The 72,089-nt window shown below is 45.6% G+C and overlaps 1 protein-coding gene across 1 annotated transcript; it reads right to left on the bottom strand.

The window, feature by feature from the left end:
• Window positions 1-28,629: 28,629 nt before the first annotated feature.
• Window positions 28,630-67,541, bottom strand: LOC139228752 (calreticulin-like). The gene is made up of 9 exons (XM_070860071.1): window positions 67,302-67,541; window positions 53,707-53,808; window positions 47,051-47,254; window positions 45,739-45,833; window positions 43,998-44,207; window positions 42,838-42,951; window positions 40,904-41,047; window positions 38,093-38,185; window positions 28,630-30,118 (listed from the first exon to the last, which is right to left on the bottom strand). Exons 1-9 carry the CDS (start codon window positions 67,384-67,386, stop codon window positions 29,915-29,917), a joined length of 1,251 nt encoding a protein of 416 aa, XP_070716172.1. The 5' UTR covers window positions 67,387-67,541; the 3' UTR covers window positions 28,630-29,914.
• Window positions 67,542-72,089: the final 4,548 nt, after the last annotated feature.

Here is a 72,089-nt window from a genome sequence, read left to right as displayed (position 1 = left end):
TGAAGAAAGAACAAAGGGGACGGTCTGTGATAGGGTGGAAGGCAGGAGAGATTAGAGAGACAAAAGGGATGATGGGCCAAATTGAAATGGTAATGACAGAAGTTAGAAAAAGGTTAATCTGGATGGGGTGTGAATGGCGGAGTAATGACCAGCTGCCATTAGAGACAAAGAGAAAAAAAAGAGGAGAAAAAAACATGAGATGATTGGGGGGGGGGGGGGGGGGGAAGGAGCCAAAGATGGCCAGAGGTTATGCTCTGAAATCGTTGAACTCGATGTTGAATCCAGAAGGTTGTAAAGTGCCAAAACAAAAGATGAGGTGATGTTCCTCGAGCTTGTGTTGAGCTTCATTGGAACAGTGGAGGAGTCCGAGGACAGAGATATCAGAGTGGGAGTGGAGTGAGAATTGAAGTGACAGGCGACCGGAAGCTCAGGGTCACACTTACGGAGGTGTTCAGCAAAGCGGTCACCCAATCTACGCTTGGTCTCCCCAATGTAGAAGGCCTCCCCACTGGAATCGTAGGCGCCTCCGGGACCACCAGGTAAATTCATTAAAAAATTCTCGGGTCGGAGGCCTTCGTCCAAAATAAGCCTCCGAGCAGAATTTCAGGCCCAATATCTTTAAATTTCATTCAGTAATACAAAAGTTGTTGCTTGGTGAATTTTTAAAAAGCATGTCAGCAGAAAGGGTGAACTCTTGCAGGTTTATAAGAAGGCAGAGCGAAACATTGCCAGAGGCACGCAATTGTGTTACTTCGTAAATTTAAAAAAGCGTTCCTGACCAAAAAAACAGTAAATTGGTTGGCGCTTGGTTCTTTTTTGACGTCTTTGTACCTTCAAAACTTCCTTAAGAATTACAGCAGAAATCATTAGTAAAGCTGTCATTATTAACTTTAAATAATACATTCTCATCAAGGAAGGCAGCATTTTAGATTAAACTTAATTGTTTCTGAACTTTTTTGCACTTTTTTCAAAAGGTTTCCAACCCCAAGATTTTACAGTACAACAAGTAGAATCACCTCAAATGTCCCAAAATTCCAATTCAAATCATGAAACATTAAAGAAATTCAAAATTGTCAATGTGAAAGTCTCACATCCAGAACTCAAAAAATATAACCAGAATTTCACAATGGCTACAATGTTAATTGGATTTTCACAATTTAATAGGTTAGTTAACTTCAATAATTCCAGTTTAATCTGGACCAATATTTTATTAACTAAACACAATACAGAACAGATAAAAAAACAAAATAGCATATGTTTACAGAAAACAGTAAATTATGACATTGTTACCTTCAGGCGCTTTTCCAAATATCTAAAAGTACAAAATATAATTGGATTTTCACATTTAAACAAATCAAAGTGCTTTGGAAATTTCAAATGAAGTATCAAGCTCCATGGCAACCGTAACTTCAAGGCTGAAGCTTATCTTTTGTAAAATAAACTCTTGCCTAGCTTTCAGAGTTGCACAAGCTGCCTCAGTCAAAACAAATCCATACCAGTGACTTTAGCTTAAAATGTAAATCACAAAGCTTTCCACACTTCTAGGTGCACAATCTTAAATTGAAATGAACATACTCATTCTTTTCACACTTTCTTAAAACTCCCAACATCCAAGACAAGACTACAAAGGATTAAACAGCTTTTAGCTTTGTACACAAAAGTGGGTGGAGCTAAAAAAACATAACAGACACTTAAAAAAAAGACAGACTTTCAGACAAAAATGCTGTAACTTTTTAAACATTCATAATCAGGAAAACTTCCACACTTTTTGATACGTCCTTACTACACAGTATAAATGCACACGAGGCCCATGCTTGAGAGAAGGTCAGTCTGTGACCTGTCCTTTATTCCTTAGCACTCAAGTGATGAAGGTGGGTGGAGCTTTCCCTTTTATACCTGAAGGTCCAGGTTAGGAGTGTCTCCCACCTAGTGGTCAGTGTTCTCACGGTGTACAACTTAGGTCAGTTTATACATGCGTTACAATGCTGGTTGAATACATGACATCACCTCCCCCCCCCAAAGTCTTATTGGGATCACAGGTTGAGTCTCTCTGGTGGTTTACGCTCCCTTGTAGAGCGCCTGAGTTGGGGCTCCGGTTGTTGGGCGCTGGCCTGAGTGTCTGCTGTTTGCAGTGCCTCAGGCCTGTCCGGACTGCCCACAGTGACTGGGCTCTCCTCCCTTTGGTTCCGGTGTTCGGTCACCTGTGGTGGAGTGAACTCTATATCGTGTTCTTCCTCTGCTTCTTCTATGGGGTTGCTGAACCTCCTTTTTGTTTGATCCACATGTTTGCGGCAGATTTGTCCATTGGTAAGTTTAACGACCAGAATCCTATTTCCCTCTTTGGCAACCACAGTGCCTGTGAGCCATTTGGGCCCTGCAGCGTAGTTGAGGACAAAAACAGGGTCATTTACATCAATACATCACGCCCTCGCATTCCTGTCATGGTAGTGATATTGTGACTGGCGCCTGCTCTCGACAATTTCTTTCATGGTGGGGTGTATAAAGGATAATCGGGTTTTGAGCGTCCTTTTCATTAGTAGCTCTGCGGGTGGAGCCCCTGTGAGCGAGTGTGGTCGGGATCTATAGGCCAACAGGAGGCGTGATAAGCGGGTTTGTAGGGAACCCCCTTGGAATCTGAGCATCCCCTGTTTGATTATCTGCACTGCTCGTTCTGCCTGGCCGTTTGAGGCCGGCTTGAACGGTGCCGTTCTAACATGGTTAATTCCATTGCCTGCCATGAAGTCCTGGAATTCAGTGCTTGTGAAGCATGGCCGATTGTCGCTGACCAAGATGTCCGGTAGACCGTGGGCGGCGAACATTGCCCGTAGACTTTCTACCGTGGCAGAGGATGTGCTTGGATTTAAAATGTCACACTCGATCCATTTGGAGTAGGCGTCTACTACAACCAAAAATATTTTCTCCATTAAAGGACCTGCGTAGTCCACATGGATGCGTGACCAAGGCTTGGCGGGCCAGGGGCTTAGTGGGGCTTCCCTGGGCGCATGGCCCAGCTGGGCACACATGTTGCACCTGCGAACACAAAGTTCCAGATCTGCGTCTATCCCTGGCCACCAAACGTGTGACCTGGCAATTGCCTTCATCGTGACAATGCCCGGGTGCCCATTGTGGAGTTCACTGATGAACACCTCTCTGCCCATCTGGGGCATGACTACACGGTTTCCCCACAGTAGGCAATCGGCCTGAATCGAGAGTTCATCCTTCCGCCTGTGAAATGGTTTAAATTTCTCAGGGCATGCCCTGTACGTGGCTGCCCAGTCCCCATTCAGGACACATTTCTTGACTAGAGACAATAGCGGGTCTCTATTTGTCCAGACTTTAATCTGACGGGCTGTTACGGGTAAGCCTTCGCTTCCGAAAGCTTCAACAGCCATGACCATCTCAGCACCATGCTCGGTAGCCCCTTCAGTGGTGGCTAGTGGGAGCCTGCTGAGTGCATCAGCGCAGCTTTCGGTGCCCGGTCTGCCGAATTGTGTAGTCATAGGCAGCTAACGTAAGTGCTCACCTCTGTATGCGGGCCGATGCGTTTGCATTTATGGCCTTGTTGTCGGCCAAAAGGGACGTTAGGGGTTTGTGATCTGTCTCCAGCTCAAATTTCCTGCCAAACAGGTACTGGTGCATTTTCTTTACCGCATATACATATGCGAGCGCCTCCTTTTCTACATCCCGTAGCCCCTTTCTGCCTGGGACAGACTCCTGGAGGCATAAGCTACCGGCTGTAACTGACCCTTGGCATTGACATGCTGCAACACACACCCGACACCATAGGACGACGCATCGCACGTTAACACAAGTTTCTTACATGGGTCATATAGCGTTAACAGATTGTTGGAACATAACAAATTGAGTGCTCTATTAAAAGCCCTTTCCTGGCTGTCCTCCCATACCCGTTCACGACCTTTGCGTAGTAGCACGTGTAGCGGCTCAAGCAGCGTGCTCAATTTGGGAAGAAAGTTACCAAAATAGTTCAGGAGCCCCAGGAACGAACGCAGCTCCGTCGTGTTACGGGGTCTGGGTGCTCTCTGGATCGCTTCCGTCTTGGATGCAGTAGGGCTGATCCCGTCTGCTGCTACCCTCATCCCCAGGAATTCTACCTCTGGAGCTAGGAAGACACACTTCGCCTTTTTCAATCGCAGACCTACCCGGTCCAGTCTGCGTAGCACCTCCTCCAGGTTGTGGAGGTGTTCTTCAGTATCGTAACCCGTAATGATTATGTCGTCCTGAAAAACCACCGTCCCTGGAATCGACTTGGAGGCTTTCCATATTTCGTTGGAAGATCGCGGCGGCCGAGCGAATCCCGAACGGACATCTGTTGTACTCAAACAACCCCTTGTGTGTCGTGATGATGGTCAGCTTCTTCGACTCACTCGCCAGCTTCTGGGTCATGTAAGCTGAGGTCAGGTCCAATTTTGAAAAAAGTTTGCCACCTGATAGCGTCGCAAAGAGGTCCTCCGCTCTCGGTAGCGGGTACTGGTCTTGGAGTGACACCTGATTGATGGTGGCCTTGTAATCGCCACATATCCTGACCGACCCATCCGCCTTGAGCACCGGCACAATCGGGCTCGCCCAGTCACTGAATTCGACTGGCGAGATGATGCCTTCCCTCAACAGGCAGTCCAATTCGCCTTCTATCTTTTCCCGCATCACATACGGCACCGCTCTGGCCTTGTGGTGTACTGGTCTGGCATTCGGGTTTAAGTGAATCACTACCTTGGCCCCCATGAAAGTGCCAATGCCGGGTTGAAATAATGAGTCAAATTTGTCCAGGACCTGTGAGCATGATACTCGCTCCACAGAGGAAATTGCATTGACATCGCCCCATTTCCAGTTCATGACAGCAAGTCAACTCCTCCCCAGTAGTGCGGGACTGTCCCCTGGGACAATCCAGAGTGGCAACCTGTTCTCCGAATCTTTGTGGGTCACTGCCTAGCACCGGAATGATCTGCTTTGTGTAAGTCCGTAGCTGTGCGTCAATCGGCGATAATTTTGGCCTCCTGGCCTTGGATGCCCACAACTTTTCGAACTGTTTGATACCCATCAGGGACTGGCTGGCACCCATGTCTAACTCCATTGATACTGGGATGCCATTGAGGAGCACTTTCATCATTATCGGTGGCGTCCTGGTGTATGAACTGTATACGTGCTCCACGTGAACTCGCTGAACTTCCGCTTCCAGCGATTTCCCCCAGTGTCCATTTCTGCTATTTCTGCAGGTATTTTGCTCATCTCTGCAAACTCCGGCTGAATGTATGCCTCCACGCCTCCAGCATGAGTTGCGGTTTGAAACAAAAGGTCCCTTGCCAGTCGATCGTCCCTGACTGCCCCTGTTATTGTCCTTGAGTGCACCATTAACAGGTGTTGATGGCCCCATTACTGGCCGCATTGTCCCTTGCAATGGCGTGAATCGCTGTTCAGCTTGCCATTGTCTCTGTCGAACTCCCCCTCTGGGTTCGACTACATGTTGGGGCATGCCTGACTGCCCTTGTCTGCCTGGAGAACTGTGTGCTGCTTTAACAATGTTGAATCTCTGTCCCAACCATTCCTTAATACAGTACCTCTCGTCTGTTCTGCTAGTGGCCATGCTCGCGTGGTTTAAATCCCAGTTTCTTGTCGCCATTGATACGTCCTTACTACACAGTATAAATGCACACGAGGCCCATGCTTGAGAGAAGGTCAGTCTGTGACCTGTCCTTTATTCCTTAGCACTCAAGTGATGAAGGTGGGTGGAGCTTCCCCTTTTAAACCTGAAGGTCCAGGTTAGGAGTGTCTCCCACCTAGTGGTCAGTGTTCTCACGGTGTACAACTTAGGTCAGTTTATACATAGGTTAAAATGCTGGTTGAATACATGACACTTTTAACACACACTTTCACACAAACTGAAACTCCAGCATTCTTTAAGGTTCCTATCACTCAGCAAATCTTCTGTTTTATTTTTCTCAGCACAGATGCTGGCAGCTTCCGTGTCGGTTTCAACTTTGTTTCTTTTTTTTTGCTTTTTAAACTTGTCTCAGCAACTTATTCCTTAATTTCCTGCTTTTCCCTTTGCTGAGTTCTCAGATAGATTAGCATGCAGCTTAGATCTTTTCCCCTCTCCAGCTCCCACTGTCTCTCATGCTCTTTATACTTCTCCTCTCTCACCTTATCGTCTCTTTTGTCTCCGCGTTGTATGCAGAGATGGGTTGCATAAGCCTTTATATGCTTTTATACCCTTCCCTTTATCCAATTTGAACTTGCCTTCGTCAATTTGACTCTCAGCCCAATCAACCGCTTTTCGGTATGAGCCACTTTCTCTACCCGCAAGGAATGATACCAAGTCAGTGGTAGGGAGCAGCTTCCCATGTTCCTTGTCCCTGGCACGCTCTGTCAGGTTAGCCATGCTCAGGAAATCGATCACTCAACTACCGGTAGGGGATTAGTCCTACACCCTCTAAGGTTTTGCTTCTGGATTGCTAGGTTGGCTGAACCACAGATCCTCGGACCCCAGTTCCACTGAATAAAATACTTTTTAATAGGTTGCCAATTTGTAGAATTTCTGGGTCTTTGCCAATGAACCCTTTCACTACTAAGTTCCAAAATATTCAACTTGACTCATATTGGTGATAGTAATTATATTTTATTCAGTGAAAGTGAGACTTGATACATTACAGCATCTGAGCTACACAAAGTGCAATCAAGGTTTATATTACCGGTTAGGCCCTGGGTAGAAGACATGATCTCCACAGGTCAGCCCCTGTCAGACCTGGCCTCTAGGCTTGCTCCTCCACCTGGTGTGACACATGTGGGTCCTCCGCCAATCCAAAACCCTCCTCGGTTCGTCTGGTGGATGTTCCCAAGCTTCTTGCCCAATGCCTCTACAACCTAAATGTCTGAGAGACCCCTTCTTATGCTTTTTCCCAGCAAAGCCTATGGGGACCAGTTAACCCAATCATTGACTCACACCTGAAACCTCCCATCCAATTACAGGAATGCCATGTACATAATGATCCCACCTGCCCCGGTCAAATCCTCATCTCATGACACATCTGTTTTTGACCATCAAGACTCATATCTGGGATAGTTATGACAATACAAAAGCAACATGTCTCCATTGTGGAGATATGAAACCTTGCTTTTTGCTGCAAAAGACCTATGTTTTTAATGCCGGCAGATATAATATTCCATCACAATGGTAGCCATACATGACCTTTCTTCCCAGGCTCGCTGTGTGCCAGGAAGGTTGCTGATTGTATCTTTAATTTGGCCAAGCAAGGCTCAGCGCTTTGGTTTCTCCCATTTTAAATCTAATCAGGTCTACCCAGGGCATACTACAATAGAATTTACAAGTATGATTATAAGTGCATAAATAACATAATGAAATCGTTAAACTACAATTAATAATAGAATTATTTGATTTATTTCAGGTTACTTAGTAAGAGAATATAAAGATAGAGACTTCTCAGATGAAAGGGTGTAATCATGCTTCATGGAGGATCTGCCTCCATCATTCTGCATCATCTATGTTCCAGAGGAGCATGACAAAATAGGAGAATTTAGGAGGGGGAGGGTCTGCATAGGAGCCATAACTCCAGATGCCAGGATAAATCTCAACTCATGGCGTTAATGTTTAGTAAGTATATAATAATTGATCTGTGTGGCAGCCTTGTATATGCTATCAATTAGTACCTGACTGAGAGATGCTGTGACAGAAATTAAGCATTTATGTCTGTGATGCATCATTTATTAGATTCTTTGTTGCTATTCATGATACGCAAACAGGGTTAGAACCCATTTTCACCTACAGACCAGGCCAGTCTGGCCAATATATGCATCTCTACAAGACAGGCAATGGATAGTCCAGGAAGGCCTTGATATGTGTGGGTTAAATGCTGCCATTACCCTTTGATGGTGACCCGTCTAAAATTCAATTCAAAGTGTTTAACAGGCCAACGAGTTTCCCAGGGAGGAGCCAAGCCATTGCATTTAATTACAAGCATTTTGTGGAACTCTTCATCGTGCAGGAAGCTGTATCTATGTAAGCAGGCACTGTTTTGAATCCGATAAACATCCAACCAGCTAAATATGTTGTATATGTAAGCACTCTAATAATGACTCCACGAGGTAAGGGTATAGTACTTGAACTGTAGTGACCTTAGTCCTTTATTGCAGCTCCTAGAGTGAGGACACCAAGAGGTGAGCTCTCTTTTATACTTGGTTACCTGCAGTGTACAGGTGTCCCTTAGGTCTCCAGCAGCAGCACCCTTTGGTGGTACAGGTATGGTATATACAGGGTGAAGGTATATTCAGTGGTCTAATGTTACAGTACATACATTAACATGCATACATGACAACACCCACCCCCGCCCCCAAGTCCTTCCCAAGTCTTTATTGCCATGACATGGGGAGGTGATGTGTGGTGGACATGGGTGTTTCCCATGGGGGGGGGTTACCTTTGGAAAATACATGTAGAACCCGATATAATTTCTCATTCTATCATTAGCATACATGATACATTGGCTCCGACCGCAACTAACCGACTCGACATTGTTATACCTCTTGACACTTTCGCATTTGTCACTTTACAATGCTTTCTTGTGTGCTATCAGTATCTCTGTACAAGGTTATATTTGGATACCTGCCTTTGTTAGTTACATTTGTCACGTTAGCATTACTGGCATCACTGTTCAACAGTACAAACTTGTCACTTACATGACTTTTTGAAGCATTCGTTACATTTCTCCCATTAGCATTGCCGGCATCGCCATTCAACAGTACATTTATATACCTGCATTCATTAATTACACTTTTAGCCTTAATATCACCGGCATCGCTGTGCCAAGAGTGGAACTGTCCCTTTAATTGTTTTGGGTTGCCGGTCTCCTTTAAAAGGGCCTTGCAATCTTTACCCCAATCCGGTTCGCCGCTCAGCAACACGTGTTGCTCCCTCAACGCTGCCCCTCATGGTCTGGTCACGGCCATCTTGATTCCAGGTGCTTCGCCTCGTTGTGTGGGCACCATCTTCTTTCTCTCCACTAGGTAGGCTGCGGTGATCCTTTTCTCCCCAGGTTCTGTCACGGACGCCGGGAATCTACCTTCTGCGCCAATCTTCTTCCCTCGGGAGTCCTGCCATTGGAGCCTGGAAGATGAGGTCTGGTCCTTCAGGATGGATCATCTCGCTGTTGAGTTGTGCAGTCTGTGTCATCACCACGCAGTCAAGGTGGACGATAGGATTTTCAGGTGCTGCGATGGATCCAAGTTTGGTACCGCGTAAGATGTCGATTGCCGGGGTCTGGAGACCTTCGTCGCTCCAACAGATTTGGATTTGCTTCATCCATCATTTTCCCAGCAGCGTTGGACCATCACCGGCAACGATCCACAAAGGAAGCTTGTGCATCGCGCCGCCATGGAACACCTGGACATCCACGCTGCCAACGACTGGGATGGTGTCTTTTGTGTAAGTGAGCAGCTTCGCCTGGATTGGGGACATTTTGGGTCGTTCGGTGGGATTGTCCCAGAGTTTCTCAAAGGCCATCTGATTCATCAACGATTGGCTCGCCCCTGTGTCGATCTCCATCGAGACTGGAACAACGTTGATTTCTACTTCCATTTTCCACGGGGAACTCTTGGTGGAGCAGGTATACACTCCGTAAAACTCTTCCAGGGGCTGAGCTGCTTCGTCTTCATCAGCGCTGGAGCCTGGGTGATCGGCTAACCCTTCAGCGACTCAGTGAGTGAAACTTCTTCTACACATTCGCTGAAGGTGACCTTTAGTGTTGCAGCCTTTGCAGGTATAGTCTTTGTATCGGCACTGGTGGGCCCTATGGTTTCCTCCATAGCGCCAGCACAGGGCTAGCTGGTTGGCCCCATTTGGTGGACTCAAGGTTGCGGGACTCGGGGTAGCAGTCTTGCCTCTACAAGTCACCATTCGGTTCACTGTACTTATCGGGTTAGAGTCCTGGGTGTGAGTCATCATCCATTTGGAGTCGCAGACTGAAATCATGAATGCCTGGCTCACTTTGATTGCCTTCTGCAGGGTGACAGTAGTGTTCGCAGAGAGCAGCTTGTGGAGGATTCCCTCGTGGCCGATTCCAATAACGAAGATGTCCCTTAGTGCTTCGGTGAGGTGGTCGCCAAAATCACACGGTGCAGCCAATCTTCTTAGATCTGCAGCATATTTTGCAATTTCTTGGCCTTTGGGCCACCGGTGGGTGTAGAACCGGTGCCTGGCTGTGAGAATGCACTTTTTAGGTTTGAGTTGTTCTTGTATTAAAGTTACGAGCTCCGCATAGGTCTTGGTTGTCATCTTCACTGGGGCTAGCAGGTCCCTGACGAGGCCGTGGACATTGGGCCCACAACTGCTGAGCAGGATGGCTCTGCGCTTGTCCGCCAGCGAGGTTGGTGAGTCCCCAGCCAGGACGTTCACGATGAAAAAGTGTTCTAGCCTTTCCACAAAGGCATCCCAATCTTCCCCATCAGCAAATTGTTGTAAGTTGCTTAGGTTAGACATATTGTGCGTGGAAATTCGTAACCTCCTCGCCAGTTATTGTGTATGCAAGCACTCTAATAACGACTCCACGAGGTAAGGGTATAGTACTTGAACTGTAGTGACCTTAGTCCTTTATTGCAGCTCCTAGAGTGAGGACACCAAGAGCTTTTTTTTCAGCAGTCGCACCCTCTGGTGGTACAGGTATGGTGTATATAGGGTGAAGGTACATTCAGTGGTCTAGTGTTACAGTACATATATTAACATGCATACATGACAAAATATAGTTGAGAGTAGTACAGTTTTTAATTTCATCTGGGATATGTTCAATGGAATTTAGTCATTAAATCTTGCAACCAGGCAGCAGCCAGTCTAAAGTGAATAATGATAGAGATAATCAGAGAATGCTGTGGTAGCAGATCAGCACACAAGGAAGCAGCAATGTTTCAAAGGTTACTTTTGTGTTGACAGTCGGGGAGGGGAAGCACCTTTGTTCTCATTCTGACTAGTCTGTGCTTACTGTAAATGCACTGTCTATTCAATACTGTCCATTTACCTGTTTTATGGTATGCACACCACAATATCAAAAGGGGTTAGTGAGGGAATAGCAGAGGAACTGATTGTTCAAAATTCATTAGAGCCGGGAGTTGTGCCAAAACACTGGCAAATTTGACACATCTGTTCAAAAAAGGGAAAAGCAACTATTGAGTGTTTAGTTTTATATCAGCGGTGAGAAAATTACCAGGGACCAATATTAATGAATATTTAGAAGGGCATGGACTGATCAGAGTTAAGCAACATGGATTTGTAATGGGTGGGTGGGTATTTGAATAACATGATAGCATTTTGGAGCGAAGAACTGAAAGTATAAATGGGTAATGTGGTGGATGTAGTTTATGTGAACTCGTAGAAAGCATTTGATAAAGTGCTGCATAAGTGTTGCATATGCAATAACTCAATAGGCTTAGTACCGTGAACTTAATCAGGTGCAACCTGACTACTTTATTAGCTCTCAAAGTGAAGATTAAACATGGAGGCTTTTTTTTTATATACATGGGCTGCATGTGTGTGTCTGTGGCCCAATGACCTCCGACGGTTGCTCCCCCTGGTGGCAGGTAAACCCAGGCATACATACATTACATCATTCCCCCCCCCCCAAGATCTTAGTATCAGTCCTATTTACAAATGGAGACGGTCTCGGGCTTTCCGCTCCCTAGTTAATCGTCTCAGTTCAATTCCAGATCTGGGTGAGCTGTCCGAGTCATTCGTGACTTGAAGCTGGGTAGCGGATCTAATGGGAATGGCAGTGTCCATGTCGGGGATTGAAGGTCCAGATTCATTGACAACAGCAGGGTTTTCTGATGGCTGAATATGAATCGGTTGGTCATTGATGGTGTCTTCTTCAAGCTGTTCCGGTTCGTCTGTGTGCCGCAATTTCATCTGATCAATGTGCCTCATTGTTCGCCCATTAGTGAGCCTGACAATAAGCACCCTCCTTACCCTCCTTGGCCGTAACAGTGCCAGTGACCCACTTGGGGCCTTGACCATAATTTAGCACATACACAGTGTTAAGTCCTGACTCTAATGTACTGACTTACACGAGACACATGCTGAAGTCAAGGTCACACAGGACCTGCACCTTTAATTCCAGCTCTCCAGTGCTGCATGTGCCTGAGACCTCCCTTTATATACCACAGTAGGACAAGTATGGAGTGTCTCCTGCAAGTGCACCCCTGGTGGTAAGGTATGCTTATTGTTACAGGTCATATCCAGTTACAGTCATGTATAGCATGGTAAGATACAGTTATATACAGTAATGTGAGATACATGACATCACCCTCCCCCAAGGTTTTATTGCCTTTATAGATTCAGTCTCTCAGGTGGTCTGCGCTCTCGCGTGGAGCATCTTAGTTGTAGTTCAGTTGTTTGCCTTGGTGCCTGTTTTTCGTTTGGTGTGATTGCTGGTATCTCGCCTGGGCTGTCTGTTTCGTTCGGTGTGATTGCTGGTATCTCGCCTGGGCTGTCTGTTGAGACTGCCCTTTCCTCAGGTTGTTCCACCTGTCTGTCCACCAGGTGTGGTGTGAGTTCCACATTGTAGTGTGCCTCTGGTTTGTCAGTGTTATCAGTGAATCTACTTCTTACTTGGTCTACATGCCTCCGGCAGGTTTGGCCATTGTCCATTTGTACAACCAGTAGCCTGTTTCCCTCTTTGTCTGTTACTGTCCCTGCAAGCCATTTGGGACCCCGGCCATAGTTTAGCACAAACACTTTGTCCCCTATCTCATTCCACCTCCCCCTCGAATTTCGGTCATGGTACTCAGTTCGCTTTTGACGCTTAGCCTCAACAATTTCATGCATTTCTGGGAGGATTAACGAGAGCCTGGTCTTTAAGGTTCGTTTCATCAATAGTTGCACGGGGGGATCCCCAGTCAACGAATGTGGACGAGATCTGTATGCCAGCAGCAGTCACGACAGGCGGCTCTGCAGCATGGGACCTTGGATTCTGAGCATGTCTTGTTTAATGATCTGCACTGCTCGCTCCACCTGGCCATTGGAGACTGGCTTGAAAGGTGCTGTATTAATGTGATTTATACCGTGGTCAACAATAAAATTGTGAAATTCTGCGCTGGTGAAACACGGACCATTATCACTGACCAATATGTCAGGAATGCCGTGCGTTGCAAACATGGTTCTAAGGCTCTTCACAGTGGTGGAGGTGATGCTCTGGTTTAAAATGGTGCACTCGATCCATTTTGAAAATGCATCAACGACTACGAGGAACATTTTGCCCATGATTGGGCCCGCATAGTCTACATGCACCCGCGACCACGGATTGGTGGGCCAGGGGCTTAGGGGGGCCTCCCTGCAGGCATTACTGAGTTGGGCACAAATGGTGCACCGACGGACGCAGAGCTCCAAGTCCGCGTCAATGCCAGGCCACCAGACATGAGATTTGGCTATGGCCTTCATAAGGACGATCCCCGGGTGCTCGTGATGGAGCTCCCGGACAAACGCCTCCCTGCCTCGTAAGGGCATAACTACTCGGCTGCCCCACATCAGGCAGTCTGCCTGTAGTGAGAGTTCATGCATGCGCCTATGGAAGGCATCGCGAGCCTCTACCCAGTCACTGGTTAAAACGCATCTTTTAACTAGAGATAACGTGGGGTCGCTGGTCGTCCAGGTTCTGATTTGGCGAGCTGTCATGGGCGAACCTGTGGATTCAAAGGCATTGATTGCCATGACCATCTCATAGTCCTGTTCGTCGGACCCTTCTGTGGTCGCCAGGGGTAGCCTGCTAAGCGCGTCGGCACAGTTGCCTGTGCCTTATCGTGTAGTCGTAAGCCGCCAGCATGAGTGGCCACCGCTGAATGCGCACCGAGACGTTGCCGTTGATTGCCTTGCACTTGGATAGTAGGGACGTGAGGGGTTTGTGGTCGGTTTCTAATGCAAACTTGGCCCCGAAAAGATATTGGTGCATCTTTTTGACACCGTACATGCATGCGAGCGCCTCCTTCTCAACCATACCGTACCCGCGCTCCGCCCGCAAAAGTGACCTGGAGGCATAAGCAACGGGCTGCAATTTACCTGCATCATTGACATGCTGTAAAACGCACCCGACCCCGTACGCTGATGCATCACACGTAAGGACTAACTTTTTACCTGGGTCAAAAAAGGCTAAAACACTCTTGGAACATAGAAGGTTGTGTGCCTTATTGAAGGCGCGTTCTTGGGCTTCCCCCCAAAACCAATCGCACCCCTTTCTGAGTAGCACATGGAGAGGCTCCAGCAGCGTGCTCAAGTTCTGCATAAAGTTCCCAAAGTAATTGAGTAGCCCGAGAAAGGCGCGCAGTTCCGAGACATTCCGGGGCCTGGGTGCCAGGCGAATCGCTTCGGTTTAGGATTTGGTTGGGCAGATTCCATCAGCGGCAATCCTTCTGCCCAAAAATTCAACCTCAGGTGTGAGAAACAGACACTTGGATTTCTTAACCCTTAGGCCTACCCGATCCAATCGACTTAGTACTTCCTCAAGATTGCGGAGATGAGAGTCGGTGTCCCTGCCCGTGATGAGTATGTCATCTTGAAACACAACCATCCCCGGGATGGATTTGAGCAGACTTTCCATGTTGCGCTGGAATATAGCAGTTGCCGACCTGATGCTGAATGGGCATCGATCGTACACAAAAAAGCCTCGATGTGTGTTGATGGTGGTGAGTAGCTTAGACTCTTCGGTCAGTTTTTGCATCATATACGCAGATGTGAGGTCAAGTTTCGAGAAAAATTTTCCTCCAGCTAACGTGGCAAATAGGTCCTCCGCTCTGGGCAGCGGGTATTGGTCCTGTAGGGAGACTCTGTTTATGGTAGACTTGTAATCCCCACAGATTCGCACGGATCCATCAGGCTTCATGACGGGGATGATGGAGCTTGCCCAGTCGCTGAATTCCACGGGAGAAATTATGCCTTCCCGCAGAAGCCGGTCCAGTTCGTTTTCAATCTTTTCCCTCATCACAAAAGGCACAGCTCTAGCCTTGTGATGGACCGGTCTGGCATTCTGTGATGTAGATTCTAACTTTAGCCCCTTTGAAGGTGCCCACACCTGGCTGAAAGAGATGTTCAAAACGGCTTAGAACTGTTGAGCAGGAGGTCTGTTCCTCTGACGACATGGCGTGAACATCATCCCATTTCCAATTAAGTTCTGCTAGCCAGCTTCTCCCCAACAGGGCTGGGAGATCCCCAGGGACAATCCACAGGGAAAGTCGGTGCACCATCCCTTGTGTCTGACTGAGAGCATGGCGCTGCCAAGGACTGGAATGATTTCTTTAGTATAGGTCCTTAGTTTGGTGTCGATCTTTGTGAGTTTTGGTCTGTTGCTTTTGTGTGGCCACAGCTGCTCAAATTGTTGAACGCTCACGAGGGATTGACTGGCCCCCGTGTCCAGTTCCATGTTGACGGGTATCCCGTTGAGTAGAACTCTCATCATAATTGGAGGCGTCTTGGTGTAAGAACAGTGGACATTGATCATGTTAACCCACTGTACCTCAGCGTCCCGAGCACTGTTCCAACCGTCTTCTGGTCTGCTTTCCGACCCTTCCGATTCGTATACCAGCCAAGCTGCTGTTTTTCTGCACATGCGAGCCAGGTGCCCTGTGTAGTTGCAGTTTCTGCAAATGACATGCTGAAATCGACACACCATGGTTGAGTGCCTTCCTCCACATCTCCAACACAGACCATTTCCGAAGGATGAGCTGCGTCTGGCTGATCTCCCTTGAGCTTCTCTGAATCTGTTGTTGATTGCTCACATTGTGGGTTGATGAGGTGTGATCTCATGTTCATGTGGCCTTAAATTTTGATGGCTTCTGGCGCCACTGCTGTTGAAGGCCTGCTCTCCTGCCTTTGTCTTTGTGTGGGGGTAGCGGTTTGTTTCACAATGTGAACCCCTTGTTCCGATGCCTCATTGGTTGTCGTACCTGAAGTATAAATCAGCTACGTTTCTTCTTCGCCTGCCAAGAACGTCTGTGCGACCAGTGCTGCTGCCTCTAGGGTCAAGTTCTTAGTCTCTATAAGCTTTCGGCATATGCCTGCATATTCACATGAACTAGCCAACCTACGAAGTTCCGCCACGAAGTTGGGTATGCTTTGGCCCACACAACGTCTGTAGTTGTAGAACCTGTGTCTGGCCATGTGTAGACTGCTCGCTGGCTTCAGGTGGTCTCTCACCAGTGTGCTCAACTCCTCAAACGACTTGCTTGCTGGTTTCTCGGGTGCTAGCAGGTCTTTCATTAAAGCGTATGTTTTCGAGCCACAGCTGGTCAAGAGATGGGCTCTTTTCTTGTCTGCCTTATCTTCGCCCAGCCAGTCTTTGGTCACAAAGCTTTGCTGGAGTCTTTCTATAAAGTCATCCCAATTGTCTCCAGCATTGTATTTCTCATCTGAGCTGTTGGTAGCCATTCTGTGGGTTCTGTGATCCCGTAACTCGTCGCCACTGTTAAGTGCTGACTCTAATGTACTGACTTACACGAGACACATGCTGGAGTCAAGGTCACTCAGGACCTGCACCTTTAATTACAGCTTTCCAGTGCTGCACTTGCCTGAGACCTCCCTTTATATACCACAGTGGGACAGGTATGGAGTGTCTCCTGCAAGTGCACCCCTGGTGGTAAGGTATGCTTATTGTTACAGGTCATATCCAGTTACAGTCATGTATAGCATGATAAGATACAGTTATATACAGTAATGTGAGATACATGACACACAGGATAGAGATGTCGCATGACACGGCCTTGCGATCATGATACCACTGCTGATGTTGACGTCTGTTTTCGATGTGATCGTTAAGATCAGGGTGGATAAGCGAGAGCCTGGTCTTGAGACCTCTCTTCTTCAACAGGGGAGACCCCGGTAAGCGTGTGGGGTCTTATCCTGTAACTAAGCAGTATGCATGACAAGCAAGTCTGCAAAGAACCGTGAGTTACGTGTTTCAGGCTCTGCTTGATGGTTTGGACGGCCCGCTCCGCTTGATCATTGGACGCGGGTTTGAATGGTGCTGACCTTACGTGCTTGATACCATTGAGTCTCAAACTCTTGAAACTCCAAACTCGTGAAGCCTGATCTGTTGTCACTCACAAAGATGTCAGGCAGACCATGAGTGACAAATATGGCACGAAGACTCTCAATGATGGCTGTGGATGTGCTGGATGACATGATTACACATTCTATCCATTTGGAATACGCATCCACCACCACCAAAAACATTTTGCCCAGGAAAGGACCCGCATAGTCGATGTGGATCCTCGACCATGGTTTGGATGGCCACGACCACAGACTTAGCGGAGATTCCACTGGTGCATTGCTTAACTGCATGCAAGTATTGCACTAGTGCACACATGACTCCAAATCAGAGTCAATGGCCTTCATTATCACAATACCGGGATGGGTACTGTGTAAATCTCGTACAAATCTCTCCCTGACTTTCTTGGGCATAACAACACAATTACCCTATAGCAAACAATCAGATTGAATGGATAGTTTGTCTTTGCGATAGTTGTAAGGTATGGTCTCATCACACACTTCCCTGGGAATGGCCGACCAATCACCAGTAAGGACACAACGTTTTACAACCGGTAAGATCAGATCCTGGCTGGTCCAGGTCCTAACTTGTAGAGCAGTGACAGGCGACCCTTCACTCTCAAAAGGCATCCATGACCAACAGTGGGTCTGCGGACTGTAGCGTTTCCACCTCCGGCGTGGGCAACGGTAAACGGCTCAATGTATTGGCACAATTCTCGGTGCCAGGTCTATGGCAAATGACAATCATAGGCAGATAATATCAGCGCACACCTCTGGATGTGGGACAACGCGTTGGTATTGATACCTCTATGCTCTGAAAACAAAGATATGAGCAGCACGTGTTATGCTCCTCCTGCACTATGTGGGAAATCAGGGATGCCTCCGGAGTCCCTGATGACTACGTGTGCGGGAAGTGTATCCGCCTGCAGCTCCTGACGGACCGCATTGCAGCACTGGAGCTGAGGGTGGATTCACTCTGGAGCATCCATGATGCTGAGAATGACGTGAATAGCACGTTTAGTGAGTTGGTCTTACCGCAGGTAAAGGGTACACAGCCAGATAGGGAATGGAAGACCAACAGGAAGAGTAGTGCAGGAGACCCCTGCAGTCATCCCCCTGCAAAACAGATACACCGCTTTGGGTACTGTTGAGGGGGATGACTCATCAGGGTAGAGCAGCAGCAGCCAGGTTCATGACATCGTGATGGGCTTTGCTGCACAGGAGGGCAGGAAAAAGAGTGGGAGAGCAATAGTGATAGGGGATTCGATTGTAAGGGGAATAGATAGGCGCTTCTGTGGCCGCAACCGAGACTCCAGGATTGTATGTTGCCTCCCTGGTGCAAGGGTCAAGGATGTCTCGGAGCGGGTGCAGGACATTCTGAAAAGGGAGGGTGAACAGCCAGTTGTCGTGGTGCATATAGGTACCAACGATATAGGTAAAAAACAGGATGAGGTCCTACGAGACGAATTTAAGGAACTAGGAGCTAAATTAAAAAGTAGGACCTCAAAAGTAGTAATCTCGGGATTGTTACCAGTGCCACGTGCTAGTCAGAGTAGGAATCGCAGGATAGCTCAGATGAATACGTGGCTTGACCAGTGGTGCAGCAGGGAGGGATTCAAATTCCTGGGGCATTGGAACCGGTTCTGGGGGAGGTGGGACCAGTACAAACCGGACGGTCTGCACCTAGGCAGGACCGGAACCAAACTCCTAGTTGGAGTGTTTGCTAGTGCTGTTGGGGAGGAGTTAAACTAATATGGCAGGGGGATGGGAACCAATGCAGGGAGACAGAGGGAAACAAAATGGAGACAAACAAAAGACAGAAAGGAGATGAGTAAAAGTGGAGGGCAGAGAAACCCAAGGCAAAAAACAAAAAGGGCCACTGTACAGCAAAATTCTAAAGGGTCAAAGTGTAATAAAAAGGCAAACCTGAAAGCTCGGTGCCTCAATGCGGGGAGTATTCGGAACCCAGGAGAGGGCTCTGAGCTGGTTAGAGTGGGTGAGAGCTCAGAGGAACAGGACCCCAAGAAAGAATGCAAAAGGCAGGAGGCAACAGAGCAGAGTAGCACTGGGGTAAGTGTAAACCACAAGGTGATAGGAAGGGACAATATGTATGAATATAAAAGGACTGCAGGAGGGGTCAAAACTAAAGATCATGGTTTAAAAACTAGTATTAAAACACTCTACCTAAACGCACGCAGCATTCGAAATAAAGTAAATGAATTGACGGCACAAATTATTACAATGGGTATGATTTGGTGGCCATTACAGAAACGTGGTTGCAGGGTGGCCAAGACTGGGAATTAAATATACAGGGGTATCTGACAATTCGGAAGGATAGACAAGAAGGAAAAGGAGGTGGGGTAGCTCTGTTAATAAAGGATGATATTAGGGCAGTTGTGAGAGATAATATTGGCTCTAATGATCAAAATGTTGAATCATTGTGGGTGGAGATTAGAGATAGTAAGTGGAAAATGTCACTGGTGGGCGTAGTTTATAGGCCCCCAAATAATAACTTCACGGTGGGGCGGACAATAATCAAGGGAATAATGGAGGCATGTGAAAAAGGAACGGCAGTAATCATGGGGGATTTTAACCTAAATATAGATTGGTCAAATCAAATCACACGGGGTAGCCTTGAGGAGGAATTCATAGAATGCATACGGGATTGTTTCTTAGAACAGTATGTTACAGAACCTACAAGGGAGCAAGCTATCTTAGATCTGGTCCTGTGTAATGAGACAGGAATAATAAACGATCTCCTTGTAAAAGATCCTCTCGGAATGAGTGATCACAGTATGGTTGAATTTGTAATACAGATTGAGAGTGAGGAAGTAGTGTCTCAAACGAGCGTACTATGCTTAAACAAAGGGGACTACAGTGGGATGAGGGCAGAGTTGGCTAAAGTAGACTGGGAACACAGACTAAACGGTGGCACAATTGAGGAACAGTGGAGGACTTTTAAGGAGCTCTTTCATAGTGCGCAACAAAAATATATTCCAGTGAAAAAGAAGGGCGGTAAGAGAAGGGATAACCAGCTGTGGATAACCAAGGAAATAAAGGAGAGTATCAAACCAATGCGTATAAGGTGGCCAAGGTTAGTGGGAAACTAGAAGATTGGGAAAATTTTAAACGACAGCAAAGAATGACTAAGAAAGCAATAAAGAAAGGAAAGATAGATTATGAAAGTAAACTTGCGCAAAACATAAAAACAGATAGTAAAAGCTTTTACCGATATATAAAATGGAAGAGAGTGACTAAAGTAAATATTGGACCCTTAGACGAAGAGAAGGGGGATTTAATAATGGGAAATGTGGAAATGGCTGAGACCTTAAACAATTATTTTGCTTCGGTCTTCACAGTGGAAGACACAAAAACCATGCCAAAAATTGCTGGTCACGGGAATGTGGGAAGGGAGGACCTTGAGACAATCACTATCACAAGAGGGGTAGTGCTGGACAGGTTAATGGGACTCAAGATAGACAAGTCCCCTGATCCTGATGAAATGCATCCCAGGGTATTAAAAGAGATGGCGGAAGTTATAGCAGATGCATTCGTTATAATCTAACAAAATTCTCTGGACTCTGGGGAGGTACCAGCGGATTGGAAAACAGCTAATGTAATGCGTCTGTTTAAAAAAGGGGGCAGACAAAAGGCAGGTAATTATAGGCCGGTTAGTTTAACATCTGTAGTGGGGAAAAGCTTGGACATCTAGATAGGAATAGTGCAATCAAGCAGACGCAACATGGATTCATGAAGGGGAAATCATGCTTCATTAATTTACTGGAATTCTTTGAGGATATAAACGAGCATGGTGGATAGAGGTGTACCGATGGATGTGGTGTATTTAGATTTCCAGAAGGCATTCGATAAGGTGCCACACAAAAGGTTACTGCAGAAGATAAAGGTACGCGGAGTCAGAGGAAATGTATTAGCATGGATCGAGAATTGGCTTGCTAACAGAAAGCAGAGAGTCGGGATAAATGGGTCCTTTTCTGGTTGGAAATCGGTGGTTAGTGGTGTGCCACAGGGATCGGTGCTGGGACCACAACTGTTTACAATATACATAGATGACCTGGAAGAGGGGACAGAGTGTAGTGTAACAAAATTTGCAGATGACACGAAGTATAGTGGGAAAGCGGGTTGTGTAGAGGTCACAGAGAGGCTGCAAAGAGATTTAGATAGGTTAAGCGAATGGGCTAAGGTTTGGCAGATGGAATACAATGTCGGAAAATGTGAGGTCATTCACCTGGGAAAAAAAAAACAGTAAAAGGGAATATTATTTGAATGGGGAGAAATTACAACATGCTGCGGTGCAGAGGGACCTGGGGGTCCTTGTGCATGAATCCCAAAAAGTTAGTTTGCAGGTGCAGCAGGTAATTAGGAAGGCGAATGGAATGTTGGCCTTCATTGCGAGAGGGATGGAGTATAAAAGCAGGGAGGTCCTGCTGCAACTGTACAGGGTATTGGTGAGGCCGCACCTGGAGTATTGCGTGCAGCTTTGGTCACCTTACTTAAGGAAGGATATACTAGCCTTGGAGGGGGTACAGAGACGATTCACTAGGCTGATTCCGGAGATGAGGGGGTTACCTTATGATGATAGATTGAGTAGACTGGGTCTTTACTCGTTGGAGATCAGAAGGATGAGGGGTGATCTTATAGAAACATTTAAAATAATGAAAGGGATAGACAAGATAGAGGCAGAGAGGTTGTTTCCACTGGTCGGGGAGACTAGAACTAGGGGGCACGGCCTTAAAATACGGAGGAGCCAATTTAAAACCGAGTTGAGAAGGAATTTCTTCTCCCAGAGGGAGAATTCTGTGGAATTCTCTGCCCAAGGAAGCAGTTGAGGCTAGCTCATTGAATGTATTCAAATCACAGATAGATTTTTAACTAATAAGGGAATTAAGGGTTACGGGGAGCAGGCGGGTAAGTGGAGCTGAGTCCACGGCCAGATCAGCCATGATCTTGTTGAATGGCGGAGCAGGCTCGAGGGGCTAGATGGCCTACTCCTGTTCCTAATTCTTATGTTCTTATGTTCTAGATAGATTTTTAACCAATAAGGGAATTAAGGGTTATGGGGAGCGGGCGAGTAAGTGGAGCTGAGTCCACGGCCAGATCAGCCATGATCTTTTTGAATGGCGGAGCAGGCTCGAGGGGCTAGATGGCCTACTCCTGTTCCTAATTCTTATGTTCTTATGTTGTGATCGATTTCAAGCTCGAAACAAAGCCCAAATACTGGTGCATCTTTTTAACCCCATATACGCAGGCTAAAGCTTCTTTGTCTACTATGCTGTAGGCTCTTTCCGCTTTAGACATGCATCTCGATGCGTACGCAACGGGTTGTAGTTTGCCTGACTCATTGGATTGTTGGAGCTCGCAACCAACCCCACATGATGAAGCGTCACAGGCCAATACTAAATGCTTGCACGGGTCATAATGTACCAGCAATTTGTTGGAACAAAGCAGATTTCTTGCCTTCTCGAAGGCTGTCTTGAGATACACCCCAAACCCAGTTGTCGCCTTTTCTAAGCAGCATGTGCAGCGGCTCTAATAATGTGCTCAATTTTAGGTAAGAAATTACCGAAGTAGCTGAGAAGACCAAGGAACGAACGCAGCTCCGTCACAAACTGGGGTCTGGGTGCATTTTTGATGGCCTCTGTTTTCGAGTCCGTAGGCCTGATGCCGTCTGCAGCAATCTTCTTTCCCAGGAATTCGACTTCCAGTGCCATAAAGACGCACTTTGAACGTTTCAGCCTGAGCTCCACTTTGTCCAGACGTAGAACCTCTTTCCAGGTTGTGCAGGTGTTCGGCAGTGTCAAGACCTGTGACTAGAATGTCGTCTTGGATCACCACAATTCTAAGGACGGACTTCAGTAAACTCTCCATGTTTCTCTGAAATATGGCTGCAGCCGAACAAATTTCAAAAGGACACCTGTTGTTAATGATCAGCCCTTAATGCATATTGATGCAAGTAAGTTTCTTCAACAAGCTCCTGTGTCATATAGACCTACATCAGATCCACTTTGGTGAACGATTTTCCCCCGGCTAGCGTTGCAAACAGATCATCAGCTTTTGGTAATGGGTACTGATCCTGTTTTGAAACTCAGTTAATCATAACCTTGTAGTCTCCACAAATCCTGACAGTGCCATCACTCTTTAGCACAGGGACAATGGGACTAGCCCATTCGTAAAATTCGACCAGTGAAATGACCCCTTCACATTGGAGTCATTCCAGTTCGATTTCTACCTTCTCATCATGTACAGGACTGCCCGGCCTTTGTGATGGACGGGTCTTGCATCCGAGTCCAGGTGGATCTGCACCTTGGCTCCCGTGAAGTTGCCGACGCCCGGTTCAATCAGTGAGGGAAATTTGATCAGCACTTGAGCACATGAAGCATCATCCATCGATGACAAAGCTTTAATATCGTTCCAGTTCCACTTTATTTTTTCGAGGTAACTCCTGCTGAAAAGCGTTGGAGCATTGCCTGGAACGATCCACAGCAATAGATCATGAACTGCTCCATCGTACGACACCTTGACTGCTGCACTGCCAATCACTGGTATGAGCCTTTTAGTGTAGGTACACAATTTTGCATTTACTGGACTCGGCTTGTGTTTCACGGCCTTGGCGTCTCACAGCTTTTCAAAAATCCTCTGGCTCATTTAACTGACTCGCACCCGTGTCTAATTCCATAGATACTGGCATGCCGTTCAGTTTTACTTCAATCATTATCGGTTGGCTCTTTGTCAGGAATGAATGTACACTATATACTTCCTCCTCGGGTTGCATTGCCGGATCCGCTCCAGATCGGTCATCATCCACATGGTGTGTCGCAGAACGCTTGCTGAGCTGCGGACACATCCGCTGAAGGCGCCCCATTTTCGCACAGCCTCTACAAATATACGGTCTGAAATGGCACTGATGAGGCCGATGATTGCCCCCACAATGCCAACGGGGAAATCGGATTCATGCCCAATGGCGGACTTCGAGCAGCTACAAATTTCGCAAACACAGTCGGGTAGGACCTGCCAGATGCAGCTCTGCCAACCGACGGCACAATCTGGTGCACAGTACTTGCTGTGGAGTTCTGACTCTGCGAGGATATCTGCTTTGTACTATCGACCGTGGTCAGGCAAGCCTGGGCGATCGTGAAGGCCTTGCACAGATCCAATGTCTCCGCAGCCAGAAGCTTCCGCAGGATCACCTCGTGGCTTATGCCTATTACAAAGACGTCGCGTAGCATGTCTTCCAACGCGGTTCCAAACTTACATGGCCCAGCCAGAAGTCTCAGGCAACAAATTCCACCACATCCTGGCCCTCAGAACGAACATGCTTGTAAAAGTGCTATCTCGAGGTAATGATGCCTACTTTAGGTTTGAGATGGTCCCGAATCAGAGCACACAATTCCTCATAGGTCTTTTCCGTTGGCCGTGCAGGTGAAAGCAGATTCTTTGAAGCCACAGATTTTTGGACCAGTGAGGAAAACCGTCCTGCGCCTAACTGCGTCAGCATCTTCATCTATCTTGTTGGCCACAAAGTACTGGTCGAGGCGATCTGTAAAATCCTCCCAGTCTTCTCCCGCCACGAATCACTCCAGGATTCCAACGGTGCTCATTTTTTTGGTGTACGTGAAAGTTCGTATTGTGCCTCGTTGTCAAATGTTGCGTATGCAATAACTTAATAGGCTTAGTACTATGAACTCAATCAGGTGCGACCTGACTACTTTATTAGCTCTCAATGTGAGGATTAAACATGGAGGCTTTCTTTATATACAAGGACTGCACGTTTGTGTCTGTGGCCCAATGATCTCCGACGGTCACTCCCTTGGTGGCAGGTAAACCCAGGCATATGTGCATTACAATAAGAAATTAGTTAAGAAAATTAAGGCCCCTGGTATAAAAATTAAAATGGAAGTATGGATTGAGAGTGGCTGAAAGACCGACAGTATTGTAGTAAATGAATGTTAGGAAGGCAGGTGGTGTCTAGTGGAGTGGCCCAGAGATTTGTGTTGGCACCACTTTTGGTCTCCATATATAAATAATCTGCATTTAGACATGAAGGGCTGGATATCAAAGTTTGCTGAAGATACCAAACTTGGAGGAGTAGCAAACTGCCAGGAAGAATGCAGAAGACTACGGGAGGACATAAACAAGCTATGGAGTGGGCACATGAGTGGCAGTTACAGTTTAGTACAAAAACATAAAACATAGAAAATAGGTGCAGGAGTAGGCCATTCGGCCCTTCGAGCCTGCACCGCCATTCAATGAGTTCATGGCTGAACATGCAACTTCAGTACCCCATTCCTGCTTTCTCGCCATACCCCTTGATTCCCCCTAGTAAGGACTACATCTAACTCCTTTTTGAATATATTTCGTGAATTGGCCTCAACAACTTTCTGTGGTAGAGAATTCCACAGGTTTACCACTCTCTGGGTGAAGAAGTTTCTCCTCATCTCGGTCCTAAATGGCTTACCCCTTATCCTCAGACTGTGACCCCTGGTTCTGGACTTCCCCAACATTGGGAACATTCTTCCTGCATCTAACCTGTCTAAACCCGTCAGAATTTTAAACGTTTCTATGAGATACCCTCTCATTCTTCTGAACTCCAGTGAATACAAGCCCAGTTGATCCAGTCTTTGATATGTCAGTCCCGCCATCCCGGGAATCAGTCTGGTGAACCTTCGCTGCACTCCCTCAATAGCAAGAATGTCCTTCAAGTTAGGAGACCAAAACTGTACACAATACTCCAGGTGTGGCCTCACCAAGGCCCTGTACAACTGTAGTAACACCTCCCTGCCCCTGTACTCAAATCCCCTCGCTATGAAGGCCAACATGCCATTTGCTTTCTTAACCGCTAGCTGTACCTGCATGCCAACCTTCAATAACTGATGAACCATGATACCCAGGTCTCGTTGCATCTCCCCTTTTCCTAATCTGTCACCATTCAGATAATAGTCTGTCTCTGTTTTTACCACCAAAGTGGATAACCTCTCATTTATCCACATTATACTTCATCTGCCATGCATTTGCTCACTCACCTAACCAATCCAAGTCACTCTGCAGCCTCATAGCATCCTCCTCGCAGCTCACACTGCCACCCAACTTAGTGTCATCCGCAAATTTGGAGATACTACATTTAATCCCCTCGTCTAAATCATTAATGTACAATGTAAACAGCTGGGGCCCCAGCACAGAACCTTGCGGTACCCCACTAGTCACTGCCTGCCATTCTGAAAAGTACCCGTTTACTCCTACTCTTTGCTTCCTGTCTGCCAACCAGTTCTCAATCCACATCAGCACACTACCCCCAATCCCATGTGCTTTAACTTTGCACATTAATCTCTTGTGTGGGACCTTGTCGAAAGCCTTCTGAAAGTTCAAATACACCACATCAACTGGTTCTCCCTTGTCCACTCTACTGGAAACATCCTCAAAAAATTCCAGAAGATTTGTCAAGCATGATTTCCCTTTCACAAATCCATGCTGACTTGGACCTATCATGTCACCTCTTTCCAAATGCGCTGCTATGACATCCTTAATAATTGATTCCATCATTTTACCCACTACCGATGTCAGGCTGACCGGTCTATAATTCCCTGTTTTCTCTCTTCCTCCTTTTTTAAAAAGTGGGGTTACATTGGCTACCCTCCACTCGATAGGAACTGATCCAGAAAATGACTGTCAATGCATCCGCTATTTCCAAGGCCACCTCCTTAAGTTCTCAGGGATACAGACCATTAGGCCCTGGGGATTTATCGGCCTTCAATCCCATCAATTTCCCTAACACAATTTCCCGCCTAATAAGGATTTCCCTCAGTTCCTCCTTCTTACTGGACCCTCTGACCCCTTTTATATCCGGACGGTTGTTTGTATCCTCCTTAGTGAATACCGAACCAAAGTACTTGTTCAATTGGTCTGCCATTTCTTTGTTCCCCGTTATGATTTCCCCTGATTCTGACTGCAGGGGACATTTTAGGAAGAATAATAAAAGCAAAGACCTTAAATGGTAAATTCCTGCATTCAATTGAGGAACAAAGGTACCTAGATGTGCAGATATGTAAATCCTTAAGAGTGGACAGTTTTTTTTTTAAACAAAGAAGCTATTAAGGCAAATGGGATTTTTGGCTTAGATAGGAATTGAATACAAAGGCAGAGGTCACAATAACCCTGTATTGGATATTAAATATAAAAGGGTAAGGAAAGCAGGAAAATTGGATGGTATAAAATGAGCCTTGAGTGGAGATTAAATCAGCAGTCACGAAGTGCTACGTATTTCTGTTCGACACCCAGCTCTGTCCATCTCCTCCATTGCTCCAAAAGTTGTTACTCCATTTTGTAATTGCCTGTCTGACATCAAGATCTGGTTTAGCCAAAATTCTCTTGAACACAATCCATCTCTTCTTGGCTACTACCAGCACGCCTTTTGCAACAACTCCATCAAGCTTCATGGCTGCCACGTCCCATTGAGTCGGGAGGTACTGAACCGTGACATACTGCTCAGCTTGGACTTCAGCTTCCTCCTCCACATCTGTTACCAGGTTGGCTTTCTTCCATCTCTCCAACATTGCTCACTTCCACCCAGCCTCTCCTCCTCCAGTTCTCCATCACCTCGAGGCTCTGCCAATCTCCCATCTACCTTTCCTCAATGCTCATCCAAAATGCTCGCGTTTCCATCCCCACAAATCGCAGTACAAAGATCACTGCGGCTCTTCTCTTCTGCAACATCTTCATGTGTACACAACACTTTTCCCCCAGAACCTATCGAAGTGGCAGCTATGGCTCAGTGGGTAGCTCACTTGCCTCTGGCAGAAGGTTATGGGTTCAAGTCCCACTAGACACTTGATCACAAACTCTCAGTTGAATCCAGTACAATACCGAGGGAGTGCTGCACTGTCAGAGGTGCTATTTTTCAGATCAAATTTAAACTGAGAACCAATCTGCCCTCTTGGATATAAAAAGATCCCATGGCATTATTTCGAAGAGCAGCAGAATTCTCCTGGTGTCCTGGCCAATATTTATCCCTCAACAAACAACAGATAATCTGGTCATTTATTTCATTGTCTGTGAGACATTGCTGTGACTACACATTGGCTGTAAAATGCTTTAGGACATCCCGAGGTCGTGAAAAGCACTATATTAATGCAAGTCCTTTAACTCCTAGTGTGGGGAAGATGCAGAATTGAACAATAATGACAATACATCACAGCAGTTCCATTAGTGAGTATGAGAAACATAGGCTCCATCACACTGCACTCCACCACCTCCATGAGCCAGGATTTTTTATGTGATGTCGCAGACTCCTTCCCTAACTATCACTGTTCTCAGTGGCCCACATCAAAAGAGCAAATAGTGGTTACTGCTTTGATTTGTCCTTCACTGCAACACACTACTGAGTGCCTGTGCTACATTACAGTTTGGTTATTGGTGGAGGAACATTTCTATTGTATCAAACAGCAGTACCTGCTGGTTAAACAGTGAACAGCCGTTATTAATAATCTGGCACGGAAGATTAGTCTATGAAAGGATTTTCAGTCGTGTGAGTCCCCACACTCCACTGTGATAGAGAACACAAAATTCACAATAATCCCTTTGACAATTTTTATAGTTTATTTAAAACAAACTTTGTCTCTGGAAATACATTCAAATCCTACAAAATCATTTAAAGACGTACTTCATTTTGTTTTTTTTTTTTAAAAAGGTACCAAAAATAATTAAAGCCTCAGCTGAATAAAGTGGGGCGTTACCGCAGATTGCAATTATTTACACCAAGTCCCGCCAATGGTTTGAGATGGAATGTTCCATCAGGTACTGATGTGCACACATTTCCAATGCGATGGTTAATCTATTCACCAGCTCCTCATCTATTTAAAGGCAAGCTCTTAATGCAGAGCTGCAAAGCCATGCTATAATTTTGATAATTACCGAGACAGGGTTTTTAAGATGGTTTCATTGCTCCCTATTGGTTCCTGCATCTCATTCATGCAATGAGGCTGTAGCATTTTTATTAACGATGCCAATTACATACATTGCAACCTCATTGTGACAAACTAATATTGTCAGTCTTCTGTAAAAATGTGCAGTCACTGTTTCATCCTCAATCTCCGTTAAATTTAGGAAGTATTACACCCTATGCATTAATGTTCCACTATACTGGGTCAAGCATGGGATCCACACCCAGTTCAGTTCATGCAGGTACATTCACCATGTCTGGCAGAGACACGCAACACCACCAGGGGAACTAAAATAAAGTGAAAAATGTTTCAGGAGTTTCCCCCAGGAACAAATCTGAATCTCTCGGCCCTCAGGAGGAAAGAAAATCATCTGCCGTTCTTTTCATCTGCGGAGATGATACATCGCAGATTCAAACATTCTGCCTTCCCAACCAAAAAAACTAGATGCCAGGGACAAAATTTTTTTCTGTTACAAGTGGGGGGGGGGAGCGGGGCATTGTAAGGGGGAGAAAGAAGACAAGGAAGTAACAAACTCCCAACGAGCCAAACTTCACCCCAACATACACATACTGATTCACAGGATCGAAGTATGTCCCAATGAGTCAACTGCAACCAATTCTAGGCTCCGTTAGATACTAACGGCACAAAAAAGTGGTTCTGTTTCTCAAAAGGAAGTGTCCAGCACCCACCAAGTTCTACGGATTCTCCCAGGGCACCAACAACACATGGAAATGTGATGAGGCTGCAAGATCTCGATAAGACAACTCTGTAGTATAAAGGCTGACAGTCCTAAGTTTGCAATAATAGAGTTTGGGCTATGCAGGAGATATTTTAATTAGGAACTAAGGGATGACACTGGTGAAAGGGTTAAATTGCAGAAAAAACATTGATGATTGGGCATTGTTGGAAATGTACACAGATTTCACAATTCATCTTTTGTTGCAGTTTTCTCTTCTGATGCGTCCTCTTCCTCCTCCTCCCCATCTTCATCTTTCTTTTCTTCATCCTCCTCACCTTCTTCATCCTCCTCCTCCTCCTCCTCCTCCTCGTCTTTATTTTTCTCTTCCTCAGCTCGACGTTTCCTGTCTTCATCGTCCTGGCTTTCTTTCATTTTTTTCTCGGGCTCCTAAAAGGAAGCAGCAAAGAGACATCGGGTAAAGTATGTGGGGAGAAGCCCATGAGCAACCCAACATCACTTCCGCACAGAAAACCTCCTCGAACATATAAAAACACCCAATTGAAGCAAATATCTCGGACTTTGGGAGTAAAGTGCAGGACCACTGGAGTTGCAGAATATTCAAATGAAAAAAAATTCAAAAGCAAAAACTGCAAATGCTGGAAATCTCAGCGGGTCAGGCAGCATCTGTGGAGAGAAAAACAGTTAACGTTTCAGGTTGATGACCTTTTCGTTTCTGTTCAAGTTTTATACCATTTCTGTATAAATTACATATGATTACATTCTGATCCAGAATAACCTTCCTGGGATTTCTTATTCACCAACTCGTACTCTTCAAAAATCCCAAACATCTTTTAGATTTTTTCTTTCTTTGCATTTTAATTTTCCAATACATTTATCTGAAGGTTGTGTGATTCTCCCAATGGACAGTGGGGTAAAGTCACCATCCAGTGTGATCCAAGCTATACAGAACAGAAGGCCTGAGATTGTACTCGCCGCCAGTCAAGAGACAGAGAGGGTGATGAGGCAGACCAAAGAGTGGCTAAGGCTTCGGTGGTGGGAATTGAGGTTCCAGTTCCTCAAACAATGGGACACCTTTGGAATATACAGACCAGTTGGGCTCCACCTAAACATAAACGGAGGGTGGGGGGCCGGGGAAAAGAGGAGTTAGCATGCAGGATAGACAGAATGGTGGAAATGAATTTAAACTAGATGCCGGGGTGCTTGCAGTCGGTGTAAGAGAGCACTCGGACTGATTGGAGCAAATCGTAAGGTACACTAGTGAAAGACAATCAAAATTTAATGTCCAATTTCTTCGCTGGGAGAAAAACAAAGTAACATTGTTTAATTTAGCAAATGGGAAGGTAAACAACAATGGAGCTGGGTTTCCATTAATGTAAAAAGTCTGATAAATCAGATGTGTGACTTGGAAGGTCTTGTGGGGGTGATAGATTAGACATCATTAGTATGAGAGACATAGTGGACTGATTCCAATCAATGGGATACCATATCTGGAAGGGTATCAATTGTTTAGAAGAGACCATATCAGGAGAAAAGAACGTGGTGTGGCATTATATATAAACTCCAATATTGAGACACAAATGACAGAAGATATAGAAAAAGGAAAGAACAGTCATAGAATCACTTTGGGTGATGACAGGGTGATTAATAGCTGATGACAGAGGTAAACTATTACTGGAGCTATTCTACAGACCCCCAGGCCAGGGCAAGAGCCTTGATCTGGAACTATGGGACGAGATAGAAAGGTGAAGGGACCGACTATAGTATTTGGAGATTTTCACTTACTAGAAATTGTTTGGGATAATGATGCCTCTACTGGTAAGGCAGGGAAGGGATTTCTAGAGTTAATGGAAGACTGTATTTTGTTTTATGACTCAATTTGTAAAAGAGCCAACAAGGGAATAAAACATCCTGGATTTGATTGCTCAAATCTCCAACAGAGATGGGTGAGGCTTTGAGTACCAGTGATCACGTTTGACATTATAAGCATTGGAGAAGTTATAAAAACACAAAACAAAATTGCTTAATTTTAAGAGGACCAACTTAGTGCACTGGAGAAGTCTTGTCAGAGTGGGCGTGGTAGATTAAGAATATGACTAGGGCAGTAGAACTATAGAGTTCCTTCCAGGAAGTTATTCGGAATGCAAGCAAACAATGTGGATGCAAAGCAAGGTACCAAGCTTAAAGGCACTCATACCTGGTTGACCAGAATGATTGAGGGGATGGAGGGATTGGATTATGAGGAGCGATTACGTAAATTGGCATGTTCTCACTAGAAAGAAGATTGAGAAGTGATATAATTTGTGTTTTTAGCATTCTAAAAAGGGACTAGATAATTTAGACCATTACAAGTGGTTTCACCTTGTCCAGAACAATAGGACCAGAGGACACGGCCTGCACTTGGAGGGTAACATGCAAAGCTAATCAGCAGAAACACTATTTCAGTGAGCGAGTGGAACAGGCTCCCCAAGGAGAGAATGGAAGCAGATAGTGTTGATTCATTCAAGTGCAAATTAGATTTCTTCCAGAAAATATTTGGGACACAGTACATGAGTAATTTGGGACATGAAATATCTAGCATGTATTGGAGGAAGAGGTGGGTTTGGACCTATGGCTCCCAAAGCTTTCCACCACTGGCAGGCTTTCCTTGCCTCATGTAAGCTAATTGATAGAACAACAAGCACAGTAAAACATCCCAAAGTGCTTCACAGGAGCACTATCAAACAAAATTTGGCAACAAGCCACATAAGTAGATATTAGGACAGGTAACCTAAAGCTTGGTCAAAGAGGTAGATTTTACAGTTCATCTTAAAAGGAGAGCGGTAGAGACGGAGAGGTTTAGAAACATAGAAAATAGGTGCAGGAGTAGGCCATTCGGCCCTTCGAGCCTGCACCACCATTCAATAAGATCATGGCTGATCAGTCACCTCAGTACCCCTTTCCTGCTTTCTCTCCATACCCCTTGATCCTTTTAGCCGTAAGGGCCATATCTAACTCCCTCTTGAATATATCCAATGAACTGGCATCAACAAGTCTCTGCGGCAGGGACTTCCACAGGTTAACAACTCAGTGAAGAAGTTTCTCCTCATCTCAGTCCTAAATGGCTTACCACTTATCCTTAGACTATGTCCCCTGGTCCTGGACTTCCCCAACATCGGGAAAATTCTTCCTGCATCTAACCTGTTCAGTCCTGTCAGAATTTTATATGTTTCTATGCGATCCCCTCATCCTTCTAAACTCCAGTGAATACAGGCCCAGTTGATCCAGTCTCTCCTCATATGTCAGTCCTGTCATCCCGGGAATCAGTCTGGTGAACCTTCGCTGCACTCCCTCAATAGCAAGAACATCCTTCCTCAGATTAGGAGACCAAAACTGAACACAATATTCCAGGTGAGGCCTCACTGTACAGCTGCAGTAAGACCTCCCTGCTCCTATACTCAAATCCCCTAGCTATGAAGGCCAACATACCAGTTGCCTTCTTCACCGCCTGTTGCAACTGCATGCCAACTTTCAATGACCAGGAGACTCAGGTCTCGTTACACCTCCCCTTTTCCTAATCTGCCGCCATTCAGATAATATTCTGCCTTTGTGTGTTTTTGCTACCAAAGTGGATAACTTCACATTTATCCACATTATACTGCATCTGCCACACGTTTGCCCACTCACCTAACCTGTCCAAGTCCCTGGAGCCTTTTAGCGTCTTCCTCACAGCTCACACCGCCACCCAGCTTAGTGTCATCTGCAAACTTGGATATATTACACTCAAATCCTTCATCTAAATCATTAATGTATATTGTAAATAGCTGGGGGCCCAGCGGCACCCCACTAGTCACTGCCTGGCATTCTGAAAAGGACCCGTTTATCCCAACTCTCTGCTTCCTGTCTGCCAACCAATTCTCTATCCACGTCAGTACATTACCCCCAATACCATGTGGTTTAATTTTGTACACCAATCTTGTGTGGGACCTTGTCAAAAGCCTTTTGAAAGTCCAAATACACAACATCCACTGGTTCTCCCTTGACCACTCTGCTAGTTACATCCTCAAAAAATTCTAGAAGATTTGTCAAGCAGGATTTCCCTTTCATAACTCCATGCTGACTTGGACCGATTCTGTCACTGCTTTCCAAATGTGCTGCTATTTCATCTTCAATAATTGATTCCAACATTTTCCCCACTACTGATGTCAGGCTAACTGACATAATTCCCAGTTTTCTCTCTCCCTCCTTTCTTAAAAAGTGGTGTTACATTAGCTACCTTCCAGTCCATAGGAATCGATCCAGAGTCGATAGACTGTTGGAAAATGATCACCAATGCATCCACTATTTCTCGGGCTACCTCCTTAAGTACTCTGGGATGCAGACTATCAGACCCCGGGGGATTGATCGGCCTTGAATCCCATCAATTTCCCCAACACAATTTCCCGCCTAATAAGGATTTCCTTCAGTTCCTCCTTCTCACTAGACCCTCGGTCCCCTAATATTTCCGGAAGGTTATTTGTGTCTTCCTTCGTGAAGACAGAACCAAAGTATTTGTTCAACTGGTCCGCCATTTCTTTGTTCACCATTATAAATTCACCTGAATCTGACTGCAAGGGACCTATGTTTGTTTTCACTAATCTTTTTCTCTTCACATATCTATAGTAGCTTTTGCAGTCAGTTTTTATGTTCCCAGCAAGCTTCCTCTCATACTCTATTTTCCCCCTCCTAATTAAACCCTTTGTCCTCCTCTGCTGTATTACAAAATTCTCCCAGTCCTCAGGTTTTCTGCTTTTTCTGGCCAATTTATATGCCTCTTCCTTGGATTTAACACTATCCTTAATTTCCCTTGTTAGCCACGGTTCAGCCACCTTCCCCGTTTTATTTTTACTCCAGACAGGGATGTACAATTGTTGAAGTTCATCCATGTGATCTTTAAATGTTTGCCATTGCCTATCCACTGTCAACCCTTTAAGTATCATTCGCCAGTCTATTCTAGCCAAGTCATGTCTCATACCATCGAAGTTACCTTTCCTTAAGTTCAGGACACTAGTCTCTGAATTAACTGTGTCATTCTCCATCTTAATAAAGAATTCTACCTTATTATGGTCATTCTTACCCAAGGGGCCTCGCACAAGATTGTTAATTAGTCCTTTCTCATTACACATCACCCAGTCTAGGATGGCCAGCCGTCTAGTTGGTTCCTCGACATACTGGTGTAGAAAACCATCCCTAATACACTCCAGGAAATTCTCCTCCACCGCATTGCTACCAGTTTGGTTAGCCCAATCAATATGTAGATTAAAGTCACTCATGATAACTGCTGTACCTTTATTGCACACATCCCTAATTTCTGGTTTGATGCTGTCCCCAACCTCACTACTACTGTTTGGTGGTCTGTACACAACTCCCACCAGCGTTTTCTGCCCTTTGGTATTCCGCAGCTCCACCCATACAGATTCTACATTATCCAAGCTAATGTCCTTCCTTACTATTGCATTAATTTCCTCTTTAACCAGCAACGCCACCTCACCTCTTTTTCCTTTCTGTCTATCCTTCCTAAATGTTGAATACCCCTGGTAGTTGAGTTCCCAGCCTTGGTCACCCTGGAGCCATGTCTCCATGATGCCAATTACATCATATCCGTTAACTGCTATCTGCGCAGTTAATTCGTCCACCTTATTCCGAATACTGCTCGCATTGAGGCACAGAGCTTTCAGGCTTGTCTTTTTGACACCCTTTGCCCCTTTAGAATTTTAGGAAAGGAATTATCGTTTTATTGCGTTACACCAGATGGTAGGAAGCAAACTAAATGAACCTTTGTCTTTTTTCATCTGACAATTCTTATATTCTACATCTCTAAGCTCAACCCACAATTAGTGCCAAGTAAGCAGGGGCATTGGAATTAGGCTAAGCATTCTTGTGCAAAGAAGGGAGATTGGAGGGGGCGGGGGGCGGGGGGAGAAATCAGCGTTCTTGATCATTATATATTGGCATGTATAGAATCAGCTAATAACGGGACCAGGCTCAGCTGTGACTTGCTTTTGAGGTTTACACCATCATTAGAGGGCGGTCAGGCGTTGGTGTGAGTCAGCATCCAACTTTCCATCTTCAGACCCTGCAGAGATACCTGTACGCCGAGCCCCCTCCTCGATGGTGTGCGCTGGCAACGCATTTCTTCTGCCAGCAGTACTGCCTCAAGTACTGCTCCAGTTTGAGAGTCTTGCGGGGGCTACCTGTCTTTTACCAGGAACTCATCAGGGTCTGGAACAGAGTTGCCACCAAGCGCAGTTCTCCCCTGTCTGGAGCGGCAGCTGTCCTTCGGGAGACGCTTTTCAGGAATCCGTACCTCCACGACCACGGTTTTAGGTGGCAGGCGGACGAGAGGGCTGTCTGGCAAGGTGACCAGGTTCAGGGACCTGCTCGATGGTGGAGGAGCAGGCTGGATGGTGCCAGACGAGCTGGCACGGCGCCTATCCTGGGCCGACGTGCAGCCAATGCCATCGAGTCGCTAAAAACAGCACTGGGCCCTGACTCCCTTAGGTGTGTCGAGGAGGCTCAAGCACGTGGGGAGATCCTGTCCGAACTGACTCCCATCCGGACAGAATTCCTCATCGGCGCCAAGCCGCGAAACCTCTCTTGGGAGCTGGCGCCTCACAACTAGAGCCTCCTCCGGGAAATCACCTCCGTGCCCTTCAGTTCTGCTCTTGCACACTCTCCACTTTGCCATACTCGTCTGCCGTCCGGACATGCCACGGCACACCCTCTTGCCAGCCAGAGGAGGCGGGGGTCCCAAATGGAGTGCTCTCTACACGGGAGTCCTCCCTCTATTTATTGGGGACCTGACCTGGAGGGCGTTGCACGGAGCAGTCCCGTGCAATAAGTTTTAAAGTCGGTTCACGGGCTCCCAGGCCGCCTGTAATTTCTGCGGTCTGGAAGAGTCCATGTTCCATGTGTATGTTGAGTGTGCGAGGTTGCAGCCCCTCTTCCAATATCTGAATGGGCTGATCCTCAAATTTTGGTTGATCAACCACTTCAACCCACACTCCTGATTTTTGGGCATCCTGTGCAGAGGGGAGCGAGCAGGTCAGAAGGCCTCCTCATAGGACTGCTCCTGGGCATGGCCAAGGGGGCCATCACCTGGTCCAGGCAGCGGGCGGTTGAGGGGATCGTTCAGCCCAACTGCCTGCCTGCCTCTTCCATGGGTACATTCGAGCCAGGGTGTCCCTGGAGATGGAGCACGTGGTGTCCACCGGTACGCTCGATGCCTTGCGCAAGAGGTGGGCGTCGGAGGGACTGGAGTGCATCATCACCCCCGGCAACCAAATTTTAATTTGAACCATGTCTAAAGTTTGATTTGTTTAAGTTTGTTGGTTTTAGTGCCCCCTCCCCACCTCCCTTTTAGCCAGGGGGCACTTGTATAATGTGCGTTTTTGGTGCCCTCAGAAAAAAACCCAAAAAACAAGGTGGCACTTGAAAAGTTTTTGGAGTGTGTGTGCCCCCCCCCCCGTTAATCAGGGGAAAATTGATTACTGTGTCTACAAAAAGTGTAGAGCTGTTGTGGGCGTGGCTTATTCATTTGGAGCTGAGTGTGTGGAGGAAGGAGCTCCTGCAAGCCTGCAACCAGAGTACCCAGGAGAGAGGAAGGGACCTACTGTTACCAACACTTCGAGGGAGAGGAGGAGAGCAAAAGCTACACCATCATTAGAAAAAAAAAAAAGGGGGCACTTAAAGTTTTTTTGGAGTGTGACCCGCCCTTTAATCAGGGGGCACTTGATTAAAGTTTACAACAAAATAGTTGTGGAGCTGTTGTGGGCGTGACCTATTCACTTGGAACTGTGAGCTTGTGGAGGAAGGAGCTCCTGCTGCCTACAAGCCTGAGTCCCCAGAAGAGGAGGCAAGGGCCTACTGTTTTAACACCTTGAGGGGGAGGAGGAGAGCGAGAGCTTTAACAACACTGCTACCAAGGGAGTTGGAGAGAGGGGACAAGGAAAAACGACAACATCATTAGGCAAGGTGCCAAAGGAGCAACCACAACCCACCCAAAAATCAGTAGCTTCAGCTGAGGCAAGGAGTAAAAGAAACGACCCTCACAGGATAACTGGCTTGCAGCAGTTAATATACAAGACTGTAGGGGGGGGGGGGGGGGGGTGGCGGTGTTATATTTTATTTTCCTCTCTTCTGCCCCCAACTCCCCTCCTTAAAATGGTACAATCCCTGGTTGATAAAGTAGGAAGGGGACCCATTGCCAGGCCTCTACCAATATTACTCAGGCTGTTATGAATCATAGAATCGTGAGCAGAAATCTATGTGCTCGACTTTCATGACAAAGTGTCACAGAACCAACATACTAATACAATGAATTAAATTAGTTGATTGTCCTGGAATTCTTTCCCCAATTCCACCTCCAATTCACAGACATCTCACCTTGGTCTTTCCCCAGGTCTCACGGCCAAACTCTTCTGCATATTTTTCATCATCGGTGATGAGAAAGTTGTCAAAGATAGTTCCTGATTTCACCTGTAAAACATGAGGATAGAGTCCTTGAACTGGCTGCTCTGGGTTACCCTACACATGCTGTGCGTGCAATCTCTCTGCAAATCAATTTCAATACATTGCGGTAATGGGGTGTCATTTTTCAAGGAGACACTGAAATCATTTCGCAAACCAGGTAACCCAGAATTCAGCACAGTAATAATATACTTGCAACTATAATTATAAAGTAACAAGAAACCAGGCAATAGACTAGACAGGAAATGCCACCTTTGGTATTCCAATCTATCAGAATTATTGCAGTTGGAAGGGTGACTCATCGAAAGACGGCATCTCAGACAGTGCAGTGCCTCAGACACTGAGCCATGGCTGGGCAGTGCCATCCTCACTTCTCGGTTACTGGAGTCAACCCTCTTTGCTGAAATAGATGTCAGCTCGGAATAGCACAGCCAAAGTTAATCGAAACCACAGCTCACGACCTTCTAATGCACCAGTGAGTTTCTTCATTTCCTACACCATCACCTTTTAGTAAGGCAGTCAAATTTTGGACTGTCCAGTGCAATAGATCCGAGGACTCTTGCATTTCATCCAGGGGTTTGGATTTGAGCCCAGAACCCAGAGGCTTTCTTTAAGCCAGTGCTGTACCGTACTGCACCATCCAATACTAAAATTTCAATTTAATTAAAAAAAAATATCCTCTTTGGGGGCATCACAGTCAAACTCAATTTTGCTCTCACGCAATGACCACACACAGATGGGGTCACTGGAAGAAATAAAGAACTTGCATTTATACAGCGCCTTTCACGACCTCAGGATGTCCAAAAGCCAATGAAGTTCGTTTTTGTTTCAATTGTAGTCACTTATAATGTAGGAAATGTGGCAGCCAATTTACACACAGCCAGGTCCCACACACAACAATGTGATAATGACCAGATAATCTACTCCGTGCTACCACAGGACATTTAAAAATCATAATGCAGTCAAGCAGTGTCAGCATAGTTTTATGAAAAGGAAATCATGTTTCACAAATCTGCTGGAGTTCTTTGAGTATGTAACGAGCAAAGTAGGTAAAGGAGAACCAGTTAATGTCATATTTGGATTTCCAGAAAGCATTCGATAAGGTGCCACACAAGATTACTGCACAAGATAAGAGCTCACTGGGTTGGGGGTAATATATTAGCGTGGATAGAGGATTGGCTAACTAACAAAGCAGAGTCAGGATAAATGGGTAATTTTCAGGTTGGCAAACTATAACTAGTGGGGTGCCACAGGTATCAGTGCTGGGGCCTCAACTATTTACAATTTATATTAATGACTTGGATGAAGGGATCAAGTGTAACGTAGCCAAATTTGCTGACGATACAAAAAAAGTTGTGAGGATGATTCAAAGAATCTACAAAGGGATATAGATAAGCTCAGTGAGTGAGCAAAAATTTGGCAGATGGACTATAACGTGGAAAATTTGAGGTTATCCACTTTGGTAGGAAAAATAAAAAAGCTAATTATTTTTTAAATGGGGAGTGATTACAAAATGCTGTAGTACAGAGGGATATGGGGGTTCTTGTGCATGAAACGCAAAAAGTTAGCATGCAGGTACAGCAAGTAAACAGGAAGGCAAATGGAATGTTGGTCTTTATTGCAAAGGGGATGGAGTATAAAAGCAGGGAAGTGCTGCTCCAACTGTACAGGGCGTTGGCAAGACCACACCTGGAGTACTGCGTACAGTTTTGGTATTTAAGGAGGGATGTACTTGCATTGGGAGGCAGTTCAGAGAAGGTTTACGAGGTTGATTCCCGAGACGAAGGGGTTGTCATTTGAAGAAAGGTTGAGCAGGTTGGGCCTATACTCCTTGGAGTTTAGATGAATGAGAGGTGATCTTATACAAGATTCTGAGGGGGCTTGACAGGGTAGATGCAGAGAGGATGTTTTCCCTCATGGGGGAATCTAGAACTAGGGAGCATAGTTTCAGAATAAGGGGTCACCCATTTAAAACAGAAATGAGGAACTTCTCTCAGGAGGGTCGTGAATCTTTGGAATTCTCTACCCCAGAGAGCTGTGGAGGCTGAGTCTTTGAATATATTTAAGGTAGAGATAGACAGATTTTTGATTAAGGGAGTGAAGGGTTATGGGGAGCGGGCGTGGAAGTGGAGTCGAGGCCAGGATCAGATCAGCCATGATCTTATTGAATGGCGGAGCAAGCTCGAGAGGCCAAATAGCCTACTCCTGCTCCTATTTCGTGTGTTCTTATGTACCAACAGCTTTATCCCTCTGCCTTGCTCAGAGGCACAGAGGTTAGCTGTAACAGCCCTATTGCAATACCAGGGTTTGAACCTGGAACTTTGTCAGTTTGGTTCACTGAGCCAGCAGGAGTGTTGGAGTCGAATTTTCACATCAGTGAAGACTGCATAATTCAACTCCCTCGTGATATCTGGTCGAGGACTTCTCCAAGCCAGTTATTGAGAATGGGTTGTTATCAGCACTAATGTTCAAACTGGAATAGATGAACAAGGATGCTAATCAGTATTCTCTGTAACCTTTTGCAAGTCAGCTATGATGGTGAGACTGTGGCAGTGCGTTCGGAGCTTCTGTAGATTTACTGTTAGGACAAAGGCCAGACCTGACAATTGAGGAGCCCCCTATTAGCGACCAACAGCAGCAGGGATAGGTTTGTAGTCTTGAGCACTCCCAGTGTAAATATTACTATAAACCATCAGAACCCAATCAGGAACAGCGCCCATTACTGACCTGCCACAGGTCCAGTCCAATCACACCAATGTTCTGAAATCTGTAGATGTTGGTGTCAGGAGCATATTCAGGATTGTCGATCTCTGGATGGACCCAGGTACCTTTGTAGCTGGGGTTTTCTAACTGCTTTGGTTTCCATTCACCCTAGGTGGAAACAAACAATGAGTGAACACCAAGAAACATCCAATTGCAACATACAAGTTCCCAGGTCTTTACAGCAGGGTATCAATACATATGTTAAGCTGATTAAAAGGGGCAGTTGCCCTTTGGGTCAATACTCCAAACATTCTTGAGATTTTAACAATTCCTGTTGGGTGCCATTCTGCTCCTCAGAGCTGTGAAATACAAGCATCTTTAATAAAAAACAAACTAAGCCTTTATATTGCATCTGCCCGCCAAGAGCCAATTGAAAGATCTTATAAGTGATTAAAGCTTCAGTTACAGGAGGAAGGGAAGGGGAGAGTGAAATACCCTTAATGGAAAATAGGAGAGTAGCTGTGTTTCCCTTATAATGAACAACCCACTAAGAAAATTGCATTCTGCATGTTTCAAACTTACACGTCTACAATATTAGTATATTTAATTCATAACTGACAAAACAAGCAGCTTGTTTCTGTTAAGAGGAACTTTCAGGGCAAGAGTTACTCACTATGTGACTGTATGGAGTTATACAGCAGGGTAAGGGCTACTCACTGTGACTGTATGGGGTTATACTGCTGTTGTATATGGCTACACAGTAGGGAATGGGCTGAAAGCCAGAACTGTATTTTAGGTAGAATGGGCATTAACTTCTGCCATCTAACTTACAGCCAAAGCAGAGGCTTCTGTGCACTCTATTACAAAAAGGATATAAAAGGCACTGAAGGTGGTGCAGAAATGATTTACAAAGACGATACCTGAACCGAGGTTACAACTATCAAGAAAGACTGAACAGGCTGGGGCTCTTCTTTCAAGAAGAGAAAAGGTGGAGGTCTTCGAGGTCTTTAAAATTATGAGGTGTTTGATAGGGTAGACGTAGACAAGATGTTTCCATTTGTGTGGGAATCCTAAACTAGGAGCCATAAATATAAGATAGTCACTAATAAATCCAATAAGGTAGTTAGGAGAAACTTCTTTACCTGCAAGTGATAAGAATCATAGCGCAGTAGAGCATAGAGGGATGCCATTCTGCCCATCGAGTCTGTGCTGGCTTTTTCGAAGTTAGTCACATTCGCCCCTCTTTTTTCTCCTGCAAGTATTTATCGAATTCCCTTTTGAAGGCTACTATTGAATCTGTGTCCAGAATCTGTATCCACTACCCATCAGGCAGTGCATTCCAAATCCTAACCACTCATTGCGTAGGAAAGTTTCCCCTCATGTCACCTCTGGTTCTTTTGCCAATCACCTTAAATCTGTGCCCTCTAGTTTCAGCCACTGGAAACAGTTTCTCTTTATTTGCTATATCTAAACCATTCAGGATTTTAAACACCTCTATCAAATCTTCTCTTAACCTTCTCAGCTCGGAGGAGAACAAACCCAGCTTCTCTGTTCTGTTCGCGCAACTGTCATCCCTCATCCCTGGAACCATTCTAGTAAATCTTCTGCACCCTCTTCCCAGCTGGGGTCGAACTAGTGTTTTATACAGGTTTAGCAAAACTTACTGGCTTTTGCACTCTATGCATAAAGCCCAGGATCCCATATATTAGAATGTGGAACTTGCTGCCACATGAAGTTGAGGCAAATAGCATAGATGCATTTAAGGGAAAGATATATACATGATGGAGAAAGTAATAGAAGGATATGCTGATAGGGTTAAATGAATTAGGACAAGAAAAGGCTCATGCGGAGCATAAACACCCGCATAGACCAATTGGGCCGAATGGCCTGTTTGTGCTGTAAATTCTACACAAACACATCAATAAGCCAAGTCAATGTCAACAGTTTCACTTCCATACCTTGTACTCTGGGTTTGGGATCATCGGAGGCTCCCACTCCCCGTCCATTTCTTCATCCCAATCCTCTGGTTTCTTGGCATCTGGGTCTGGAATGTTCTCAGGCTTATCCCAATCCTGCATGTGTTAGTAGAGAGGTAAAGGATGCTGTGGTCAGATCAAACAATTACCACCTACACTGGAACAGTCAGCAGGTCCCTAAACTCACTCATTCCCTTTCATTAACTGTCTTGCAATACCAGTAATCATCCTTCTCACCAACATGTCTACATAGCTATGTCACTTTATTCCTAGTTAAGGATTTTTTTCTGATTGGATTCAATTGTAAGGTTGTCGCTGCTGATAACGGAGAAAAAAAAGACAAGAGCTCCTTGGAGATGGTACAATGGAGGTTCACAAGATTGATTCCTGGGATGAAAGGACTATCTTATGATGAGATTGTGTAGAATTGGCTCATACACTCAGGAGTTTAGAAGAATGAGAGGAGAGCTTATTGAAACATACAAGATTCTGAAGGGGAGTGATAGGGTAGATGCTGAGAGGTTGTTTCCCCCGGACTAGCGTGTGTAGAACCAGGGGTCACAGTCTCAGGATAAGGGGTAGGCCATTTAAGACCTAAGAGATGAGGAGAAATGAGATTGTGAATCTTTGGAATTCTCTGCCCCAGAGGGATGTGGATGCTGAGTCTCTGAATATATTCAAGGCTGAGATAGATAGATTTTGGGAGTCTAGGGGAATAAAGGGATATGAGATCGGGCAGGAAAGTGGAGTTGAGGTCGATGATCAGCCATGATCTTATTGAATGGCGGAGCAGGCTCGAGACCGTAGGGCCTACTCCTATTTCTTATGTCCCCATCACCAAGTAATGCAGTTTTACAATGAGTATCTGATCTCTCTTTATTCTGCCAGTAGGAGGCAGACTATCGGCCCATGATAACTCAACCTTCTATCTTCCCTCTCAATGGCTTTGCCAAAAAGAGTGATGGCAGAACTTTGCTCTGGCAGATTATGGTATTGTTTAAAAATTTGCTCCAACAACTGTGAAATGCTACTCAGCATCATCAGCGCCTATACACGTGGTACCCATGGGACCAATAGATAACGTGTGCCCAACAATCACAGGTAGACCGAGACAACAGCCGGTAATAGTTCTCTGATCTCACCTCGGGCTTTTTATCGTTAACATCGTCGATTGTCTCTCGGTCGTCCCAGTCCTCTGGCTTCTTCGCCTCAGGATCCTTGACCTTCTTCACTGGCAGGAAGTCCCAGTCATCCTCCAAGTTACCCGACTCCACTTTTGCATTGTTGATCTTAACTTCGTACGTTTGATCGGGTTTGATGATCAGTGTGTAAAGGTGGGTCATCTCATCGTCCTGCAAAGAACAGTAAATACGGTGTTTAGGTAGCAGTACCATCCCACTTGTGTGGGCTCAAGCAAACCAATTTGAAACCCAATGGTCAATCACAAAGTATTGCTGTACCAGAGCGAGGTGGGCCACAAATCTGTGCATGCAACCCTTCTCTCCCACAGGGAGGTGTCAAGCAGAAGTCAGATGTGTCCAGGTAAGAATGGGGGGAAAAGTGCAAAGAACTGTGTGCAAAATTGCCATTGGAAGACTGCAGAGAAAGAGAAAATACACAGGGGGCCTGAAACTGATGGCCTTACCACCCACATTCCTCTTGAAGTTGCGACCAGTGCCACTTTCCATTTGGTGTGGAGCGAGCGGGAGGGGAGAACTGCCGGGAACCGCCCGCTAACATCAGAGGACAGCCGAGTGGCACAACTGACCTCCCACCCGCCAAGGGAGTCGGCGCCAGAATGGGGGAAGGACCGCTGGCTGGAGGCTGTTCTGTCCCCCAACGGGGAGTATGAAGAGCTGAATAAAATGGTTCGTAAACATTTTTAAAAAATTTTTCTTTACAGCAACTTACTTGGATGGGTAATTCGACCCGCCATGGGCCCAACTCCATCCTCGGCGGTACTTGGGCGGCAAGCACCTTTGCTGCCGAGATTGGGAGCTCCCTCTGGCTGCCACCCAGATTGGCGGCATAACTTGAGGAAGGACATTCTTGCTTTTGAAGGAGTGCAGCGAAGGTTCACCAGACTGATTCCCGGGATGGCGGGACTGACATATCAAAGACTGGATCAACTGGGCTTGTATTCACTGGAGTTCAGAAGAATGAGAGGGGATCTCATAGAAACGTTTAAAATTCTGATGGGTTTAGACAGGTTAGATGCAGGAAGAATGTTCCCAATGTTGGGGAAGTCCAGAACCAGGGGTCACAGTCTAAGAATAAGGGGTAAGCCATTTAGGACCGAGATAAGGAGAAACTTCTTCACCCAGAGAGTGGTGAACCTGTGGAATTCTCTACCACAGAAAGTTGTTGAGGCCAATTCACTAAATATATTCAAAAAGGAATTAGATGTAGTCCTTACTACTAGGGGGATCAAGGGGTACTGAAGTTGCATGTTCAGCCATGAACTCATTGAATGGCGGTGCAGGCTCGAAGGACCGAATGGCCTACTCCTGCACCTATTTTCTATGTTTCTATCTTTAGTAATTCCTTAAAATCACTGTGGTCCAAAACTCGTGTTCCATTTACTGACGAGTATTTTTAGCTCTACAACCCTGCAAGCTCTCCATTCGCGGCCTCTTGGGAATATTTTACCCCTCTCATTTGCAGCCATGCCTTCATGCACCACTTTCTGGCATTCCCTCCCTAAACCCCTCCACCTCCTTTAAGACCCTCCCTAAAACCTGCTTCTTCGATCAATCTTTTGGCCATCCCTCCTAATCTCTCCTCCTTTGGCTCAGTGTAATTTTCCTTATGCCTCTGCAGAGCTGTGGGATATTTTTCTATGGTAACGGCGTTATATAAATGTACATTGCTGTTAACACCCACCTTGCACTTGATTTCTTTCTTGATGAGATGGTTTTTGCCTTTGTAGTTGATGATTACATGTACTTTCTTTGTTGAGTATCCGCAGATATCAGGACCTAAGATACCATGAAAACAGACATACTTTTTCAATTCAGATTCAATTTGATTCTTGGTAAAATGCAAATGCAGCAGGTTGTCAGCATTTGTAAAGCGAAATAGCAATTTGTTGTTTGCGAGACCTTGCTGTGTGTAAACATGCCTACACACCAACAATGACGACACTTCAAAAGTTATGTATTGGATGCAAAGTGCTTTGAGGCATCCCGATAGTGTGATAAAGTGGCATGTAAATGCAGGTACTTTCTCACAGTATGATACAGGGCACGGTGTGCCTAGTGTACAGGACACAGAACTCCGTGTGCCCAGTACACTGTATGGTGTGCTTGAGTATTCTCGATCAGGCCAACATCCCCAACATCAAAGCACTGACCACATTCGACCAGCTCCGGTGGGCGAGCTACATTGTCCGCTTGCCCAACACAAGACTCCCAAAGCAAGCGCTCTACTCTGAACTCCTACACGGCAAGCGAGCCCCAGGTGGGCAGAGGAAACATTTCAAGGACACCCTCAAAGCCTCCTTGATAAAGTGCAACATCCCCACCGACACCAGGGAATCCTTGGCCCAAGACCACCCTAAGTGGAGGAAGAGCATCCGGGAGGGCGCCGAGCACCTCGAGTCTCGTCGCTGAGAGCATGCTAAAAACAAGCGCAGGCAGCGAAAGGAGCGTGCGGCAAACCAGTCCCACCCACCCTTTCCTTCAACGACTGTCTGTCCCACCTGCAACAGAAACTGTGATTCCCGTATTGGACTGTTCAGTCAGCTGAGAACTCACTTTTAAGAGTGGAAGCAAGTCTTCCTCGATTTTGAGGGACTGTCTATGATGGTGTGGTACACAGAATGCTGTGCCCAGTACACAGTATGGTGGGGTACAGGGTATGCTATGTGGACCTAGTCAGTTCCATACAGAATACTCGGTATTAAATTACTTGTGGATGTTGCATGGACACTGACTAAGAGATCATGGGGAATCCGTTGAATCTTTGGTTTCCAAATGAACAGTGATAAAGCGCAGTAATGTCTGGCTGACTCTGGATCATACTAAAACCAGACGGTTGAGGCCCACCTGGAAAGCTCACCCGATAACACGGCCAACCACCCAACTCAATTATAATCTAAAGGCAGTTTTCATTTCTTATCTATGTGAGATGTCAAATGAATCAGTTGATAGTTTGACATAAACTTCCTCACCAAGTGCTTTGCCAGTGAACTCACCGAACATGAGATAATATTCAGATTCTCCGTGAATGGCTTCCTGATCCACGTCTGCTGGGAAGAGTTTAATGTAGCCGCCGCCGCAGTCAATCTTTTGCTCGTGTTTCACAGTGAACTGAATCACCAGGCTTTTATCCTTGCTGCTGAATGGCTCAAATCGTGCTGACATGGCATAAAATCGAGCATCCTGGCTGGTCTGGATGCCTGGAAAGGATTGAAACTTTGTATAAATTTCATAGTTACGGTTCACAGAACATCTGATTGTAGAATGGCATGAACACGAATTGTTCACCAGTACATGAACAGATAATTAATATGGGTGGATACCAGTATAAGGAGTAACATGGACCGTTATCAATATGGGGTAAGTACCAGTACAAACAATCTATTAGAATGGAGGAGAGAGAATGGAAAAAGCCAATGTTGAAAAAGAATATGGGATTGGACAAAGCAAATTGGTCAGGGTAGCCTTGAGGAGGAGTTCATAGAGTGTATCCGGGATAGTTTCCTTGAACAGTACGTTGCGGAACCAACCAGGGAGAAGACTATCTTAGATCTAGTACTGAGTAATGAAGCAGGATTAATAAATGATCTCGTAGTAAAAAATCCTCTAGGAATGAGTGACCATAATATAGTTGAATTTCAAATTCAGTTGAAGGGAGAGAAAGTTGGTTATCAAACCAGTGTCCTAAGCTTAAATAATGGGGATCGGACAGGGAAGTGGAGCGGAGTCCATGATCAGATCAGCCATGATCTTATTGAATGGCGGAGCAGGCTCGAGGGACCAAATGGCCAACTCCTACTCCTATTTCTCATGTTCTTACTGTTATATTCTTAATACAGTGGTGTAACTGAGTACTGTAGACTTGAGTAAGTGTGACCTTAGTTCCTTTATTCTAACTCCAGAGTGTTGGTACAGCATGGGAGGCCTGCTTATATACAGTGCTCCCAAGGGATGCTGGGATCCCTTAGGACTCCAACAGGTACGCCCCTCTAATGACAGTATAATACTGGTTACATAGGGTTGCATACATAACATCACTCCCTCCCAAAGTCAATAGTACACTTATTTACAGGATGAGACGATCGGGGGCCTTTCGCTCCCTAGTCGATTGTCTCGGTACAAATGCAGATGTAGGTGAGTTGGTTGGTTCTTCGCTGGGCTGCTGTGCAGCTGGCCTGCTGGGGATGGCGAGTTCAGCTTCGTGGTCAACCGTGATGTCGGTTGCCACTTGTGTGTTTGTGGGAGGGTCGAAGTTGGTGGTGTCCTCTTCGGGTGCTCGTACCGGTCTGTGAATCGCAGTTTGGTTTGGTCCAGATGCTTTCTGCAAGTTAGTCCATTTGTGAGTTTGACCTGAAACACCCTACTTTGGCTATGACAGTGCCAGCAAGCCATTTGGGATCATGTCCATAGTCGAGTACAAATACAGGGTCATTGACTTCAATATCGCGTGACAAATTAGCGTGATCGTGGTACATGCTTTGTTGATGCCGCCTGTTCTCGTCGTGATCATGGAGATCGGGATGGACAAGAGAGCATTGTTTTGAGCGCCCCTTTCATGAGCAGCTCGGCTGGGGGAACCCCGGTGAGCGAGTGGGGTCTGGTGCAGTAGCTGAGCAGGACTCGGGACAGGTGGGTCTGCAGGGAGCCTTCCGACAAGCGTTTCAAGCTTTGCTTGATGGTTTGGATTGCCTGGCCGTCGGATGCGGGCTTGAACGGGGCATATGTGACATGCTTGATCCCATTGCAGGTCATGAATTCCTTGAATTCAGCACTGGTAAAGCACGGCCCAGTGTTGCTGACAAGGACATCAGGCAGGCCATGAGTGGCAAACATGGCTCGTAGGCTTTCGATGGTGGCAGTGGACGTGCTTATAGACATTATTATGCACTCAATCCATTTTGAGTAAGCATCCATAACAACCAAAAACATTTTGCCTGGAAACGGGCCAGCAAAATCAACGTGGATCTTAGCCCTCCAAACCGTGGTCTGTGACCACAAACTTAGCGGTGCCTCCCTGGGTGCATTGCTCTGTTGAGAGCAAGTGTTGCATTGGCGCACGCAAGACTCCAAATCTGAGTCGATGCCGGGCCACCACACATGGGATCTGGCTATAGCTTTCATCATTACTATGCCTGGGTGGGTACTGTGTAGGTTGCGTATGAACGTTTCCCTGCATTTTTAAGGCAAGATCACGCGATTACCCCACAAAAGACAGTCCACCTGTATGGACATTTCGTCTTTGCACTGCTGGAACGACTTGATCGCTTCATGCATCGCCGCTGGGACGCTGGACCAGCTCCCATGGAGGACAGAGTTTTTTTTTAAAAACAAGGGACAGTAGGGGATCCTGGTTGGTCCAGGTCCTGATCTGGCAGGCCGTAACGGGTGACTTTTCGTTTTCAAATGCATCCATCACCAAGAGCAAGTCTTCAGGCTGTGCCATTTCCACCCCAGTGGTGGGCAATGGTAGCCGACTGAGAGCATCAGCGCAGTTTTCTGTGCCTGGTCTGTGGCGGATTACATCGTTATATGCAGACAGCGTGAGCGCCCATCTTTGGATGCGAGCAGAGGCATTGGTAGTAATCCCTTTGCTCTCTGAGAATAGCGATATGAGCGGCTTATGGTCAGTTTCTAACTTCAGCTTGAGACCAAACAGATACTGGTGCATTTTTTTTTAAATCCCGTTAACCCCGTAAACGCATGCCAGAGCTTCTTTTTCAATCATGCTGCAAGTCCTTTCGGCCTTGGACAAACTCCTGGACGCATAGGCAACCGGTTGCAATGTTCCCAATTCGTTTGCTTATTGTAACACACACCCGACCCTGTACGAAGACGCATCACAAGCTAGCACTAAACGTTTACATGGGTCATACAGAACAAGCAGTTTGTTGGAATGTAACAGATTTCTGGCTTTCTCAAAAGCTCCTCTTGTGATTTCCCCCATACCCACCCATCTCCCTTGCGTAGCAACACATGTAGGGGTTCTAGCAAGGTGCTTAACCCGGGTAGGAAATTATCAAAATAGTTGAGGAGTCCCAGGAACGACCGCAGCTCCGTCACGTTCTGTGGTCTCGGTGCGTTCTTGATGGCCTCCGTTTTGGAGTCGGTGGGCCTGATGCTGTATGCCACGATTCTTCTCCCCAAGAACTCGACCTCTGGTGCCAGGAAAACACACTTCGAGCATTTCAATCAGAGTCCCACACAATCTAGCCGACTTAAAACCTCTTCCAGGTTTTTCCAAGTGTTCGATGGTGTCCCGATCTATGATCAATGTCGTCCTGGGAAACCATGGTGCGCGGAACCGACTTTAGCAGACTCTCCATGTTCCTTTGAAAAATAGCTGCTGCTGATCGAATCCCAAACGGGCATCTATTGTAGATGAACAGACTTTTGTGTTGATGCAGGTGAGGCCTTTCGAAGATTCCGCCAGCTCCTGTGTCATGTAGGCAGAGGTCAGGTCCAACTTGGTGAACGTCTTTCCTCCTGCCAGGGTTGCAAATAGGTCGTCTGCCTTGGGTAGCGGGTACTAGTCCTGTAGCGAAAAAAGATCAATCGTTACTTGATAGTCCCCACAAATCCTGAGTGTGCCATCACCCTTGAGAACCGGAACAATCGGACTGGCCCACTTGAGCTCCATCGACGCGATGATGCCTTCTCGCTGCAGCCTGTCCAGCTCGATCTCCACTTTCTCTCGCATCATATATGGCACCGCCCATGCCTTGTGGTGGATGGGTCGTGTACCAGGGACCAAGTGGATCTGCACCTTCACCCCCAAAAAACTTCCAATGCCTGGCTCAAACGACGGAAACTTGCTCAGAACCTGGGCAAATGAGGCGTCGTCGACAGGCGAACGCGCTCGGATGTCGTCCCAGTTCCAGCGGATTTTCCCCAGCCAGCTTCTGCCGAACAATGTGGGGCCATCTCCTGGTACAATCCATAGTGGGAGTTCGTGCACTGTTCCTCATATAAGACTTTTACTGCTGCGCTGCCAATTACAGGGATCAGCTCTTTCGTGTAAGTTCTCAGCTTGGTATGAATGGGGCTAAGCTTGGGCCTGTGTGCCTTGTTGCACCACAGCCTGTCGAAGGCCTTTTTGCTCATGATGGACTGACCGCACCAGTGTCCAGTTCCATGGATACTGGAATTCCATCCAGTTCGACTTTTAACATGATCGGTGTACATTACATGGTGAAGGTGTGTACCCTGTACACTTCTGCCTCCTCGGTTTGAGTCTCTAGTTCAGTTTGATCCGCTATGAATTGAGCTTCCTCTATAACGTGGTGGTTTGCAGGGTTTGCAGCCCGTCTGCACATTCGCTGGAGGTGTCCCATTGTTCCACAGCCTTTGCACACATAGTGTTTGAAGCGGCATTGATGGGCTTGATGATCACCTCCGCAGCGCCAACAAGGTGTTAACTGCCTCGCATCAACGTTTGATGGCGGACTCTGGGTCATCTGAGGTCGTGCAGCTGCAGGCGTGTACGTTCTGCCACATGCATTCCTGCCTGAAAACGGCGTTACTTTGTGTACAGTACTTGCCGAAACCTCTATGCTGCAAAATCTCTTTATGCTGCAAAATGTGTTTGGTGTTACATAAATGCCTGGGCTATCGTTATGGCTTTGCTCAGGTTCGGTGTTTCAAGTCAGTAGTTTTAGAAGGATAACCTTGTGGCCAATGACAAGCACAAAAGTGTCTCTTAGCATTTGCTCCAGGAATCCATCGAATTCGCAATGTCCTGCAAGGCACCTTAGTTCGGCGACGTAGCTCGCCACTTCCTGGCCTTCAGACCGTTGATGTATAAAATCGATAGCTTGCCATCAAACGCTCTCCTTCGGATTTGGGTGCTCCTGGATCAACGTACACAGTTCTCCATACGATATGGTTGTTGGTTTCACCGGAGCGAGAAGATTCTTCACGAGGCCATAGGTTGTTGCCCCGCAGACGATGAGGAGGATCGCCCTTCGTTTGGCAGCGTTCTCATCCTGTTCCAGCTCATTGGCCACGAAGTATTGGTCGAGTTGCTCCACGAAGGCCTCCCAATCGTCCCCTTCTGAGAATTTCTCCAGGCTACCAACAGTTCTCTGCATTTTCGCGTGATGGTTCGTTATCTCGTCGCCAGTTGTCATGTTCTTAAAAAGTGGTGTAACTGAGTACTGTAGACATGAGTAAGTGTGGCCTTAGTTCCTTTATTCTAACTCCAGAGTGTTGGTACAGCATGGGAGGCCTGCTTATATACAGTGCTCCCAAGGTACGCCCTCTGGTGATGGTATAATACTGGTTACATAAGGTTGCATACATAACACTTACAACTAGGGCTCAGCTGAAACTGCAAACACAGTGCCACGTGCCAACGCTTTGAATTTCAAAGCTCCGAAATATCAAGGACAAGGTAGTTGGAGCCACCTGTTTAAGAATATGAAACTGGATTTCTGGTGTCCAGCCCATTTATAGGAGTTAAAATTGCAAATGTGCACTCTAATTAGATTCCAGTTCCTCTAACGACTTCCTATTCTGAAGTTGCATGGGTTGCTGACTGTACCAAGGCTCTACCTCTATGAAATTCACAGTGATAATGCAGGCAAGAATCAAGGCACAGCCTATTAATAAGAGTATCACAGGACAGTGCAAGAATCACACTTATATGCAAACAGGCCTTCAAGAAGTAGTAACTCAAATGAAACACAAGAAATTAAAATGTTAATGCCTTCTGATTGTAATGGCTTACGAACCAAAGAAACTGGCTAGTCCCCAAGTATGATTCCTAACATATAGCCTGTTCAACAAGGGTTTCAAGGAGATGCACATAGCACAAGGAAGTCCCACTTCTAGAAAAAAGGAAGGGGAATAGACCCAGGGCCATGTCATTTATTGAGTAATAGCGGTTTACAACCTAACATTGACAGAGGCCTGGGAGCAAGGGGCCAGCCTGTTCTTACAGCACACAGTGAGGAGTAGCAAAGAAAACTGGAGCTCCAACAGTGACCCAGTTATTAAGTGAAACTTAGTCATACAAACCCAGGAGTTCCATGGTTTGATCCCTGGTACATGTTGACTGCCTGATATTAGCCAGGGTGGCAGCAATGCTGCTGAAATTGGTCTAAAAATCCTGAGCTAGAGAAAGAAACTATAATCAGTCAACACTTCTGCCCTTGATCATTAGCAAGTGACCCTTGCTGAAAAGTGCATCGATGTGGATATTGGCGAGAACCGGTCCAGGCTTGGCCACGATTTCCCCTTCCCCATTATGAACTAGCCTCCCGATTTTGTGTGTCTAGGCTCAAAGATGAAGCTTGAGGCACCAAAGGGCTGCAGGACTCTGCTGCAACTGTACCTCAGCATGTGCCAGTGACTTTAGAAGAGCGGAAAATTGAAGGCACAAAAAAACCCACACCTTAACAAGAAACAAAACTATTGGAATCGTGTTAATAAGGGAAGCTAGGGGTTTTCTTTAAAGGGGAGTTGTTTTGTTGTACAGGAGTTTCATACATACAAGCTACAGTATTGTTACTGAGGATCTAAGAGTACCATATGAAACAAAAATCAAAGATACCTTTTACAACTCATACTGGCCCAGAGCTCAGCAATAAAGCTCGACAGCAGATCTACAGAAACCGTTCAAATGTCTTCAAAGACTGTGCAAAGGGTAACCTACCTTTGTCTTTTTCCGGGTCCCCGTGAAATTTTCCAGCTGACAGCTTGAGTTTGCCGTAGTCTGATTTATGTTTGGATTCAATCCACCGACTCTCCCAGGCATCTGAAATCAGTACAGGAGGGGACGGGGGGAAATTCATCAATAACTTATTTAGCTCACCTGCTGCTGTCCTACAGCGACACTCTTCCACCGATCTAACAAATTCAGACCAATCCCTTCCATAAAAATTCAGCCAAACAGTAAACTCCGGTAAAGTCAGAAAGGAATACTTGCATTGATATAAAACCATTCACAACCAACGGGATACTTTTGAAAGTGTAGTCTGTTGTAATGTAGGGAATGTGGCAGCCAATTGGCACACAGCATGATCCCACAAACAGCAATGAGATAATGAGTAGATAATCTGCTTTTAGTGATATTGGGATAAATAGTGGCTAGGACACTCGGACTCTGCTCTTTAAATAGTGTCATGGTATCTTTTACATCCATGTGTACGGAGAATGCAATAACAAACAACGTGTATTTATATAGCGCCTTTAACGTAGTGCAACGTTCCAATACGATTCACAGGAGTGTTAGGAGATAAAACATTTGACACCGAGCTGCACGAGGAGAAATTAGGGCAGGAAAGAGGTAGGTTTTCCTCCTTCAAGATGCTTCTCAAAGAGAGGCAGAGAGGTTTAGGCAATCCCAGGGAAGTTTACTAACCAACATTCACAGAATAAAAATCGAGGGAGGAGTCAGTGCACTTTTAACCCTCAGTTTTGTTTGGTGCTTTTTTTTAAAAAAGAAAAGACTTGGATTTATATAGCGCCTTTGATGACCACCGGACAGATTCTAAAAGTGCTTTACAGCCAACGAAGTACTTTTGAAGTGTAGTCACTGTTGTAATGTGGGAAACGCGGCAGCCAATTTGCAAACAGCAATGTGATAATGACCAGATAATCTGTTTTTTTGTTGCGTTGATTGAGGGATAAATATTGGCCAGGACACTAGGGAGAACTTTGCTGCTCTTCTTTGAAATAGTGCTATGGCACCTGAGAGAGCAGACAGGGCCTCGGTTTAACGTCTCATCCGAAAGACGGCTCCTCCAACAGTGCAGCACTCCCTCAGCACTGCACTGGAGCGTCGGCCTAGATCCTCCCCTGAAAGCGCAAGTCTTGATTGGATACGTTTCCATGGTTGACAGCAGTCCAGTACCTCACCCAAGTAGCTATTTTTCACATGTGAGCTTAGGCTACTTGACAATGTTATCAGGCTATATGACCATAGAGGGCTCATCCTATTCTCACCGTTACCAGCAGGAGTCAGTGGGTAACAATTAGGAATAGAAATCCTTTTCACCCTTCCCTAGCCCAAAGTACTGATATTGTAGCAATTGCCCACCCAAGATTAGCTAGCTCATCACAAGCTGGGAATCGAACATAGGTCCTCAATTAGGAATAGATCCCTTAGTCATTTTTGCCCGCCTCCCTAACCAAGAAGTGCTGATATTGTAGCATCTCAACAGCTGCCCACCCAAGATTAACTGGTCAGGACAGGCCGAGAATCAAACATAGGTCCTCTCACAGTTCTTTAGACACAGCCTAGTTACACATCTAGAGAAAGGATTTCAACAGACTGGGTTGTGAGGCACAATGAAGAACAGTCTTTGGGTTTGAAACCAGACTAGATGGAGGGGACATCCTACACTATTAATTATTTCAATTTAAAGGCGTTTGGACAATCCCAATCCAGTACCAAACGCAGCCAACCATAGCAGAGCTCACCTAGACTCTACACTCTCACTAAAAGAAACACGATAACAGGAAGGAGGAAAGGAAAGCTGGTACTCGAGGTATCTGGCTTTCATAATGCCAGGAGTTTGGAGGTGCCTAGGACCCCAAAAAAAAGATAACCTGGGATTATTTAGGAAAACACGATGCAAATGTGAGAAATGATTCATTTTCCAGTAGTCGTCGTGCTCTTGTTACCAAAAATAAGGCTTTATTCCCAAATCATTTATTAAGACTAAATAATTTTTTTCAATATTTTGAGTAGTCCACCCTCAGCTCAAGCACTCCGACTGGCCTCTGTCCGAGGCAGGTACAGGATACCATTATACCAGAAAGGTGGTGGGGGGGTGGGGGCGGATGAGAGGAGGAGATTAGATTGGTGGGGAAGAAATCGGACCTACAGTGCTTTCAACTCAAATAATGTAGCAAGAATGATACTTAAGGGGTTGACTGTGGATGGGCAATGGCAGACATTTAGAGACCGCATGGATGAACTACAACAATTGTACATTCCTGTCTGGCGTAAAAATAAAAAAGGGAAGGTGGCTCAACCGTGGCTATCAAGGGAAATCAGGGATAGTATTAAAGCCAAGGAAGTGGCATACAAATTGGCCAGAAATAGCAGCGAACCCGGGGACTGGGAGAAATTTAGAACTCAGCAGAGGAGGACAAAGGGTTTGATTAGGGCAGGGAAAATGGAGTACGAGAAGAAGCTTGCAGGGAACATTAAGACGGATTGCAAAAGTTTCTATAGATATGTAAAGAGAAAAAGGTTAGTAAAGACAAACGTAGGTCCCCTGCAGTCAGAATCAGGGGAAGTCATAACGGGAAACAAAGAAATGGCGGATCAATTGAACAAGTACTTTGGTTCGGTATTCACTAAGGAGGACACAAACAACCTTCCGGATATAAAAGGGGTCGGAGGGTCTAGTAAGGAGGAGGAACTGAGGGAAATCCTTATTAGTCGGGAAATTGTGTTTGGGGAAATTGATGGGATTGAAGGCCGATAAATCCCCAGGGCCTGATGGACTGCATCCCAGAGTACTTAAGGAGGTGGCCTTGGAAATAGCGGATGCATTGACAGTCATTTTCCAACATTCCATTGACTCTGGATCAGTTCCTATGGAGTGGAGGGTAGCCAATGTAACCCCACTTTTTAAAAAAGGAGGGAGAGAGAAAACAGGGAATTATAGACCGGTCAGCCTGACATCGGTAGTGGGTAAAATGATGGAATCAATTATTAAGGATGTCATAGCAGTGCATTTGGAAAGAGGTGACATGATAGGTCCAAGTCAGCATGGATTTGTGAAAGGGAAATCATGCTTGACAAATCTTCTGGAATTTTTTGAGGATGTTTCCAGTAGAGTGGACAAGGGAGAACCAGTTGATGTGGTATATTTGGACTTTCAGAAGGCTTTCGACAAGGTCCCACACAAGAGATTAATGTGCAAAGTTAAAGCACATGGGATTGGGGGTAGTGTGCTGACATGGATTGAGAACTGGTTGTCAGACAGGAAGCAAAGAGTAGGAGTAAATGGGGACTTTTCAGAATGGCAGGCAGTGACTAGTGGGGTACCGCAAGGTTCTGTGCTGGGGCCCCAGCTGTTTACACTGTACATAAATGATTTAGACGAGGGGATTAAATGTAGTATCTCCAAATTTGCGGATGACACTAAGTTGGGTGGCAGTGTGAGCTGCGAGGAGGATGCTATGAGGCTGCAGAGCGACTTGGATAGGTTAGGTGAGTGGGCAAATGCATGGCAGATGAAGTATAATATGGATAAATGTGAGGTTATCCACTTTGGTGGTAAAAACAGAGAGACAGACTATTATCTGAATGGTGACAGATTAGGAAAAGGGGAGGTGCAACGAGACCTGGGTGTCATGGTACATCAGTTATTGAAGGTTGGCATGCAGGTACAGCAGGCAGTTAAGAAAGCAAATGGCATGTTGGCCTTCATAGCGAGGGGATTTGAATACAGGGGCAGGGAGGTGTTGCTACAGTTTTAACAGGACCTTGGTGAGGCCACACCTGGAGTATTGTGTACAGTTTTGGTATTCTAACCTGAGGAAGGACATTCTTGCTATTGAGGGAGTGCAGCGAAGGCTCACCAGACTGATTCCCGGGATGGCGGGACTGACCTATCAAGAAAGACTGGATCAACTGGGCTTGTGTTCACTGGAGTTCAGAAGAATGAGAGGGGACCTCATAGAAACCTTTAAAATTCTGACGGGGTTAGATAGGTTAGATGCAGGAAGAATGTTCCCAATGTTGGGGAAGTCCAGAACCAGGGGTCACAGTCTAAGGATAAGGGGTAAGCCATTTAGGACCGAGATGAGGAGGAACTTCTTCACCCAGAGAGTGGTGAACCTGTGGAATTCTCTACCACAGAAAGTTGTTGAGGCCAATTCACTAAATATATTCAAAAAGGAGTTAGATGAAGTCCTTACTACTAGGGGAATCAAGGGTTATGGCGAGAAAGCAGGAATGGGGTACTGAAGTTGCACGTTCAGCCATGAACTCATTGAATGGCGGTGCAGGCTAGAAGGGCCGAATGGCCTACTCCTGCACCTATTTTCTATGTTTCTATAAAAATACCTTTGCTGTTCATTACCCTCTTGATGCTGCATTACTGAATTTATTTTATTCAAGTAGAAACATAGAAAAATAGAAATTTACAGCGCAGAAGGAGGCTATTTCGGCCCATCGTGTCTGCGCCGGCCGACAAAGAGCCGCACAGCCCTTCGTCAGCAGCCCTAAAGGTTACATACAAATCCATGAACAATGATGGAAAGGCAAAGAGCACCCAGCCCAACCCACACCATTGCAACACCCCTTATACTAAAAACATCTACACTCTACCCCAACTGGAGCCATGTGATCTCCTGGGCGAGGCAAAAACCAGACAAAAACCCAGGCCAATTTAGGGAAAAATAAAATCTGGGAAAATTCCTCTCCGACCCATCCAGGCGATCAAAACTAGTCCAGATCACCCTGGCGTATTCTAGTCCCTGCAGTACTTACCATTACATCTGCGCCAACCAACAAAAGGTCATCCAGACTAATCCCAATTACCAGCTCTAGGTCCATAACCCTGCACTTTATTTATCCATGGCATCTTATTCTTAACTAATTTGTTCTTATTTTATAGTGGAATATATTTCTCCTAACTGTATCGATCTCTCCTTTAACAACCTGCTGTTGTTCTACCTCAGTCAATATATCCCTTAGCTCCATTCTCATTCCCTCATACTTGGCTTTTTTCCAATCGATTACTTTGGTCTTTATACTATATGTCTTTCAATCATTATCCCTAATATCTTATTATATTGCGATCACTATTCCATTTCAGCTCCAATAAAACTTTTAATTTCTCCAATGTTAATAAACACAGGGCTCCTTCCTTCCATAATTGCTGGCTAGAGTTTCAAATACAGACTGGTCAGAAATTTGGAAAACTGCCAACTGGTTTTACCACCACAACTAGGTTAGTGAAGTTGTACTGCAAGCCACAGGTAGAGCTGGGAGTGCAAAGGCGAGTGCCTTTCAAGGGTGAACTATTTATCTCATTAGCACAAGGCATGAGGTACTCCCCATCCCCACAATGAGTTGCTGCTCTCAGCTACACTGTTCTGGGAAAGCTGCCAGGCACAACAGGCACTCATTGTTTCAAAGTATTTTAACCACCTGCTCACCTCTCAAACCCGGAACTGACTAGAAGCAAACTGTACCTCATCCATGATACGGCAATTTTATATCTTTATTTTTTTAAACCTGCACCTGTGGTCTCGGAGTTGGCTGATCACAGGTAGTGTGGCGGTGAAGGAACAAAAAATAAATCAACTAGCTTTCCCACTGTGACTTCTACTGGAAATGTGCTCGACACTGGGCGAAGACTGGAATAGACTATGCTCTGATGATTTTTACAGTGCAACAGCTGCAAGAAAAATGCAGGGACAAGCACCAACCCTTGTACATGGCTTTCTTTGACCGTACAAAGATCTTTGACACTGTCAACCGCGAGGGACTCCTCCGTTTCGGCTGCCCCCAAAAGTTCGTCACCATCCTCCGCCTGCTCCACGACAACATGCAAGCCGTGATCCTGACCAACGAATCCATTATAGACCCAATCCACATCCGGACCGGGGTCAAGAAGGGCTGCGTCATCACGCCAATCCTCTTCTCAATCTTCCGCGCTGCACTGCTCCACCTCACACTTAACAAGATCCCCGCTGGAGTGGAACTAAACTACAGAATCAGTGGGAACCTGTTCAACCTTCTCCGTCTCCAGGCCAGATCCCAACCTCTATCGATGGCCCTCACAATAAAATAACACTCACACATTAAGAAGAATCTTTTCAGTGAGGTACTCGATGGTGCCCGCTGTGGAATCATACCCAAATATGAATAAGTCACCATATTTGAGAGAGATGGGGAGTATAGGGAGCAGATTTGAGGTAAACTTCCCACTTTCCTTCCAATGGCCTTTATAAATCGAGTCTAAATACAAAATAGGCACTAGATAATGGTCCAGGCTTTGGCTGACTTTTATTTCCTCTTGAACCCAGTGAATGGGCTCACACTACTGCTCTGGCCAAGATAGCTAAAAGAATAGACAATGGATTGAAAACAGAGAGTAGGAATAAACGTGTCATTTTCAGGTTGACAGACTAACTAGTGGGGTACTGCAAAGATCACTGCTTGGGCCTCAGCTATTCACAATCTATATCAATGATTTGGATGAGGGGACCAAATGTAATATATCCAAGTTTGCTGATGTTACAAAAAGCTAGATGGGAATGTAAGTTTTGAGGAGGATGCAAAGAGGCTTCAAGGGGATATAGACAGGCTCAGTGAGTGGGCAAGAACATGGCAAATGGAATATAATGTGGAGAAATGTGAAGTTATTCACTTTGGTAGGAAAAATAGAAAAGCAGAGGTTTTTTAAAAAAATGGGTGAGGGATTGGGAAATGTTGCTCATAAGGACATAAATAGGAGTAGGTGTAGCCCACCTTGCCCCTCGAGCCTGCTCCGCCATTTAATAAGATCATGGCTGATCTAATCATGGACTCAGCTCCACTTCCCTGCCCACTCCCCATAACCCTTTATTCCCTTAATCGCTCAAAAATTTGTCTATCCCCACCTTAAATATATTCAATGACCCAGCCTCCATAGCTCTCTGGGGCAGAGAATTCCACAGATTTACAACCTTCAGAGAAGAAATTCCTCATCTCAGTTTTAAATGGGCAGCCCCTTATTCTGAGACTATGTTCCCTAGTTTTAGTTTCCCATATGAATGGAAATATCCTCTCTGCATCCACCTTGTCGAGCCCCCTCATTATCTGATATGTTTCGATAAGATCACCTCTCATTCTTCTGAACAACCTACTCAACTTAACTTCATAAGTCAACCCTTTCATCTCTGTGAACCTTCTCTGAACAGCCTCCAATGCAGAAGGCCCCCCCCCCCCCCCCCCCCCGAGTGTCCTTGTACACAAATCACTGAAAGTTTACATGCAAGTACCTTTATTACAAGAGGATTTGAACAAGAGTAAAGATGTCTTACTGCAATTATATAGGGCCCTGGTGAGACCACACCTGGAGTATTGTGTACAGTTTTGGTCACCTTACCTAAGGAAGGATATACTTGCCACTGAGGGAGTGCAACAAAGGTTCACCAGACTGAGTCCTGGGATGGGGGGATTGTCCTATGAGGAGAGATTGAGCAGACTCGACCTATATTCTCTAGAGTTTAGATGATCTGATTGGAACATAAAAAATTCTTACAGGGCTCGACAGGATAGATGCAGGGAGGACATTTCCCCTGGCTGGGGAGTTTAGAACCCGTGGGTCACAGTCTCAGATTAAGGGGTTGGTCATTTAGGACTGAGACGAGGAGAAACTTCTTCACTCAGAGGGTGGTGAATTTTTGGAATTCTCTACCCCAGAGGGCTGTGGAGGCTCAGTCGTTGTGTATATTCAAGGTAGAGATCGATTGATTTTGAATATTAAGGGAGTCGAGGGATATGGGGATAGTGCAGGAAAGTGGAGTTGAGGTAGAGATCAGCCATGATATTGAATGGTGGAGCAGGCTCGAGGGGCCGAATGGCCTACTCCTGCTTCTATTTCTTATGTTCTAATGTATCTGTCCTGGGAGTGTTTGATGGGATAGTGTAGAGGGAGCTACACAGACCATCCTAATCTATATAGCTCAGTGTCACATTGTGTAGTACATTTTCTCAATAAGGCATCGAGACAGCTTATGAATGCCACATTTGATGGTATAGTTTGTCCAGTGTGTGTCAAGGTAATGCACATCAAGCTGGAGAGCCAATGCCAAGTGATGGGGTGGGAGGGGATTGCTTCACTCCTGCACTCATTCACATGTGGAATTTCTTATGCGAGGGATGGTGTGGGGAGGCAATGAGCAGAAGTGTGACAATTCTCCACAAGGTGGACAGAAAGAAAGGGATAGACACCTGGGGCCACTTAAAGCTCCTAAGTAATAATTTCAGAGCTGCACTAATGGAGATCATAAGAACATAAGAAATAGGAGCAGGAGTAGGCCATACGACCCCTCGGGCCTGCTCAGCCATTCAATAAGATCATGGCTGATCTGATCATGGACTCAGGTCCACTTCCCCACCTGCTCCTCATAACCCCTTATTGTTCAAGAAACTGTCTATTTCTGTCTTAAATTTATTCAATGTCCCAGTTCCCACAGCTCTCTGAGGCAGCGAATTCCACAGATTCACAACCCTCAGAGAAGAAATTCCTCCTCATCTCCGTTCTAAATGGGCAGCCCCTTACTGTTTCATTTGCCATCTTGGCCAGACCCAAAATATGGGAAAGCTTTGAAAATACCCTTGAAAATACTAAGTTAACAAGTTCATAACCTGCTCTGACTTTTCTGTCATATTGTGGTTTATTCAGATCAAACAACACAGATGCATTACAACCTTTCATTTGTAATTTGCTCCCTCCTGTCTCTATTAAGGATACACACATCTGTCCAAGATGATTTTACTGTGGTGAAAATAACCAGTACATATCGATCAATTTTGTTATTTTTTAAAATTCCTTCTATGATCACCGAGTATGATTAGTTACCTTTCTCACTGTGCCCATTTTAAGCGCATGTCATTTGTTTGAATTCTGGGGACGGTTGAGATAATGTAATTCAAACAGGAATACTTTCATGAAATTATATTCCATGTTTCCTTTTTAGGAGATTGCCAGCTAAAATACTGCAGGATTTCCCAAACTCCCCCTTGTTTAAACAAACTTTCAGTTGTCAAACTACCTGGACTTTGTATTGTCCTGACAATGTGGCATGTGACAAGGTGACCATTAGAGGTGGATCCCAGTCGGGATAACCTTGCACTGTGTTACTTCTATGTTTGATGAAATAGCAACACTTCAGTACAGGATAAATGGAAAACCTTTAAATGAATAATGCTGAGCATGCAGGACAACTGCACACCCAAGATCAGTAAGCTCAGATGAAACAAGCGTGACACCTAATGGATCAACAAATTAAAAAAGTGAAAAAAAGAGGAAAAAAATTACTTCTGCAATTCTCACAGGGAAAAGTAGTTCAGTGGTAGAGATAGTAGAATAAAGCATAGCTACAGAGAAAACAGTTTAAAAAAAAAACTTCAATACTACAAGAGGGTTGTCAGTGGAGATGTGGAAACATTAAAAGATGCAAATAGAGCTGAAACAGAAGGAGCATGAATAAGTGACTATTTGGAATGATTACTGCCCTAAGTATTCACAACAGAAGACCTGAGCAACATGTCATTCCCCTCCCCCGCAAAAAAAATACAAGCGACAACGTATATTTACATAATCCCTTTTAACATAGAAAAATGCCCAAAGGGGCTTCAGAGACACAACCAGACACAAATTGACATCGAGCCAGAAATGGAGATGTTGGGGTGAGTGACCAAAAGCTTGGTCAAAAGTGGCTTTAAGGAGGAGAGGTGGAGAGGTATAGGGAAGGAAATCCAGAGCCTAGGGCTTAGATGGCTGAAGGCATGGTCACCAATGGTGGAGGGAAGGGAGAGGGAGATGCTCAAGAGGCAAGAATTGGAGGAACGCAGAGTTCTGGGAGGGTTGAAGGGCAAGAGAAAGTAACAGAGGTAGGGCGGAAGGCCATTAAGGGATTTTAAACATGAGGATGTGAATTTTACATCTGAGGCACTGGGGGACCAGGAGCCAATATAGGTCAGCGAGCACAGGGGTGATGGGTGAGCAAGACTTGTTGCAGGATAGGATAGGGGCAGCAGAGTTTTGGATGAGCTGAAGTTTATGGAGGGTGAAAGATGGGAGGGAGTCCGGCCAAGAGAGCATTGGAATAGTCGAGTCTTAGAGATGACAAAGGCATGGACGAAGGTTTCAGCAGCAGATGGCACAAAGACAGCTAACGTTATGGAGGTAAAAGTAGGCAATCTTTGTGATGAAAAGGATACAGAAGCTCAGCTTCAGGTCAAATAGGATACTGATGTTACAAAAAGTCAGTTTCAGTTGGAGTGTGGCTGGGGAGGGGAATGAAATCAATGGAGAGAGAATAGAGTTTGTGGCGAGGACTGAAGACAGTGACTATGGTATTCCCAGTGCTTAACTGGAGGAAACTGCAGTTCATCCAGGACTGAATGTCGACCAAGTGGTCTGACAACACAGAGGCAGTACAGATGTCGAAGGATGCAGTGGAGAGGTAAAGCCGAGTGTTATCAGCATACATGTAGAATCTGACCCCATGTCTTCTGATAATGTAGCCATTGAATAGCATGTAGATCAGGAAGAAGGGCCGGGGGGGGGGGGGGGGGGGGGTCAACGATGGGGAATTTCAGAGGCAACAAGAAAAGCCATTGCTGCAGACAAGAGATAGAAGTCCTAGAAAAGCTGAAAAGGCTTTACAGAAAAAAGCCTCAGAGATAGATAGCATTTATCCCAGAGTGCTGAGAGAGACTAGGGATATTCAAAAAGGACAACAAAATAGACACAGGCAACTGCAGACCCATTCGACGTGCTTCCATTTTGTGTAATTAATGGACTTGATTATCATGAGTAAACCTGTATAACACAAAACTAGTAAATAATACTCAACACACATTTAGAAGGGAAGATCCTGGCTGGCAAACCTCCGAGACTTCACTGAGAAAATGATAAACCAAGTGGACTGGAAATCCCTACAATGTTATGTATACCGACTTCCAGCTGGGTGGGACTGCCCTCACTTGGTTCCGTTCCTATCTATCCAGTCATAGCCAGAGTAATAAACTGCAATGGCTTCTCTTCCCACTCCCACACCATTACCGCTGGATTCCCCCGAGGATCTATCTTTGACTCCTATTTCCAGATATCATCCAAAAATACAATGTTAGGTTCCACGTTTATGCTGATGACACCCATCTCTACCTTAACCCCTCCACTGCCTCAGATTTGTCCCGCTACTTGTCCGGTATCCAGTACTGGATGAGCAGAAATTTCCTCCATCTAAATATTAAGACTGAAACCATCTTCTTCAGTCCCCGCCATAAACTCCGTTCCCTAGCCACTGACTCCATCCCTCTCCTTGGCAAATGACCGAGGCTGAACCAGACTGTCCGTAACCTTGCCGTCCTATAGGATCCCCTCGATGAGCTTCCAACCAAATACCCACGCCATCACCAAGACCGCCTACTTCCATCTCTGTAACAGTGTCAGCTGTGGCTCAACGGATAACACACTCACCTCGGAGTCAGGAGGTTGTGGGTTCAAGTCCCACTCCAGGGACTTGAGCATATAAATCTAGGCTGACAACGCAGTGCAGTGCTGAAGGAGTGCTGCACTGTTGGAGGCGGTCTTTCAGATGAGACGTTAAACCGAGGCCCCATCTGCTCTCAGGTGGACGTAAAAGATCCCATGACACTATTTCCAAGAATAGCAGGGGAGTTATCCCTGGTGTCCTGGCCAATATTTATCCCTCAATCAACGTAACAAAAACAGATTATCTGGTCATTATCACATTGCTGTTTGTGGGAGCTTGCTGTGCGCAAATTGGCTACCATGTTTCCCACATTACAACAGTGACTACACTCCAAAAGTACTTCATTGACTGTAAAGCGCTTTGGGACTGGTGGTCATGAAAGGCATGATAAATGCAAATCTTGCTGCCCTGCCTCAGCTCATCTGTTGCAGAAACCCGTATCCATACCTTTGTTACCTCTAGACTCAACTATTCCAATGCTCTCCTGGCCTTCCACCCTCCATAAACTTGAACCAATCCAAAACTCTGCTACTGCCCGAATCCTATTTCACCAATCACCCTTATGCTCGCTGATCTACATTGGCTTCCGGTCCAGCAAATCCTCAATTTAAAAATTCTCATCTTGTTTTCAAATTCTTCCATGGCCTCACCACCTCCTTTTCTCTGTAACCTCTTCCAACCCCACAACCTTCCAAGATCTCTCCTCCAATTCTTGCCTCTTGCGCATCTCCAGAATAATTGCGCCACCATTGGCAGACGTGCCTTCAGCAGCATAGGCCCCAAGCTCGAATTCCTCCGCCACGCTACTTCTCTCTCTGCCTTTAAGACGTTCCTTAAAACCTACCTTTGATCAAGCTGTCCTAATATTTGCTTATGTGGCTCAGTGTTACAGTTTTTGGTATTGTTCCCGTGAAGCACCTTGGAACATTTTACTACAGTAAAGAAAGTAAGTCTTGCATTTAGATAGCCCCTTTCACAACCTTAGGACGTCCCAAAGCGCTTTACAGCCAATTAAGTACTTTTGAAGTGAAATCACTGTTGTAATGCAAGAGGCACTATATAAATGCACATTGTTATTGTTGGGGAGTGTAGGTGAATGAATCAAGAACGGCCAAATGGTTTTCCTCACGCAAAATGACCTTGTGATCTTTGTTTGTGCCCTGTAGATAACCAATGTGATTTGGCCTTTGTCACATGGCTGTGGGACCTTGCTGTGCACAAATTACAACAGTGCGTACAATTTCTAAGTACTCAATTGGCCATAAGGCACCTTGGGATGTCCTGAGATTGTGAAATGCGTTGTATAAATACAAGTCTTTTCCTTTTGATGGGTAGGATCTGAGGCTGTTGATTCAGCAGGGGAGCCCTTTACTCAAATGTAAAAAAGACAGAAATGAACAACAGAATTAAATTAATATGCAAAACATCTGCCCCCCAGAGATCAAGGCACATCAGAGCAGTCTTGAAGCTCCTCAAGAGGATTTCCTTCTGTACCCATCCCCCAAATTCACAACTCATCATAGCACTTCCCCTGGAGTGTGAGTCAGGAGTGTCACAGCCACCAAGCTCGCCATATTTTGCCAAGCCCAAAACGATAACGTGGGCTCGTAGATCTACTTTACTGATCAGGAAAATTCTTGAAAAAAAAACTCGATATCGCCCCACCCCCCACTTCATGGAGCACAGAAGTGGAATGGTGAAATGCCCCAGAAAATTGTGCCAGTACACGATGAGACTGAGGAAACCGCCCAATTTCGAAAAGAAAGCAAAACGAACAAAACCCCCACAAACTAATAACAATGCACCTTCCCCCATCCGCACAACGAATACACCAATAGCAACAAATGTTGGCTCGTTACGAATTGGCTCGGTTAATGAGAGCTTAGAACAGTTGATTTAGCTGGAAAGAGCTCGTGAAGGAGCTTTCGGTACAGAGAGCCATTTATATTGGTTAAGTTAGTTGCAGAAACCTAATTGCAGGCAGCTAGTTAGTTAGTGAGCTAGCTAAGTCGCCGTTTTGCAAACGCACGGAGCCAGCAACAGGTCTCGGTTCCACAATCTCACCTCCGTCTGCGAACTGCTCGGTGAAGTAGACGGCGGGCTGGGCGATGCCGGCCACGGAGCAGAGCAGCAGGAGCGGCAGCAACATCTCCACTTGCAGCAGGCCGGGGAGAGATGGATGGATGGATGTAACCGTGCTGAGCAATCGGCAGGGACAACACCAAGCAGCGGCGCGTAGCAGCAACAGCGAAGGCTCCCGGCTTGGACGGTCCAGATCAACCCCTTCTATCCACACGGCTTCAAACCATTGGCCGGAGTCAGCAGCCGCCCCGCAAATCAGCTCCACACACGTTTTTCCGTCTCTTTCCAGTTCCTGCAGGATCCCAGGCAGTACCTTCCCCTCTCTCAGTCTAACAACGCGTTTGTACGCTTGTATTTACATACTGCTACTTCTGGTAAAAAAAATTTTACACGGCAGAATGGCCAAATCGGTAGAATTCATCTGAGAATGAATTATTAGGCAATTCAGGCCAACTCAATAAATCGTTACATTTAAAACAGCAAAAGGGTATAAATATCAGGGTGGTACATTGGAGCTTCAATATATGCGTCCATTGATCATCTGATTAAAACAATTAAATTATCAGATTATTTGAATTGAGCAACGTATTAAGTTAAAATTTAGTGCTTAAACTCGCGTTAAGAATAGACTCGTGCAAAGAACAATGGGATATAGATCCAAACTCACTGATTTCCCCCATGTTCCTGATCAGAGACACTCGATTATGTTGGGGACAGTGACTAAGCATTTGATTTGAGCTGATCAGAGAGTCAGCATAAGTTTGTGAAAGATCAGTCACGTCTGACAAAATATTTTGGGGAGGTCACTAACTGTTTTAATGACCTGGCCGATGGCTTTGGGAGTATGATCAGTAAGTTTGCAGATGACATCAAAATCTATGCAAGAGAAATCTGTTGAAGCAGTTGGGTCGTTTTACTACATTAAAGGCACTATATAAATGCAGCTTGTTGTTGGTTAAGACACAGAGCAATCAAATGCAAAAATATTTTTAGATGTGCTGGATTGGGTCACAATAGCAAATGATATTTAATGTAAATACATGTAATGCCATGCATGTTGGTACGGCCCACGCTCCAATCATCGACCTGGACCTTGATGACATCCCTCTTCGTTGCCGTTGACGTCGTCCTCCTGCACCAGCTCACACTGCACCTTGAAGTGGTACGCCTCCACCTTCCACCCTTCAAGATGTAGTTTGGGATTTGGAATATTAGGTTCTTCATTGAAACACCTGATGATGGTAGGGCCAACACAGAATGCACACATCATTTACGGGGAACAATACTGAAAGGGGTTGAGAGAGAAAAAGATCTAAGTGTTATTGTGCACAGATCAAAGAAGGGTCATGACCAATGTAAAGAAACTGTAGCTAAAGCTAACAGGATATTGGGTTGTATTAATAGAACCATTCAGTATAAATCAAAGGGCAGCATTTTGCCACTAAGGGGAGGGGGTGCGGGAGGAAGTGTTCAGTCATGATGCTCCAGCCAATTGGATAGCTCTTTCAAAGCCCAGGCACGATGGGCTGAATGGCCGCCTTTGTTGCTGCAAGATTCTTAATCTTGTTTCTTGCTCTTAACCCAACTACTTGATCAGTCAGCTTCCATCTACCCAAGTCCATTCTTCAACTTCTTTCATATTTTGTGTTCAAACAAAAAAAAGACCACATTTTTCATCATTAGGCCAGTCTATGACCTATATTATGTTATCATAATACATCGTTCACATTCATGTTCATGTATCATTTACATTCCAAGACAATCTATCATTGACCAAAAAACAAAACAACTGCAGATGGGGAAAATCATAAACAGAAACGGCAAATGCTGGAAACACTCAGCAGGTCAGGCAGCATCTCAGAAGTTGGGCCCTTGATCAGAACTTCATAATTGATGGTGAGTACTACCATAAAAGGTTCCAACATCCAATTGCAGGTTGGGAGGAGAATTTCCACAGTTCTGCCGATTTCCTGATGTAACTTTGGCGGAGAACAGCAGAACTTCTAGGGAAACGGTGTAAATGGCAATTTTTAGCCATTTCCTGAGGTGGGGGTGCAGGTGGCGGGGTGGGGGGGGGGGGAATCTTTTGCAAAGGTACGGGAGATCAGGAGAATCCCTGCTGAATTCTTGCACAGTAACAGACAACATTTCAGCAATCTCTTTATGATTGGAAGAAAAAGATGTATAGAGCTAAAGAAATAAGGTAGCTACTGGCAACAGCCCAAACTTGAGCCAGGAGGAATTAGCAATGGGGATGGGAGATAGTGATGGACTTGGATCGGACAGAAGCATCAAAGGCGGAGGCAAGTGAGCTTTTCAGCAGGTTGACGGGTGGAAATTCAGCGAAGAATTTGGAGGTTTTGGAGCATATTGGAAATTGGACTGAGGGATCTTTTTTGCAGTCAGACCGTGACCCGTTCTTCAATCTGTGCATGGTCCACCCCAGGTACAACTGATTTGAAATCGCCCAATACTGGCAGGCCTGCGCGTTTAATCTATTAGCTTACTCTTCACTGACCATCAGATGTGGCACCATGATTCTGCTCGTAACTTCTGTATGTCAGTGAGCTAATGTAATTTTGGTGAAAATAAGTAATCAAATACTATCTTTAGTATTTCCCTCCAGCAGTCTTGATCACCTGAAGCTTCTTTTCCACCTCTCATCATGTTAAGTTGCTAGTTCTCCTCAAAAATAAGCTGACCTTTTGGGCTCATCTTTCTCCTGATTCTAATCTTGATCTTGACAAGAAACCATTCTATTTTACTATTATGACTACCAAGTTTTAACTCTTACCATACCTGTTAGAACCTTAATTCTTGACTGCAATAAGATTGGTGGTTCTGTTGTGATTCCTTCTGTGGTTCTTAGGATGAGAGAGGCTGAACCTAATGGTAGCATTTCAGTATGTCCTATTCCAAGTTCACCTTTCCTTCCTGGAAGTTTATCCTAAACCCAAGTAAGACGATCTCTTTTACTCTTCCCACTACTGCCTTATTATCCTAACATTTATATTTGCTAAAGTTATAGAAGCTGCTGCTAACTCCCAAATTGTCCATCACCTTGAAAGTTTGTATTTTGTTTTCGACATAACTGTTCAATTGGAGATTCTTGTCAATGTTATGCGTCTCTAAAACTATGCTCTTGAACACTTTGATGACTCATTTGCTATTTCCCTGGACATCTCCAACAGATTTGACAGAGTTTGGAACTGTTCTCTTTCAAATGATCATTATATCCACATTGTCAGACTGCTTGTCCGACATCCAGTTCTGGATGAGCAGAAATTTTCTCCAATTGAATATTGGGAAGACTGAGGCCCTTATTTTCGGTCCCCGCCACAAACTCTGTTCCGTAGACACTGACTCCATCCCTTTCCCCAATTCCTGTCCGAGGCTGAACCAGACTGTTCGCAACCTTGGTGTCATATTTGACCTTGAAATGAGTTTTCGACCACATATCCGCAGCATAACTAAGACCATCTATTTCCACTACCATAACATCGCCTGTCTCCGCCCTTGCCTCAGCTCATCCGCTGCTGAAGCCCTCATCCATGCCTTTGTTACCTCTATTCCAACACACTCCTGGCTGGCCTCCCACATTCTACCTTACATAAACTAGAGTTGATCGAAATCTCGGCTGCCCGTGTCCTAACTCGCACCAAGTCCACTCACTCATCACCCCTATGCTCGCTGATCTACATTGGCTTTCAGTTAAGCAACGCCTCGATTTCAAAATTGTCATCCTTGTTTTCAAACCCTTCCACGGCCTCGCCCCTCCCTATCTCTGTAATCTCCTCCGGCCCCACAACCCCCGAGATGTCTGCGCTCCTCTAATTCTGCCCTCTTGAGCATCCCGGATTATAACCGCTCAACCATTGGTGGCCTTCTGTTGCCGAGGCCCCAAGCTCTGGAACTCCCTGCCTAAACCTCTCCGCCTCGCTACCTCTCTTTTGAGATGAGGGGGTTGACTTATGAGGAAAGGTTGAGTAGGTTGGGCCTTTACTCATTGGAGTTCAGAAGAATGAAAGGCGATCTTATCGAAACGTTTAAAATTATGAGGGGGCTTGACAAGGTGGATGCAGAGAGGATGTTTCCACTGATGGGGGAGACTAGAACTAGAGAGCATGATCTTAGAATAGGGGGCTGCCCATTTAAAACCGAGATGAGGAGAAATTTCTTCTCTGAGGGTTGTAAATCTGTGGAATTTGCTGCCTCAGAGAGCTCTGGAAGCTGGGACATTGAATAAATTTAAGTCAGAAATAGACAGTTTCTTAAACGATAAGGCGATAAGGGGTTATGGGGAGCGGGCGGGGAAGTGGAGCTGAGTCCATGATCAGATCAGCCATGCTCTTGTTGAATGGCGGAGCAGGCTCGAGGGGCCGTATGGCCCACTCCTGTTCGTATTTCTTATGTTCTTATAGTATTACATAGGATATAAGACACAGAAACAGACCATTCGGTATGCTCTACTCGAGCCTTCTCCCGTCTTTCCTCATCTAAATCTACCAGCATACCCCTCTATTCCCTTCTCCCTCATATGCTTGTCTAGCCTCCCCTTAAATGCATCTATACTATTTGCTTCAACTGCTCCCTGTGGTAGCGAGTTCCACATTCTCACCACTCTTTGATTAAAAAAGTTTCTTCTGAATTCCCTATTGGATTTCTTCGTGATTATCTTATATTGATGGCCTCTAGTTCCCCAGAAGTGGAAACACTCTCTCTGTGTCCATGCTATCAAAACCATTCATAATTTTAAAGATCTCTATTTGG

This window comes from Pristiophorus japonicus, chromosome 18 (assembly GCF_044704955.1).
Source record: "Pristiophorus japonicus isolate sPriJap1 chromosome 18, sPriJap1.hap1, whole genome shotgun sequence".
Lineage (NCBI taxonomy): Eukaryota > Metazoa > Chordata > Chondrichthyes > Pristiophoridae > Pristiophorus > Pristiophorus japonicus.
Note: the sequence above shows the minus strand (reverse complement) of the source record. Positions and strands in the feature narration are given on the sequence as shown.

What these genes read in the sequence shown, in the direction of transcription:
- LOC139228752 (XM_070860071.1), bottom strand. Translation starts at nt 67,386, where the DNA reads ATGTTGCTGCCGCTCCTGCTGCTCTGCTCCGTGGCCGGCATCGCCCAG. An exon ending in CGAGCAGTTCGCAGACGGAG is followed by an intron (nt 53,809 to 67,301) that starts GTGAGATTGTGG and finishes TACTGATTTCAG; the next exon opens with ATGCCTGGGAGAGTCGGTGG. An exon ending in TGAATATTATCTCATGTTCG is followed by an intron (nt 45,834 to 47,050) that starts GTGAGTTCACTG and finishes ATGGTATCTTAG; the next exon opens with GTCCTGATATCTGCGGATAC.